We start from the raw sequence: 69,814 nt of genomic DNA on the forward strand, positions 1-69,814 counted from the left end.
CTCCTGATGCTACTGTGACAGGAATTGTCGGCAGAAGAGGAGTGGCAGTGTACACCTGAGGATATATGTCAACACGTTTGCTGGTATGAGTAAACCGTACAATGTCCATCATCGATTTTGCATGTGGCAACACGCATGACAGTATACGCAATTCTTCATACAGTTCAAGTCCATTTAAATCAAAACGATAGCCGTGCTTCAGGAGGCTTTCTAGTTCGGGGGTCCCCAGCGCGGTGCCCGTGGGTGCCATGGCGCCCGCAGGGGCCTCTCAGTGCACCTGCGTACTGGCCGGTGGACAAGCATCTGCTGACATGCCAGCGAAATTCGGCGGCATTTCGGCGGCGACGTCGCTGGATGACGCCGCTTGCTGCCGATAAGCGGCGTCATCCAGAGGCGTCGCCGCCGAATTTCGGCGGCATTTGGGCGGATGCTCGTCCACCGCCACGGGCCTTTGTCTGGCGGGCGCCAGAGGAAAAAGCTTGGCGACCACTGCTCTAGGTTCTTCCACTTTGTCATTAGTTGCTCTTGTTTTCCTATTTCGTTGAATGTAGTCCTGCTCAGCCGGCTACCGGCTGAGTGAATGGAACCCCAGGCCGACAGCGGGATGAGTGGCTCAGCCAGGGTCTCAGCCGCCGGCCTTCTCGGCCCGCTGCCAGCCTGGGCTTCCTTGGGGGTCCCCGGGCCAGCAGTGGGTGCTGAGTGGGGCCAGCGGCCAGGACCTCGGGTGGCAATGGGGCAGCCGCCGGAACCCCAGAGCAGCGGTGGGCTCAGCCGCTCAGCCTGCCACTGCGTGCCATCAAAAATCAGCTCGCGTGCCACCTTTTGCACCTGTGCCATAGGTTGCCGACCACTGCGCTATACATTAGTAAGGCGATGAGCAGATTGCAGTTTTTGGAGGGCTCTATTTAGCAGTAACAGGGCGGTAGGAAAGTCCGTCAACCTTTTTTGTTTCTCTGATGAAAACTGGCCCACTCCCTTCCCCGTACCAAACTTGTCGCAAATAATTGTCAACTTAACTTTCTGGTTTTGGCTAAGATAGTGATTTTTTTTCTTTTTTATTAAAAAAAATATATATAGATTGAAATTGAATTCAGGATTGTTAGCAAGCATTTTTGGGGACCATCTTTGTAAAAAAAACCGACTAGCTAAATGGAAACACAGTACCGCTTTCATGCTTGGCTCGCCCCCCAGCCTGCTGGTCCAACAACTGCAGTGCCACTCGTATTCAGCTGCACTGAACCTCCAGGGACGGTGGACCTCCCTATGGGGAGAATATCGTGGCTGAAGAGCAGCGAAGAAAACTGGTGTTGTCTGTGTTACCATTTGGTTTGTACTGAGAGTATAGTTTCGAGTCATTTGTAACTCTTTCATGAGTCATTATTTCCATCTTATTATTTGGCCTCTGAGTTGAAAGGCTGCTCTTGCAGATTTTACTTTGTCGTTCTTTGTAGGTGAGTTAAAGAGATGTTTTCTTAGTCTAGTCTGTGTGGGTACTTCATCCGCACTCCTTAATATGCCTTCCAGAATTAATTGCATGGTTTGGCTCATTCTTTCCCTCGTCGCCCCACAGAAGAGAAAATTTCCATCCTTTTCCCGTTGGGAAAATGCCACCCTCTTAACCCTAGGAAACAGTCTCTATAAATGTTTTGCCCAGACGAGGGCTAGTTCATAGGAGCAGAAGAGGAGGAAGGGTGTGGCCCTTTGAGTCCCATTTCTAGCGTGACTCGAGGAAAATAATTTTTAAAAAAGTGTCCGGGGCCGGTGCACGAGCGGCTCGGGGGCAGCAGGTCAGTAGGTGGGTTTTGTGCAGACCAGGAGTGTACAGGGAACTGTCTGTTTTTTTTCTTTTTTTCCTTTATTTTAACAGAACTGTGTGTCAGGAGTTCTTGCTTTGAATCCTTCCACTGGAGTCATTTTCGGGAAGGGCGCCTCACTTAGAGTTACCTAGTTATGGTGTTCGTTGCGTGGCTGAGAGCTCGTCACGGTTAGGTAGAAAGCGTTGGGGGCAGGGGGTGTGCGCGCGGCGCAGAGCATCGGCATCGCTTCTCGGCTCTCTGTGAGCTAAGATCAAGTGTAGTATCTGGTCTTATCAGTTTAATTCTGTTTAATGGACACTTGCACACCCCTGTCCTGACGATGGAATCTCCTGCAGCTATATCTGAAAAGATTGATGCTGCTCTAGAGACTTTTTCTTCTTCTGAGACTGCTTTGCATACTGATACAGCTGATTTGCATATGCACTGTTCTGATGCTACTTTGGAAGAAAATTTTCCTTCTCTTTCTTCTACAGACACACTATCGCGGATAGCTGCTGTTCCTGCACACTCCAGTATTAGGAAAACCCAGCAAAAGCCTGCTCCAAAGACCCAGGCTAACAGCAAGGATGGCAACACCAAAAGCCAGCGGAAAAAAACCCCATTGGACACGTCTTCTGGAAAAATCAGCAGCAGAAAACCAGCTCTTCGAGACCCCATTCCCAGGAGGAAGGAGGTTTCTACAGCTTCCCTGAGGAGGGGCACCAGAAGAACCTCACCCGCTCCTCCCGTCCAGGATACTGAACACCGGCCTACTGCTCCTGAAACGGACGATGCTGGAAAAGTCCCCGTGAGGATCCAGGCCCAGGATGCTTATCATCCCCCCGCTGGGAAGAATGCTGATGGAGGAGCCCCCCCATCGACCAAGGACCAGGACTCTGATGGCCCCCCCGCTGGGAAGGATGCTGCCAGAGGAGCCCCCGCAACAACTGAGGACCAAGACGCTGCTCAGAGCCCCACCTGGAGGGATGACCAGCAGCTACAGGGAGCCTACCTCCCTATACACCTACCCTGGGAAGACTCGTCTACGGAGCACCAGCAGCTGCAGAGAGACTACCCCCCGCTGCCGGAGGAGGAGACCCCCACTAACCAACTGCTGCCTGGATCGAGTAAGTGCCCCACTACACCCCAGCCCCTGGCCCCCTGGGAGGTCCCCTGCCCAGCCCCGCTACGGGGGGATCCCTGCCCTGAGCCGCTGCTGCGGGCGCTACCTGGGGATTCCCACGGTGTGGAGATGCCGAGGAGTCCCTGCCCCACACGGCTGCTGCCCACGGGGAGTCTCCACCTTCCGCCCCAACGGTGCAGCGGGCAGCTGCTGCCCGAGCCGCCGGGGAATCCCGGCCCGACTCTCTGCCTGCCACTGCTCGGGCGACCCGGGGAACCCTGCATCACGCCACCGAGGTCGCCCGGCAGCTCCTGTCCCGCGGCCATATGGCCGCTCCCGGGGGGGCCCTGCGGCATGCCCCGGCTGCCGGTCACCGAGCCGCCGGGGGACTCCTGCCCCGCTCCCCGGCCGCTGCCGCCGGAGCTGCCGGTGAACTCCGGCCCCGCACCCGGGCTGCCTCTATCTGGGCAGCCCGGCGAACCCCGTGGCGCGCTCCTGCCGCCGATGTTTGGGGTGCCGGGGGGCCCATGCCCTGCGCCCCGGCTGCTCCCTCCCAAGCTGCTGGGAGACCCCGACCCCGCACCTCACCTGCTGCTGCCTGAGCAGCCCGGGGAGCCCTGTGGCGCGCCTCTGCAGCCGCCGCTCTGGTCCCCGGGGGACTCCTGTCCTGCGCCCAGACTGCCGCCTGAGCAGACTGAGGAGCCCCACCATGTGCTCCGGCCACTAACGCCTGAGCCGCTGGGGGATCCCCTCCCCATGCCCCCGCCGCAGGTACAGCCTGGGGAGCCCTGCTATATGCTCTGGCCCCTGCACCTGGAGCGGCCCGGGGAGCTCTTCCCCGTGTCCCGAGTACCGCTGCCAGAGGAGCCCCGTGGCACACTCCTGCCGCCCCTGCTCTGGCCGCGGGGGGATCCCTGGCTGCCGTGCCCCGAGCCGCCAGGGGAGCCCTGTGGCGCGCCCTGGCCGCAGCTGCCCGGTCCGCCGGGGGACCCTCGTCCGGCACCCCTGCCGCCGCGACTCGCGGCGCCTGGGGAGCCCCTTGATGTTTTTCAGATATCAGAAGTGCACTCCTCCACGACCACGCCGCTCCAGATCCCACAAGACCTCCACGCCGCCCACCGGCCACCCCAACCGCCAAGAGACGCCTCCCCCGTCCTCCTGCGCTCGCCGATCACGCCCCCCGCACCCCAGCAGCCACGAGATGACTCCCCTGCTCCACTGCGGTCGCCGGACACACCTACTGCACCCCAGCACCTCACGCCGCCGAGGAGTAAATCCCCCGACCCGCTACAGGACACCTGCACCCCCCAGGAACTCCAGCCTCCGGGGGGAATCCTCAATGTTCCTGAGACTCAGCTACCACCGAAGGACGCCGCCCCCCTCGCCAGCTGTGCGCCAGAAAATGACCAGGAAGGCCCCAACACCCCACAAGATGGCTGCTTCGCCCCAGACACCGTCTACCTCCAGTACCCCCTCACTGCAGATGCGCTCATCTGCCCCATCTGCCTGCCGCCTCGACGCTTTCAACTCCTCGGAGGAGTCACCAGACACCTGAAGAGGTGCCACGGCCAGTCCATCGCCTTCAGCTGTGCGCGCTGCAGCCTGCCCTTCGAGTGTCAGAGGAAATGCAAGGCGCACCAGGCCAGCTGTACGAAAGCCAGCAAAAAGACGACTCCGGTCCTCCGCCATCCTGCGCCCCAGCCTGCTGCTCCTGTGCCGAAAAGAAGCAGAGCGACCATGCTGACCGCTGCCCAGAAGCCCACCCCAGCCCCCGAGCCAGCGGACCAGAACCCTGCCACCGGAACGACAAATGCTGCAATGGGAAACGTTGACCGAGCTCCTACCAACAGGGGTCCTGTCACCTCCTCCCAGGTCGCCCGGAAGATCTCCGAACTGAGGCACCTAAGTGCCCCCTCCAACCTACACGATCCCGTCCCAAGAAGGGCCAGTGCTCCACCACGCGTGGCCATCCGAAACCCCACCCCTAGAGGCACCAATACTGGCTCCCGGCCCGCCCTCCGAGCTCCAGCCACAAGGGGCGCCAACGCAACTCCTCAGCCCACCCTACGAACTCCACCTGGCCGGGGGACAGGGGCCACCCCCCAGACCGCCCCACGTACTGTTAACATCGGAGACCCCACCGCTACGACCGGACCACAGCCCCAGACCCCCACCGCCAGAGAGTCCGACGCGGCCCCTACGGGCACCAGCCCACTCTCTGCCAACAGAAGACCACCCACTCCCACAGCGACCCCCCGGGCGAGGACCACACGCGAAAGACCGGACGCTGACGCTGCACCCGCCGAACCAAGCCGGGCTCCACCAACCAACAATGCCACTACTCCACCGACGGCTATGCCTCGGGGACCAACCGAAAGATCCCGCGAGCTGCAAGGGAGACGACCCGCCGGCCAAACCGCGAACCCACTACTAGCGCGGACCGAAGAACCAGAGGACCGGCAGCCGACGATTAGGCCAGCCACGCCCTGGCAGGCTGCCTGGATCGAGAAGCTCCGAGCGACAGCCTCGTTTGAAGAATTCGACCAGCTCATCAATGAGCTCACCTGCGAGCTCTCCACAGAGATCGTCTCCAAGAGGACGCCAAACCAGGAGGCCGCACGGCCTACCTCCAGAAGGCCAGCCCCAAACCACAACGCCACCACCCGAGGAGCTGGACGAAGAAACTCCAGCCGCCGCTACGACCCGGCAGCAGCCTCCCAGATCCAGAAGCTGTACAGAACCAACCGCCTCAAGGCCATGAGAAAGATCCTCGATGGTCCCTCATCCTACTGCACGATCCCGCCCGAGCGCCTATACCGCTACTTCCTGGAAGTATTCGCTGACAAGCCCAGGAACGACGTGCAGCGCCCAGAGTGCCTTCACCCGCTGCCCCGCATCACCAATGCAGATGGCCTAGAGGCTGATTTCACGCCCAAAGAGGTGATGGCCAGGCTCTCCAGGACCAAAAACACTGCGCCCGGAAAAGATGGCATCCCCTACAGCCTCCTCAAAAAGCGGGACCCCGGCTGCCATGTGCTCTCCGGCATCTTTAACCTATGCCGGTGCTTTGGCCGGCCACCCACCTCCTGGAAGAAGGCCATGACGGTCCTGATCTACAAGAAGGGTGAGCGAGACGACCCCAGCAACTGGAGACCCATCTCCCTCTGCTCTACAATGTACAAGCTATACGCCAGTTGCCTGGCAGCCAGAATCACGGAGTGGGCGACGACCGGGGGAGCCATCAGCCCGGCCCAGAAGGGCTTCATGCCATCAGAGGGGTGCTATGAACACAACTTCCTGCTCCAGACCGTCCTCCAGACGACCAGAAGGGCCCACAACCAGTGCGCAATAGCGTGGCTGGATCTGGCCAACGCCTTCGGGTCCATCCCCCACCATCACATCTTCAGCACCCTACGGGAGTTCGGGATGCCGGAGACCTTCCTCCGCCTGATCCGGGAACTCTACAAGGGCTGCAGCACCACCATCCGCTCGGTAGAAGGCGAAACCGCCGAGATCCCGATCCGCAGCGGCGTGAAGCAGGGCTGCCCCCTCAGCCCGATCATCTTCAGCCTCGCCATGGAGCCGCTCCTGCGGGCAATCTCCGACGGCGCCGACGGCTTCGACCTACACGGCGAGAGAGTGAACGTGTTGGCCTACGCAGATGACCTAGTCCTGATTGCGGACGACCCCGAGAGGCTCCAGGGCATGCTCAACACCATCGGGAGAGTCGCAGAATGGACGGGACTCCGCTTTAACGCCAAAAAGTGCGCGTCCCTCCATGTCAACTGCAGCAAGAAGAACTCGGTGCAGGCTACGGACTTCCTCATCCAGGGTGAATCCGTCGTCCCCCTGGCCGAGGGGCAGGCGTACCAACACCTCGGCACGCCGACGGGCTTCCGTGTCCGGCAGACCCCCGAGGACACCATCCAGGAAATCCTGCAGGACGCCGCCAGGATCGACGTTTCCCTGCTGGCTCCGTGGCAGAAAATCGATGCCCTCAACACGTTCCTGATCCCCCGCATCGCCTTTGTCCTGAGAGGATCTGCCGTGGCAAAGGTGCCCCTCAACAAGGCGGACAATGTCATCCGGCAACTGGTGAAGAAGTGGCTGTCCCTGCCCCAGAGAGCAAGCAACGAGCTGGTCTATATCGCTCACCGGCACGGTGGCGCCAACGTCCCCCGCATGGGAGACCTCTGCGATATCGCGGTCGTCACACACGCCTTTCGCCTCCTGACGTGCCCGGACGCCGTGGTAAAGAAAGTCGCGACGACCGCCCTGTGCTCCGCCACCGCAAAGCGAATCGACAGAGCTGCCTCTGGCCAAGATATGGCCACCTTCCTGAGCGGCTCCATGGACGGTGACTTCGCCCGAGACAGAGGCGACATAGCCTCACTGTGGACCCGTGCCCGCAATGCCACGCGCCGACTGGGGAAACGACTAGGCTGCCGCTGGGTATGGAGCGAGGACCGACGGGAGCTGGGAGTCCTGATACCGCGGACCGAGACGGAGGACACCGTCATCAGCCCTGGAGCCAGAGGCACGCTGGAGAGGTCACTGAAGGCCGCCGTACGCGCGCTCTACTTGGGCACGCTGAAGAAAAAAACAGACCAGGGCAAGGTTTACGAGGTCACCAGCAAGTGGGACTCCAGCAACCACTTCCTCCACTCAGGCAGCTTCATCCGCTTCGCTGACTGGCGCTTCATACACCGCGCCCGACTAAGCTGCGTCCCGCTTAACGGAGCTGTCCACCACGGGACCCGAGACAAGCGCTGCAGGAAGTGCGGGTACGCCATGGAGACCCTGCCCCACGTCCTGTGCAGCTGCAAGCCCCACGCCAGAGCCTGGCAGCTTCGTCACAACGCCATCCAGGACCGTCTGGTAAAGGCCATCGCTCCGCACCTGGGAGAAAAAGTCACCAACCGCACCGTCCCTGGCACCGACAGCCCACTGCGCCCAGACATCGTCGTCACGGACGAGGCTCGAAAAAAGATCATCCTCGTTGATGTGACGGTTCCTTTCGAGAACAGGACCCTGGCCTTCCGCGAGGCCCGAGCCCGAAAGCTCGAAAAATACACCCCCTTGGCGGACACTCTGCGGTCAAAGGGCTACGAGGTCTATACCGACGCCCTGATTGTTGGGGCCCTGGGCGCCTTGGACCCTTGTAATGAACGTGTGCTTCGGGCCTGTGGGGTAGGCAGTCGCTACGCACAGCTCATGAGACGCCTGATGGTCTCGGACACTATCAGATGGTCCAGAGACATCTACACGGAGCACGTCACCGGTCACCGCCAATACCAGGAGTAAGCGGGCGTGACTCCGTGCTCCCGAAGGGGGGAGGAGATTTTCAAACTCCCCCGTTGGACTCTATCCCCTGAGCCCTGAACCCACCAAACCAAACTCCACTATGTGAGGGTCACCCTATCCTCATCACCCAGCTCGCTCCTTTATTGCCACGACTGTCTGTAACCTATTTGTATGAGCGATGTACCCTCACTGCCCCCCGACTGTATCTTGATCTCACCCACCGTTCATCCCGCATTGGGGACATGACAGACTGTATATGGTATATGCTGCCCAATACCAAAATACTGACCCCTCCCCCATAGTCTGTATGATATCCCCGATGAAACAATAACTGCTGCTTTAAACTCTCTGTATCGTTTATTTTCAAATATTCACTAATAAACATTAAATCTGTTCTTATCAGTTTAATATCTGATATGTCCTTTATTTGAGGACTATATATTAAATGGATTTTTGAAACAGGGGGTTGGAATAGGAGCTTGCTCTATCCACCCCATGCATTGGCCTGGTATTGCAGTGTCTCCAGGAGCGGTGCCTCTCCTTCTGGGGAGAATCTTCTGGTTAAAGAAAGCAGGAAGAATTTTACTGTAAGAATGCCCCTTTCAGAGCAGACTTGTTCAAGTTGTGGAAATCAGGTTGGAAGCTCTTGTCCCTCTTTACAATAAACACTTCTTATGTTTTCTCGGGGTCTAATGTGTTGGTGAGGCTATGTGAGGTTCTCTGTCTTGCTAGAGGATTGTTGAAGGAGCTGGGATCCTTTTTTTCTGCAGCGAGTCTTTTCAACCGTTAGTATGAGGGATGAAGGCTTTCCGGGCTGTTGGTTGATTCTTTGCAGAGACAGAGGCAGAGAGGGCGCTGTTTAAAGCTGCTCCCGTGTATCAGGTCAGGTTAGCTGCAGCTCACCGGAACCCTGAGGATCTGAGGTGAGCTACTCTGTAGCAAAGGCAGACCAAGCAGCAGGTAGAATGCCGGCTGGCACCCCGGCTGCCAGATAGAATCTCAATGACCGAGAGACTTTTTCCGTTGGACCGTATGAACTGGGGCCGTAAGCTCACTGAAAGTTAAATCTCACCAAATGAGGGGTCAATCCAGCCTCATCATCGTATCCACTCGTTATACTCCACACCTGAACATCAGCCGTCATATGAACAATTTACCCTCCTATCTCAGTGCCTGTACGTTGACCCGTTAACCTTGTACTCCCAATCGGGGCTATTGCAGATTGATGTATTGTATTCCTCGCGCCACCTGATCTTCAGCCCAGTGTTGCACCCCCTCAGTAATCTGTAACGTTATTCCCTGACCACCAGAAAGGTCTACACCTAAACTCTCTAGCGTACACTTCCCCACCCCCCTCTTTTCTTCAGACATCATCTTAGTGAAATCCGGGGCTGTCGGGGACCTCAGGAGGTCCAACCCCCTGCTCAGCACAGGACTGATCCCCCACTAAAGCCCCACCTGCCCCCCCTCTGGGGTTGAACTCGCAACCCTGGGTTTAACAGGCCCATGCGCAAGCCCCTGAGCTATTCCTCCTGCCCCGCCCCGCTACGTTGACACTTGTTCGAGATCCCGGCTCCTGCTCCTTTGCAAGGGGCGTGCGTCTGCTCCGGGTTTTAAGCCTGCTAACCCAGCGGGGGGCCTATTGCCCTCTGGCTTCCCGCCCGGCTCCCTGTGCCATGCGCCTGGGCGCAGGGCCATCCTTTTGATTTAGGCAGCCCTAGGCGGGATTGTTAAACTGGTGCCCCTGTGCCTGTCTTGCTCTTAGCAACACAAACATAAGCTTACACTATTGGAAAGCTTGACACATGCATGTTATTAAAACCAGTTTAACGTGGTTCGGCACACTGGAATGCGGATGGACTAGCACTAAAGGAGTAGCACGCTAGAAAAAAATTCTGGTTTGACAGAAGGATGCAAATAATGTAATTTTTTTCATTTGTCAACATTTGATAGGAAATTGATAGGCAGGGGTCTTGAAAGAAGGATTTGTTTCTAATTAAAAGCAATCTTTCTGGCTTGTTTTGGCTGCAAAATCAGGAATAATGTCATCGGTTGACAAAGACAAAGTGATGTCTTGTTCGATTGCAAGAAACGCAAGACCAGTCAGGTGTTCCTGACTCCTTGTAGAGCGGAGATAGTTTTTAATGAGTTTTAGTTTGGAGAACCTCCATTCTCCTGATGCTACTGTGACAGGAATTGTCGGCAGAAGAGGAGTGGCAGTGTACACCTGAGGATATATGTCAACACGTTTGCTGGTATGAGTAAACCGTACAATGTCCATCATCGATGTTGCATGTGGCAACACGCATGACAGTATACGCAATTCTTCATACAGTTCAAGTCCATTTAAATCAAAACGATAGCCGTGCTTCAGGAGGCTTTCTAGTTCGGGGGTCCCCAGCGCGGTGCCCGTGGGTGCCATGGCGCCCGCAGGGGCCTCTCAGTGCACCTGCGTACTGGCCGGTGGACAAGCATCTGCTGACATGCCAGCGAAATTCGGCGGCATTTCGGCGGCGACGTCGCTGGATGACGCCGCTTGCTGCCGATAAGCGGCGTCATCCAGAGGCGTCGCCGCCGAATTTCGGCGGCATTTGGGCGGATGCTCGTCCACCGCCACGGGCCTTTGTCTGGCGGGCGCCAGAGGAAAAAGCTTGGCGACCACTGCTCTAGGTTCTTCCACTTTGTCATTAGTTGCTCTTGTTTTCCTATTTCGTTGAATGTAGTCCTGCTCAGCCGGCTACCGGCTGAGTGAATGGAACCCCAGGCCGACAGCGGGATGAGTGGCTCAGCCAGGGTCTCAGCCGCCGGCCTTCTCGGCCCGCTGCCAGCCTGGGCTTCCTTGGGGGTCCCCGGGCCAGCAGTGGGTGCTGAGTGGGGCCAGCGGCCAGGACCTCGGGTGGCAATGGGGCAGCCGCCGGAACCCCAGAGCAGCGGTGGGCTCAGCCGCTCAGCCTGCCACTGCGTGCCATCAAAAATCAGCTCGCGTGCCACCTTTTGCACCTGTGCCATAGGTTGCCGACCACTGCGCTATACATTAGTAAGGCGATGAGCAGATTGCAGTTTTTGGAGGGCTCTATTTAGCAGTAACAGGGCGGTAGGAAAGTCCGTCAACCTTTTTTGTTTCTCTGATGAAAACTGGCCCACTCCCTTCCCCGTACCAAACTTGTCGCAAATAATTGTCAACTTAACTTTCTGGTTTTGGCTAAGATAGTGATTTTTTTTCTTTTTTATTAAAAAAATATATATAGATTGAAATTGAATTCAGGATTGTTAGCAAGCATTTTTGGGGACCATCTTTGTAAAAAAAACCGACTAGCTAAATGGAAACACAGTACCGCTTTCATGCTTGGCTCGCCCCCCAGCCTGCTGGTCCAACAACTGCAGTGCCACTCGTATTCAGCTGCACTGAACCTCCAGGGACGGTGGACCTCCCTATGGGGAGAATATCGTGGCTGAAGAGCAGCGAAGAAAACTGGTGTTGTCTGTGTTACCATTTGGTTTGTACTGAGAGTATAGTTTCGAGTCATTTGTAACTCTTTCATGAGTCATTAGTTCCATCTTATTATTTGGCCTCTGAGTTGAAAGGCTGCTCTTGCAGATTTTACTTTGTCGTTCTTTGTAGGTGAGTTAAAGAGATGTTTTCTTAGTCTAGTCTGTGTGGGTACTTCATCCGCACTCCTTAATATGCCTTCCAGAATTAATTGCATGGTTTGGCTCATTCTTTCCCTCGTCGCCCCACAGAAGAGAAAATTTCCATCCTTTTCCCGTTGGGAAAATGCCACCCTCTTAACCCTAGGAAACAGTCTCTATAAATGTTTTGCCCAGACGAGGGCTAGTTCATAGGAGCAGAAGAGGAGGAAGGGTGTGGCCCTTTGAGTCCCATTTCTAGCGTGACTCGAGGAAAATAATTTTTAAAAAAGTGTCCGGGGCCGGTGCACGAGCGGCTCGGGGGCAGCAGGTCAGTAGGTGGGTTTTGTGCAGACCAGGAGTGTACAGGGAACTGTCTGTTTTTTTTCTTTTTTTCCTTTATTTTAACAGAACTGTGTGTCAGGAGTTCTTGCTTTGAATCCTTCCACTGGAGTCATTTTCGGGAAGGGCGCCTCACTTAGAGTTACCTAGTTATGGTGTTCGTTGCGTGGCTGAGAGCTCGTCACGGTTAGGTAGAAAGCGTTGGGGGCAGGGGGTGTGCGCGCGGCGCAGAGCATCGGCATCGCTTCTCGGCTCTCTGTGAGCTAAGATCAAGTGTAGTATCTGTTCTTATCAGTTTAATATCTGATATGTCCTTTATTTGAGGACTATATTTTAAATGGATTTTTGAAACAGGGGGTTGGAATAGGAGCTTGCTCTATCCACCCCATGCATTGGCCTGGTATTGCAGTGCCTCCAGGAGCGGTGCCTCTCCTTCTGGGGAGAATCTTCTGGTTAAAGAAAGCAGGAAGAATTTTACTGTAAGAATGCCCCTTTCAGAGCAGACTTGTTCAAGTTGTGGAAATCAGGTTGGAAGCTCTTGTCCCTCTTTACAATAAACACTTCTTATGTTTTCTCGGGGTCTAATGTGTTGGTGAGGCTATGTGAGGTTCTCTGTCTTGCTAGAGGATTGTTGAAGGAGCTGGGATCCTTTTTTTCTGCAGCGAGTCTTTTCAACCGTTAGTATGAGGGATGAAGGCTTTCCGGGCTGTTGGTTGATTCTTTGCAGAGACAGAGGCAGAGAGGGCGCTGTTTAAAGCTGCTCCCGTGTATCAGGTCAGGTTAGCTGCAGCTCACCGGAACCCTGAGGATCTGAGGTGAGCTACTCTGTAGCAAAGGCAGACCAAGCAGCAGGTAGAATGCCGGCTGGCACCCCGGCTGCCAGATAGAATCTCAATGACCGAGAGACTTTTTCCGTTGGACCGTATGAACTGGGGCCGTAAGCTCACTGAAAGTTAAATCTCACCAAATGAGGGGTCAATCCAGCCTCATCATCGTATCCACTCGTTATACTCCACACCTGAACATCGCCGTCATATGAACAATTTACCCTCCTATCTCAGTGCCTGTACGTTGACCCGTTAACCTTGTACTCCCAATCGGGGCTATTGCAGATTGATGTATTGTATTCCTCGCGCCACCTGATCTTCAGCCCAGTGTTGCACCCCCTCAGTAATCTGTAACGTTATTCCCTGACCACCAGAAAGGTCTACACCTAAACTCTCTAGCGTACACTTCCCCACCCCCCTCTTTTCTTCAGACATCATCTTAGTGAAATCCGGGGCTGTCGGGGACCTCAGGAGGTCCAACCCCCTGCTCAGCACAGGACTGATCCCCCACTAAAGCCCCACCTGGCCCCCTCTGGGGTTGAACTCGCAACCCTGGGTTTAACAGGCCCATGCGCAAGCCCCTGAGCTATTCCTCCTGCCCCGCCGCGCTACGTTGACACTTGTTCGAGATCCCGGCTCCTGCTCCTTTGCAAGGGGCGTGCGTCTGCTCCGGGTTTTAAGCCTGCTAACCCAGCGGGGGGCCTATTGCCCTCTGGCTTCCCGCCCGGCTCCCTGTGCCATGCGCCTGGGCGCAGGGCCATCCTTTTGATTTAGGCAGCCCTAGGCGGGATTGTTAAACTGGTGCCCCTGTGCCTGTCTTGCTCTTAGCAACACAAACATAAGCTTACACTATTGGAAAGCTTGACACATGCATGTTATTAAAACCAGTTTAACGTGGTTCGGCACACTGGAATGCGGATGGACTAGCACTAAAGGAGTAGCACGCTAGAAAAAAATTCTGGTTTGACAGAAGGATGCAAATAATGTAATTTTTTTCATTTGTCAACATTTGATAGGAAATTGATAGGCAGGGGTCTTGAAAGAAGGATTTGTTTTTAATTAAAAGCAATCTTTCTGGCTTGTTTTGGCTGCAAAATCAGGAATAATGTCATCGGTTGACAAAGACAAAGTGATGTCTTGTTCGATTGCAAGAAACGCAAGACCAGTCAGGTGTTCCTGACTCCTTGTAGAGCGGAGATAGTTTTTAATGAGTTTTAGTTTGGAGAACCTCCATTCTCCTGATGCTACTGTGACAGGAATTGTCGGCAGAAGAGGAGTGGCAGTGTACACCTGAGGATATATGTCAACACGTTTGCTGGTATGAGTAAACCGTACAATGTCCATCATCGATGTTGCATGTGGCAACACGCATGACAGTATACGCAATTCTTCATACAGTTCAAGTCCATTTAAATCAAAACGATAGCCGTGCTTCAGGAGGCTTTCTAGTTCGGGGGTCCCCAGCGCGGTGCCCGTGGGTGCCATGGCGCCCGCAGGGGCCTCTCAGTGCACCTGCGTACTGGCCGGTGGACAAGCATCTGCTGACATGCCAGCGAAATTCGGCGGCATTTCGGCGGCGACGTCGCTGGATGACGCCGCTTGCTGCCGATAAGCGGCGTCATCCAGAGGCGTCGCCGCCGAATTTCGGCGGCATTTGGGCGGATGCTCGTCCACCGCCACGGGCCTTTGTCTGGCGGGCGCCAGAGGAAAAAGCTTGGCGACCACTGCTCTAGGTTCTTCCACTTTGTCATTAGTTGCTCTTGTTTTCCTATTTCGTTGAATGTAGTCCTGCTCAGCCGGCTACCGGCTGAGTGAATGGAACCCCAGGCCGACAGCGGGATGAGTGGCTCAGCCAGGGTCTCAGCCGCCGGCCTTCTCGGCCCGCTGCCAGCCTGGGCTTCCTTGGGGGTCCCCGGGCCAGCAGTGGGTGCTGAGTGGGGCCAGCGGCCAGGACCTCGGGTGGCAATGGGGCAGCCGCCGGAACCCCAGAGCAGCGGTGGGCTCAGCCGCTCAGCCTGCCACTGCGTGCCATCAAAAATCAGCTCGCGCGCCACCTTTTGCACCTGTGCCATAGGTTGCCGACCACTGCGCTATACATTAGTAAGGCGATGAGCAGATTGCAGTTTTTGGAGGGCTCTATTTAGCAGTAACAGGGCGGTAGGAAAGTCCGTCAACCTTTTTTGTTTCTCTGATGAAAACTGGCCCACTCCCTTCCCCGTACCAAACTTGTCGCAAATAATTGTCAACTTAACTTTCTGGTTTTGGCTAAGATAGTGATTTTTTTTCTTTTTTATTAAAAAAATATATATAGATTGAAATTGAATTCAGGATTGTTAGCAAGCATTTTTGGGGACCATCTTTGTAAAAAAACCCGACTAGCTAAATGGAAACACAGTACCGCTTTCATGCTTGGCTCGCCCCCCAGCCTGCTGGTCCAACAACTGCAGTGCCACTCGTATTCAGCTGCACTGAACCTCCAGGGACGGTGGACCTCCCTATGGGGAGAATATCGTGGCTGAAGAGCAGCGAAGAAAACTGGTGTTGTCTGTGTTACCATTTGGTTTGTACTGAGAGTATAGTTTCGAGTCATTTGTAACTCTTTCATGAGTCATTAGTTCCATCTTATTATTTGGCCTCTGAGTTGAAAGGCTGCTCTTGCAGATTTTACTTTGTCGTTCTTTGTAGGTGAGTTAAAGAGATGTTTTCTTAGTCTAGTCTGTGTGGGTACTTCATCCGCACTCCTTAATATGCCTTCCAGAATTAATTGCATGGTTTGGCTCATTCTTTCCCTCGTCGCCCCACAGAAGAGAAAATTTCCATCCTTTTCCCGTTGGGAAAATGCCACCCTCTTAACCCTAGGAAACAGTCTCTATAAATGTTTTGCCCAGACGAGGGCTAGTTCATAGGAGCAGAAGAGGAGGAAGGGTGTGGCCCTTTGAGTCCCATTTCTAGCGTGACTCGAGGAAAATAATTTTTAAAAAAGTGTCCGGGGCCGGTGCACGAGTGGCTCGGGGGCAGCAGGTCAGTAGGTGGGTTTTGTGCAGACCAGGAGTGTACAGGGAACTGTCTGTTTTTTTTCTTTTTTTCCTTTATTTTAACAGAACTGTGTGTCAGGAGTTCTTGCTTTGAATCCTTCCACTGGAGACATTTTCGGGAAGGGCGCCTCACTTAGAGTTACCTAGTTATGGTGTTCGTTGCGTGGCTGAGAGCTCGTCACGGTTAGGTAGAAAGCGTTGGGGGCAGGGGGTGTGCGCGCGGCGCAGAGCATCGGCATCGCTTCTCGGCTCTCTGTGAGCTAAGATCAAGTGTAGTATCTGTTCTTATCAGTTTAATATCTGATTATATCTTTATCTTTATCTATATCTTTAATATCTTTATTCCCACGACTGCCATCAGAGGGGTGCTATGAGCACAACTTCTTGCTCCAGACCGTCCTCCAGACGACCAGGAGGGCCCACAACCAGTGCGCAATAGCGTGGCTGGATCTGGCGAACGCCTTCGGGTCCATCCCCCACCATCACATCTTCAGCACCCTACGGGAGTTCGGGATGCCGGAGACCTTTCTCCGCCTAATCCGGGAACTCTACAAGGGCTGCAGCACCACCATCCGTTCGGTAGAAGGCGAAACCGCCGAGATCCCGATCCGCAGCGGCGTGAAGCAGGGCTGCCCCCTCAGCCCGATCATCTTCAGCCTCGCCATGGAGCCGCTCCTGCGGGCAATCTCCGACGGCACCGACGGCTTCGATCTACACGGTGAGAGAGTGAACGTGTTGGCCTACGCAGATGACCTAGTCCTGATCGCGGACGACCCCGAGAGGCTCCAGGGCATGCTCAACACCATCGGGAGAGTCGCAGAATGGACGGGACTCCGCTTTAATGCCAAAAAGTGCGCGTCCCTCCATGTCAACTGCAGCAAGAAGAACTCGGTGCAGGCTACGGACTTCCTCATCCAGGATGAATCCGTCGTCCCCCTGGCCGAGGGGCAGGCGTACCAACACCTCGGCACGCCGACGGGCTTCCGTGTCCGGCAGACCCCCGAGGACACCATCCAGGAAATCCTGCAGGACGCCGCCAGGATCGACGTTTCCCTGCTGGCTCCGTGGCAGAAAATCGATGCCCTCAACACGTTCCTGATCCCCCGCATCGCCTTCGTCCTGAGAGGATCCGCCGTGGCAAAGGTGCCCCTCAACAAGGCGGACAACGTCATCCGGCAACTGGTGAAGAAGTGGCTGTCCCTGCCCCAGAGAGCAAGCAACGAGCTGGTCTATATCGCTCACCGGCACGGTGGCGCCAACGTCCCCCGCATGGGAGACCTCTGCGATATCGCGGTCGTCACACACGCCTTTCGCCTCCTGACGTGCCCGGACGCCGTGGTAAAGAACGTCGCGACGACCGCCCTGCGCTCCGCCACCGCAAAGCGAATCGACAGAGCTGCCTCTGGCCAAGATATGGCCACCTTCCTGAGCGGCTCCATGGACGGTGACTTCGCCCGAGACAGAGGCGACATAGCCTCACTGTGGACCCGTGCCCGCAATGCCACGCGCCGACTGGGGAAACGACTAGGCTGCCGCTGGGTATGGAGCGAGGACCGACGGGAGCTGGGAGTCCTGATACCGCGAACTGAGACGGAGGGCACCGTCATCAGCCCTGGAGCCAGAGGCACGCTGGAGAGGTCACTGAAGGCCGCCGTACGCGCGCTCTACTTGGGCACGCTGAAGAAAAAACCAGACCAGGGCAAGGTTTTCGAGGTCACCAGCAAGTGGGACTCCAGCAACCACTTCCTCCACTCAGGCAGCTTCATCCGCTTCGCTGACTGGCGCTTCATACACCGCGCCAGACTAAACTGCGTCCCGCTCAACGGAGCCGTCCGCCACGGGAACCGAGACAAGCGCTGCAGGAAGTGCGGGTACGCCATGGAGACCCTGCCCCACGTCCTGTGCAGCTGCAAGCCCCACGCCAGAGCCTGGCAGCTGCGTCACAACGCCATCCAGGACCGTCTGGTAAAGGCCATCGCTCCGCACCTGGGAGAAAAAGTCACCAACCGCACCGTCCCTGGCACCGACAGCCCACTGCGCCCAGACATCGTCGTCACGGACGAGGCTCGAAAAAAGATCATCCTCGTTGATGTGACGGTTCCTTTCGAGAACAGGACCCTGGCCTTCCGCGAGGCCCGAGCCCGAAAGCTCGAAAAATACACCCCCTTGGCGGACACTCTGCGGTCAAAGGGCTACGAGGTCTATACCGACGCCCTGATTGTTGGGGCCCTGGGCGCCTGGGACCCTTGTAATGAACGCGTGCTTCGGGCCTGTGGGGTAGGCCGTCGCTACGCGCAGCTCATGAGACGCCTGATGGTCTCGGACACTATCAGATGGTCCAGAGACATCTACACGGAGCACGTCACCGGTCACCGCCAATACCAGGAGTAAGCGGGCGTGACTCCGTGCTCCCGAAGGGAGGAGGAGATTTTCACACTCCCCCGTTGGACTCTATCCCCTGAGCCCTGAACCCACCAAACCAAACTCCACTATGTGAGGGTCGCCCTATCCTCATCACCCAGCTCGCTCCTTTATTCCCACGACTGTCTGTAACCTATTTGTATGAGCGATGTACCCTCACTGCCTCCCGACTGTATCTTGATCTCACCCACCGTTCACCCCGCATTGGGGACATGACAGACTGTATATGGTATATGCTGCCCAATACCAAAATACTGACCCCTCCCCCATAGTCTGTATGATATCCCCGATGAAACAATAACTGCTGCTTTAAACTCTCTGTATCGTTTATTTTCAAATATTCACTAATAAACATTAAATCTGTTCTTATCAGTTTAATATCTGATATGTCCTTTATTTGAGGACTGTATATTAAATGGATTTTTGAAACAGGGGGTTGGAATAGGAGCTTGCTCTATCCACCCCATGCATTGACCTGGTATTGCAGTGCCTCCAGGAGCGGTGCCTTTCCTTCAGGGGAGAATCTTCTGGTTAAAGAAAGCAGGAAGAATTTTACTGTAAGAATGCCCCTTTCGGAGCAGACTTGTTCAAGTTGTGGAAATCAGCTTGGAAGCTCTTGTTCCTCTTTACAATAAACACTTCTTATGTTTTCTCGGGGTCTAATGTGTTGGTGAGGCTATGTGAGGTTCTCTGTCTTGCTAGAGGATTGTTGAAGGAGGTGGGATCCTTTTTTTCTGCAGCGAGTCTTTTCAACCATCAGTATGAGGGATGAAGGCTTTCCGGGCTGTTGGTTGATTCTTTGCAGAGGCAGAGGCAGAGGCAGAGAGGGCGCTGTTTAAAGCTGCTCCCGTGTATCAGGTCAGGTTAGCTGCAGCTCACCGGAACCCTGAGGATCTGAGGTGAGCTACTCTGTAGCAAAGGCAGACCAAGCAGCAGGTAGAATGCCGGCTGGCACCCCGGCTGCCAGATAGAATCTCAATGACCGAGAGACTTTTTCCGTTGGACCCTATGAACTGGGGCCGTAAGCTCACTGAAAGTTAAATCTCACCAAATGAGGGGTCAATCCAGCCTCATCATCGTATCCACTCGTTATACTCCACACCTGAACATAGCCGTCATATGAACAATCTACCCTCCTATCTCAGTGCCTGTCCGTTGACCCGTTAACCTTGTACTCCCAATCGGGGCTATTGCAGATTGATGTATTGTATTCCTCGCGCCACCTGATCTTCAGCCCAGTGTTGCACCCCCTCAGTAATCTGTAACGTTCTTCCCTGACCACCAGAAAGGTCTACACCTAAACTCTCTAGCGTACACTTCCCCACCCCCCTCTTTTCTTCAAACATCATCTTAGTGAAATCCGGGGCTGTCGGGGACCTCAGGAGGTCCAACCCCCTGCTCAGCACAGGACTGATCCCCCACTAAAGCCCCACCTGGCCCCCTCTGGGGTTGAACTCGCAACCCTGGGTTTAACAGGCCCATGCGCAAGCCCCTGAGCTATTCCTCCTGCCCCGCCCCGCTACGTTGACACTTGTTCGAGATCCCGGCTCCTGCTCCTTTGCAAGGGGCGTGCGTCTGCTCCGGGTTTTAAGCCTGCTAACCCAGCGGGGGGCCTATTGCCCTCTGGCTTCCCGCCCGGCTCCCTGTGCCATGCGCCTGGGCGCAGGGCCATCCTTTTGATTTAGGCAGCCCTAGGCGGGATTGTTAAACTGGTGCCCCTGTGCCTGTCTTGCTCTTAGCAACACAAACATAAGCTTACACTATTGGAAAGCTTGACACATGCATGTTATTAAAACCAGTTTAACGTGGTTCGGCACACTGGAATGCGGATGGACTAGCACTAAAGGAGTAGCACGCTAGAAAAAAATTCTGGTTTGACAGAAGGATGCAAATAATGTAATTTTTTTCATTTGTCAACATTTGATAGGAAATTGATAGGCAGGGGTCTTGAAAGAAGGATTTGTTTTTAATTAAAAGCAATCTTTCTGGCTTGTTTTGGCTGCAAAATCAGGAATAATGTCATCGGTTGACAAAGACAAAGTGATGTCTTGTTCGATTGCAAGAAACGCAAGACCAGTCAGGTGTTCCTGACTCCTTGTAGAGCGGAGATAGTTTTTAATGAGTTTTAGTTTGGAGAACCTCCATTCTCCTGATGCTACTGTGACAGGAATTGTCGGCAGAAGAGGAGTGGCAGTGTACACCTGAGGATATATGTCAACACGTTTGCTGGTATGAGTAAACCGTACAATGTCCATCATCGATTTTGCATGTGGCAACACGCATGACAGTATACGCAATTCTTCATACAGTTCAAGTCCATTTAAATCAAAACGATAGCCGTGCTTCAGGAGGCTTTCTAGTTCGGGGGTCCCCAGCGCGGTGCCCGTGGGTGCCATGGCGCCCGCAGGGGCCTCTCAGTGCACCTGCGTACTGGCCGGTGGACAAGCATCTGCTGACATGCCAGCGAAATTCGGCGGCATTTCGGCGGCGACGTCGCTGGATGACGCCGCTTGCTGCCGATAAGCGGCGTCATCCAGAGGCGTCGCCGCCGAATTTCGGCGGCATTTGGGCGGATGCTCGTCCACCGCCACGGGCCTTTGTCTGGCGGGCGCCAGAGGAAAAAGCTTGGCGACCACTGCTCTAGGTTCTTCCACTTTGTCATTAGTTGCTCTTGTTTTCCTATTTCGTTGAATGTAGTCCTGCTCAGCCGGCTACCGGCTGAGTGAATGGAACCCCAGGCCGACAGCGGGATGAGTGGCTCAGCCAGGGTCTCAGCCGCCGGCCTTCTCGGCCCGCTGCCAGCCTGGGCTTCCTTGGGGGTCCCCGGGCCAGCAGTGGGTGCTGAGTGGGGCCAGCGGCCAGGACCTCGGGTGGCAATGGGGCAGCCGCCGGAACCCCAGAGCAGCGGTGGGCTCAGCCGCTCAGCCTGCCACTGCGTGCCATCAAAAATCAGCTCGCGCGCCACCTTTTGCACCTGTGCCATAGGTTGCCGACCACTGCGCTATACATTAGTAAGGCGATGAGCAGATTGCAGTTTTTGGAGGGCTCTATTTAGCAGTAACAGGGCGATAGGAAAGTCCGTCAACCTTTTTTGTTTCTCTGATGAAAACTGGCCCACTCCCTTCCCCGTACCAAACTTGTCGCAAACAATTGTCAACTTAACTTTCTGGTTTTGGCTAAGATAGTGATTTTTTTTCTTTTTTATTAAAAAAATATATATAGATTGAAATTGAATTCAGGATTGTTAGCAAGCATTTTTGGGGACCATCTTTGTAAAAAAAACCCGACTAGCTAAATGGAAACACAGTACCGCTTTCATGCTTGGCTCGCCCCCCAGCCTGCTGGTCCAACAACTGCAGTGCCACTCGTATTCAGCTGCACTGAACCTCCAGGGACGGTGGACCTCCCTATGGGGAGAATATCGTGGCTGAAGAGCAGCGAAGAAAACTGGTGTTGTCTGTGTTACCATTTGGTTTGTACTGAGAGTATAGTTTCGAGTCATTTGTAACTCTTTCATGAGTCATTAGTTCCATCTTATTATTTGGCCTCTGAGTTGAAAGGCTGCTCTTGCAGATTTTACTTTGTCGTTCTTTGTAGGTGAGTTAAAGAGATGTTTTCTTAGTCTAGTCTGTGTGGGTACTTCATCCGCACTCCTTAATATGCCTTCCAGAATTAATTGCATGGTTTGGCTCATTCTTTCCCTCGTCGCCCCACAGAAGAGAAAATTTCCATCCTTTTCCCGTTGGGAAAATGCCACCCTCTTAACCCTAGGAAACAGTCTCTATAAATGTTTTGCCCAGACGAGGGCTAGTTCATAGGAGCAGAAGAGGAGGAAGGGTGTGGCCCTTTGAGTCCCATTTCTAGCGTGACTCGAGGAAAATAATTTTTAAAAAAGTGTCCGGGGCCGGTGCACGAGCGGCTCGGGGGCAGCAGGTCAGTAGGTGGGTTTTGTGCAGACCAGGAGTGTACAGGGAACTGTCTTTTTTTTTCTTTTTTTCCTTTATTTTAACAGAATTGTGTGTCAGGAGTTCTTGCTTTGAATCCTTCCACTGGAGTCATTTTCGGGAAGGGCGCCTCACTTAGAGTTACCTAGTTATGGTGTTCGTTGCGTGGCTGAGAGCTCGTCACGGTTAGGTAGAAAGCGTTGGGGGCAGGGGGTGTGCGCGCGGCGCAGAGCATCGGCATCGCTTCTCGGCTCTCTGTGAGCTAAGATCAAGTGTAGTATCTGTTCTTATCAGTTTAATTCTGTTTAATGGACACTTGCACACCCCTGTCTTGAGGATGGAGTCTCCTGCAGCTATTTTTGAAAAGATTGATGCTGCTCTAGAGATTTATTCTTCTTCTGAGACTGCTTTGCATACTGATACAGCTGATTTGCATATGCACTGTTCTGATGCTACTTTGGAAGAAAATTTTCATTCTCTTTCTTCTACAGCCGCAGTATCGCGGATAGCTGCTGTTCCTGCACACTCCAGTATTAGGAAAACCCAGCAAAAGCCTGCTCCAAAGACCCAGGCTAACAGCAAGGATGGCAACACCAAAAGCCAGCGGAAAAAAAACCCCATTGGACACGTCTTCTGGAAAAATCAGCAGCAGAAAACCAGCTCTTCGAGACCCCATTCCCAGGAGGAAGGAGGTTTCTACAGCTTCCCTGAGGAGGGGCACCAGAAGAACCTCACCCGCTCCTCCCGTCCAGGATACTGAACACCGGCCTACTGCTCCTGAAACGGACGATGCTGGAAAAGTCCCCGCGAGGATCCAGGCCCAGGATGCTTATCATCCCCCCGCTGGGAAGAATGCTGATGGAGGAGCCCCCCCATCGACCAAGGACCAGGACTCTGATGGCCCCCCCGCTGGGAAGGATGCTGCCAGAGGAGCCCCCGCAACAACTGAGGACCAAGACGCTGCTCAGAGCCCCACCTGGAGGGATGACCAGCAGCTACAGGGAGCCTACCTGCCTATACACCTACCCTGGGAAGACTCGTCTACGGAGCACCAGCAGCTGCAGAGAGACTACCCCCCGCTGCCGGAGGAGGAGACCCCCACTAACCAACTGCTGCCTGGATCGAGTAAGTGCCCCACTACACCCCAGCCCCTGGCCCCCTGGGAGGTCCCCTGCCCAGCCCCGCTACGGGGGGATCCCTGCCCTGAGCCGCTGCTGCGGGCGCTACCTGGGGATTCCCACGGTGTGGAGATGCCGAGGAGTCCCTGCCCCACACGGCTGCTGCCCACGGGGAGTCTCCACCTTCCGCCCCAACGGTGCAGCGGGCAGCTGCTGCCCGAGCCGCCGGGGAATCCCGGCCCGACTCTCTGCCTGCCACTGCTCGGGCGACCCGGGGAACCCTGCAGCACGCCACCGAGGTCGCCCGGCAGCTCCTGTCCCGCGGCCATATGGCCGCTCCCGGGGGGGCCCTGCGGCATGCCCCGGCTGCCGGTCACCGAGCCGCCGGGGGACTCCTGCCCCGCTCCCCGGCCGCTGCCGCCGGAGCTGCCGGTGAACTCCGGCCCCGCGCCCGGGCTGCCTCTCTCTGGGCAGCCCGGCGAACCCCGTGGCGCGCTCCTGCCGCCGCTGTTTGGGGTGCCGGGGGGCCCATGCCCTGCGCCCCGGCTGCTCCCTCCCAAGCTGCTGGGAGACCCCGACCCCGCACCTCACCTGCTGCTGCCTGAGCAGCCCGGGGAGCCCTGTGGCGCGCCTCTGCAGCCGCCGCTCTGGTCCCCGGGGGACTCCTGTCCTGCGCCCAGACTGCCGCCTGAGCAGACTGAGGAGCCCCACCATGTGCTCCGGCCACTAACGCCTGAGCCGCTGGGGGATCCCCTCCCCATGGCCCCGCAGCAGGTACAGCCTGGGGAGCCCTGCTATATGCTCTGGCCCCTGCACCTGGAGCGGCCCGGGAGCTCTTCCCCGTGTCCCGAGTACCGCTGCCAGAGGAGCCCCGTGGCACACTCCTGCCGCCCCTGCTCTGGCCGCGGGGGGATCCCTGGCTGCCGTGCCCCGAGCCGCCAGGGGAGCCCTGTGGCGCGCCCTGGCCGCAGCTGCCCGGTCCGCCGGGGGACCCTCGTCCGGGACCCCTGCCGCCGCGACTCGCGGCGCCTGGAGAGCCCCTTGATGTTTTTCAGACATCAGAAGTGCGCCCCTCCACGACCACGCCGCTCCAGATCCCACAAGACCTCCCCGCCGCCCACCGGCCACCCCAACCGCCAAGAGACGCCTCCCCCGTCCTCCTGCGCTCGCCGATCACGCCCCCCGCACCCCAGCAGCCACGAGATGACTCCCCTGCTCCACTGCGGTCGCCGGACACACCTACTGCACCCCAGCACCTCACGCCGCCGAGGAGTAAATCCCCCGACCCGCTACAGGACACCTGCACCCCCCAGGAACTCCAGCCTCCGGGGGGAATCCTCAATGTTCCTGAGACTCAGCTACCACCGAAGGACGCCGCCCCCCTCGCCAGCTGTGCGCCAGAAAATGACCAGGAAGGCCCCAACACCCCACAAGATGGCTGCTTCGCCCCAGACACCGTCTACCTCCAGTACCCCCTCACTGCAGATGCGCTCATCTGCCCCATCTGCCTGCCGCCTCGACGCTTTCAACTCCTCGGAGGAGTCACCAGACACCTGAAGAGGTGCCACGGCCAGTCCATCGCCTTCAGCTGTGCGCGCTGCAGCCTGCCCTTCGAGTGTCAGAGGAAATGCAAGGCGCACCAGGCCAGCTGTACGAAAGCCAGCAAAAAGACGACTCCGGTCCTCCGCCATCCTGCGCCCCAGCCTGCTGCTCCTGTGCCGAAAAGAAGCAGAGCGACCATGCTGACCGCTGCCCAGAAGCCCACCCCAGCCCCCGAGCCAGCGGACCAGAACCCTGCCACCGGAACGACAAATGCTGCAATGGGAAGCGTTGACCGAGCTCCTACCAACAGGGGTCCTGTCACCTCCTCCCAGGTCGCCCGGAAGATCTCCGAACTGAGGCACCTAAGTGCCCCCTCCAACCTACACGAACCCGTCCCAAGAAGGGCCAGTGCTCCACCACGCGTGGCCATCCGAAACCCCACCCCTAGAGGCACCAATACTGGCTCCCGGCCCGCCCTCCGAGCTCCAGCCACAAGGGGCGCCAACGCAACTCCTCAGCCCACCCTACGAACTCCACCTGGCCGGGGGACAGGGGCCACCCCCCAGACCGCCCCACGTACTGTTAACATCGGAGACCCCACCGCTACGACCGGACCACAGCCCCAGACCCCCACCGCCAGAGAGTCCGACGCGGCCCCTACGGGCACCAGCCCACTCTCTGCCAACAGAAGACCACCCACTCCCACAGCGACCCCCCGGGCGAGGACCACACGCGAAAGACCGGACGCTGACGCTGCACCCGCCGAACCAAGCCGGGCTCCACCAACCAACAATGCCACTACTCCACCGACGGCTATGCCTCGGGGACCAACCGAAAGATCCCCTGAGCTGCAAGGGAGACGACCCGCCGGCCAAACCGCGAACCCACTACCCGCGCGGACCGAAGAACCAGAGGACCGGCAGCCGACGATTAGGCCAGCCACGCCCTGGCAGGCTGCCTGGATCGAGAAGCTCCGAGCGACAGCCTCGTTTGAAGAATTCGACCAGCTCATCAATGAGCTCACCTGCGAGCTCTCCACAGAGATCGTCTCCAAGAGGACGCCAAACCAGGAGGCCGCACGGCCTACCTCCAGAAGGCCAGCCCCAAACCACGACGCCACCACCCGAGGAGCTGGACGAAGAAACTCCAGCCGCCGCTACGACCCGGCAGCAGCCTCCCAGATCCAGAAGCTGTACAGAACCAACCGCCTCAAGGCCATGAGAAAGGTCCTCGACGGTCCCTCATCCTACTGCACGATCCCGCCCGAGCGCCTATACCGCTACTTCCTGGAAGTATTCGCTGACAAGCCCAGGAACGACGTGCAGCGCCCAGAGTGCCTTCACCCGCTGCCCCGCATCACCAATGCAGATGGCCTAGAGGCTGATTTCACGCCCAAAGAGGTGATGGCCAGGCTCTCCAGGACCAAAAACACTGCGCCCGGAAAAGATGGCATCCCCTACAGCCTCCTCAAAAAGCGGGACCCCGGCTGCCATGTGCTCTCCGGCATCTTTAACCTATGCCGGTGCTTTGGCCGGCCACCCACCTCCTGGAAGAAGGCCATGACGGTCCTGATCTACAAGAAGGGTGAGCGAGACGACCCCAGCAACTGGAGACCCATCTCCCTCTGCTCTACAATGTACAAGCTATACGCCAGCTGCCTGGCAGCCAGAATCACGGAGTGGGCGACGACCGGGGGAGCCATCAGCCCGGCCCAGAAGGGCTTCATGCCATCAGAGGGGTGCTATGAACACAACTTCCTGCTCCAGACCGTCCTCCAGACGACCAGAAGGGCCCACAACCAGTGCGCAATAGCGTGGCTGGATCTGGCCAACGCCTTCGGGTCCATCCCCCACCATCACATCTTCAGCACCCTACGGGAGTTCGGGATGCCGGAGACCTTCCTCCGCCTGATCCGGGAACTCTACAAGGGCTGCAGCACCACCATCCGCTCGGTAGAAGGCGAAACCGCCGAGATCCCGATCCGCAGCGGCGTGAAGCAGGGCTGCCCCCTCAGCCCGATCATCTTCAGCCTCGCCATGGAGCCGCTCCTGCGGGCAATCTCCGACGGCGCCGACGGCTTCGACCTACACGGCGAGAGAGTGAACGTGTTGGCCTACGCAGATGACCTAGTCCTGATTGCGGACGACCCCGAGAGGCTCCAGGGCATGCTCAACACCATCGGGAGAGTCGCAGAATGGACGGGACTCCGCTTTAACGCCAAAAAGTGCGCGTCCCTCCATGTCAACTGCAGCAAGAAGAACTCGGTGCAGGCTACGGACTTCCTCATCCAGGGTGAATCCGTCGTCCCCCTGGCCGAGGGGCAGGCGTACCAACACCTCGGCACGCCGACGGGCTTCCGTGTCTGGCAGACCCCCGAGGACACCATCCAGGAAATCCTGCAGGACGCCGCCAGGATCGACGTTTCCCTGCTGGCTCCGTGGCAGAAAATCGATGCCCTCAACACGTTCCTGATCCCCCGCATCGCCTTTGTCCTGAGAGGATCTGCCGTGGCAAAGGTGCCCCTCAACAAGGCGGACAATGTCATCCGGCAACTGGTGAAGAAGTGGCTGTCCCTGCCCCAGAGAGCAAGCAACGAGCTGGTCTATATCGCTCACCGGCACGGTGGCGCCAACGTCCCCCGCATGGGAGACCTCTGCGATATCACGGTCGTCACACACGCCTTTCGCCTCCTGACGTGCCCGGACGCCGTGGTAAAGAAAGTCGCGACGACCGCCCTGTGCTCCGCCACCGCAAAGCGAATCGACAGAGCTGCCTCTGGCCAAGATATGGCCACCTTCCTGAGCGGCTCCATGGACGGTGACTTCGCCCGAGACAGAGGCGACATAGCCTCACTGTGGACCCGTGCCCGCAATGCCACGCGCCGACTGGGGAAACGACTAGGCTGCCGCTGGGTATGGAGCGAGGACCGACGGGAGCTGGGAGTCCTGATACCGCGGACCGAGACGGAGGACACCGTCATCAGCCCTGGAGCCAGAGGCACGCTGGAGAGGTCACTGAAGGCCGCCGTACGCGCGCTCTACTTGGGCACGCTGAAGAAAAAACCAGACCAGGGCAAGGTTTACGAGGTCACCAGCAAGTGGGACTCCAGCAACCACTTCCTCCACTCAGGCAGCTTCATCCGCTTCGCTGACTGGCGCTTCATACACCGCGCCCGACTAAACTGCGTCCCGCTTAACGGAGCTGTCCGCCACGGGACCCGAGACAAGCGCTGCAGGAAGTGCGGGTACGCCATGGAGACCCTGCCCCACGTCCTGTGCAGCTGCAAGCCCCACGCCAGAGCCTGGCAGCTGCGTCACAACGCCATCCAGGACCGTCTGGTAAAGGCCATCGCTCCGCACCTGGGAGAAAAAGTCACCAACCGCACCGTCCCTGGCACCGACAGCCCACTGCGCCCAGACATCGTCGTCACGGACGAGGCTCGAAAAAAGATCATCCTCGTTGATGTGACGGTTCCTTTCGAGAACAGGACCCTGGCCTTCCGCGAGGCCCGAGCCCGAAAGCTCGAAAAATACACCCCCTTGGCGGACACTCTGCGGTCAAAGGGCTACGAGGTCTATACCGACGCCCTGATTGTTGGGGCCCTGGGCGCCTGGGACCCTTGTAATGAACGTGTGCTTCGGGCCTGTGGGGTAGGCCGTCGCTACGCACAGCTCATGAGACGCCTGATGGTCTCGGACACTATCAGATGGTCCAGAGACATCTACACGGAGCACGTCACCGGTCACCGCCAATACCAGGAGTAAGCGGGCGTGACTCCGTGCTCCCAAAGGGGGGAGGAGATTTTCACACTCCCCCGTTGGACTCTATCCCCTGAGCCCTGAACCCACCAAACCAAACTCCACTATGTGAGGGTCACCCTATCCTCATCACCCAGCTCGCTCCTTTATTGCCACGACTGTCTGTAACCTATTTGTATGAGCGATGTACCCTCACTGCCTCCCGACTGTATCTTGATCTCACCCACCGTTCATCCCGCATTGGGGACATGACAGACTGTATATGGTATATGCTGCCCAATACCAAAATACTGACCCCTCCCCCATAGTCTGTATGATATCCCCGATGAAACAATAACTGCTGCTTTAAACTCTCTGTATCGTTTATTTTCAAATATTCACTAATAAACATTAAATCTGTTCTTATCAGTTTAATATCTGATATGTCCTTTATTTGAGGACTATATATTAAATGGATTTTTGAAACAGGGGGTTGGAATAGGAGCTTGCTCTATCCACCCCATGCATTGGCCTGGTATTGCAGTGCCTCCAGGAGCGGTGCCTCTCCTTCTGGGGAGAATCTTCTGGTTAAAGAAAGCAGGAAGAATTTTACTGTAAGAATGCCCCTTTCGGAGCAGACTTGTTCAAGTTGTGGAAATCAGGTTGGAAGCTCTTGTCCCTCTTTACAATAAACACTTCTTATGTTTTCTCGGGGTCTAATGTGTTGGTGAGGCTATGTGAGGTTCTCTGTCTTGCTAGAGGATTGTTGAAGGAGCTGGGATCCTTTTTTTCTGCAGCGAGTCTTTTCAACCGTTAGTATGAGGGATGAAGGCTTTCCGGGCTGTTGGTTGATTCTTTGCAGAGACAGAGGCAGAGAGGGCGCTGTTTAAAGCTGCTCCCGTGTATCAGGTCAGGTTAGCTGCAGCTCACCGGAACCCTGAGGATCTGAGGTGAGCTACTCTGTAGCAAAGGCAGACCAAGCAGCAGGTAGAATGCCGGCTGGCACCCCGGCTGCCAGATAGAATCTCAATGACCGAGAGACTTTTTCCGTTGGACCGTATGAACTGGGGCCGTAAGCTCACTGAAAGTTAAATCTCACCAAATGAGGGGTCAATCCAGCCTCATCATCGTATCCACTCGTTATACTCCACACCTGAACATAGCCGTCATATGAACAATTTACCCTCCTATCTCAGTGCCTGTCCGTTGACCCGTTAACCTTGTACTCCCAATCGGGGCTATTGCAGATTGATGTATTGTATTCCTCGCGCCACCTGATCTTCAGCCCAGTGTTGCACCCCCTCAGTAATCTGTAACGTTATTCCCTGACCACCAGAAAGGTCTACACCTAAACTCTCTAGCGTACACTTCCCCACCCCCCTCTTTTCTTCAGACATCATCTTAGTGAAATCCGGGGCTGTCGGGGACCTCAGGAGGTCCAACCCCCTGCTCAGCACAGGACTGATCCCCCACTAAAGCCCCACCTGCTCCCCTCTTGGGTTGAACTCGCAACCCTGGGTTTAACAGGCCCATGCGCAAGCCCCTGAGCTATTCCTCCTGCCCCGCCCCGCTACGTTGACACTTGTTCGAGATCCCGGCTCCTGCTCCTTTGCAAGGGGCGTGCGTCTGCTCCGGGTTTTAAGCCTGCTAACCCAGCGGGGGGCCTATTGCCCTCTGGCTTCCCGCCCGGCTCCCTGTGCCATGCGCCTGGGCGCAGGGCCATCCTTTTGATTTAGGCAGCCCTAGGCGGGATTGTTAAACTGGTGCCCCTGTGCCTGTCTTGCTCTTAGCAACACAAACATAAGCTTACACTATTGGAAAGCTTGACACACGCATGTTATTAAAACCAGTTTAACGTGGTTCGGCACACTGGAATGCGGATGGACTAGCACTAAAGGAGTAGCACGCTAGAAAAAATTTCTGGTTTGACAGAAGGATGCAAATAATGTAATTTTTTTCATTTGTCAACATTTGATAGGAAATTGATAGGCAGGGGTCTTGAAAGAAGGATTTGTTTTTAATTAAAAGCAATCTTTCTGGCTTGTTTTGGCTGCAAAATCAGGAATAATGTCATCGGTTGACAAAGACAAAGTGATGTCTTGTTCGATTGCAAGAAACGCAAGACCAGTCAGGTGTTCCTGACTCCTTGTAGAGCGGAGATAGTTTTTAATGAGTTTTAGTTTGGAGAACCTCCATTCTCCTGATGCTACTGTGACAGGAATTGTCGGCAGAAGAGGAGTGGCAGTGTACACCTGAGGATATATGTCAACACGTTTGCTGGTATGAGTAAACCGTACAATGTCCATCATCGATGTTGCATGTGGCAACACGCATGACAGTATACGCAATTCTTCATACAGTTCAAGTCCATTTAAATCAAAACGATAGCCGTGCTTCAGGAGGCTTTCTAGTTCGGGGGTCCCCAGCGCGGTGCCCGTGGGTGCCATGGCGCCCGCAGGGGCCTCTCAGTGCACCTGCGTACTGGCCGGTGGACAAGCATCTGCTGACATGCCAGCGAAATTCGGCGGCATTTCGGCGGCGACGTCGCTGGATGACGCCGCTTGCTGCCGATAAGCGGCGTCATCCAGAGGCGTCGCCGCCGAATTTCGGCGGCATTTGGGCGGATGCTCGTCCACCGCCACGGGCCTTTGTCTGGCGGGCGCCAGAGGAAAAAGCTTGGCGACCACTGCTCTAGGTTCTTCCACTTTGTCATTAGTTGCTCTTGTTTTCCTATTTCGTTGAATGTAGTCCTGCTCAGCCGGCTACCGGCTGAGTGAATGGAACCCCAGGCCGACAGCGGGATGAGTGGCTCAGCCAGGGTCTCAGCCGCCGGCCTTCTCGGCCCGCTGCCAGCCTGGGCTTCCTTGGGGGTCCCCGGGCCAGCAGTGGGTGCTGAGTGGGGCCAGCGGCCAGGACCTCGGGTGGCAATGGGGCAGCCGCCGGAACCCCAGAGCAGCGGTGGGCTCAGCCGCTCAGCCTGCCACTGCGTGCCATCAAAAATCAGCTCGCGCGCCACCTTTTGCACCTGTGCCATAGGTTGCCGACCACTGCGCTATACATTAGTAAGGCGATGAGCAGATTGCAGTTTTTGGAGGGCTCTATTTAGCAGTAACAGGGCGGTAGGAAAGTCCGTCAACCTTTTTTGTTTCTCTGATGAAAACTGGCCCACTCCCTTCCCCGTACCAAACTTGTCGCAAATAATTGTCAACTTAACTTTCTGGTTTTGGCTAAGATAGTGATTTTTTTTCTTTTTTATTAAAAAAATATATATAGATTGAAATTGAATTCAGGATTGTTAGCAAGCATTTTTGGGGACCATCTTTGTAAAAAAACCCGACTAGCTAAATGGAAACACAGTACCGCTTTCATGCTTGGCTCGCCCCCCAGCCTGCTGGTCCAACAACTGCAGTGCCACTCGTATTCAGCTGCACTGAACCTCCAGGGACGGTGGACCTCCCTATGGGGAGAATATCGTGGCTGAAGAGCAGCGAAGAAAACTGGTGTTGTCTGTGTTACCATTTGGTTTGTACTGAGAGTATAGTTTCGAGTCATTTGTAACTCTTTCATGAGTCATTATTTCCATCTTATTATTTGGCCTCTGAGTTGAAAGGCTGCTCTTGCAGATTTTACTTTGTCGTTCTTTGTAGGTGAGTTAAAGAGATGTTTTCTTAGTCTAGTCTGTGTGGGTACTTCATCCGCACTCCTTAATATGCCTTCCAGAATTAATTGCATGGTTTGGCTCATTCTTTCCCTCGTCGCCCCACAGAAGAGAAAATTTCCATCCTTTTCCCGTTGGGAAAATGCCACCCTCTTAACCCTAGGAAACAGTCTCTATAAATGTTTTGCCCAGACGAGGGCTAGTTCATAGGAGCAGAAGAGGAGGAAGGGTGTGGCCCTTTGAGTCCCATTTCTAGCGTGACTCGAGGAAAATAATTTTTAAAAAAGTGTCCGGGGCCGGTGCACGAGCGGCTCGGGGGCAGCAGGTCAGTAGGTGGGTTTTGTGCAGACCAGGAGTGTACAGGGAACTGTCTTTTTTTTTCTTTTTTTCCTTTATTTTAACAGAATTGTGTGTCAGGAGTTCTTGCTTTGAATCCTTCCACTGGAGTCATTTTCGGGAAGGGCGCCTCACTTAGAGTTACCTAGTTATGGTGTTCGTTGCGTGGCTGAGAGCTCGTCACGGTTAGGTAGAAAGCGTTGGGGGCAGGGGGTGTGCGCGCGGCGCAGAGCATCGGCATCGCTTCTCGGCTCTCTGTGAGCTAAGATCAAGTGTAGTATCTGTTCTTATCAGTTTAATATCTGATATGTCCTTTATTTGAGGACTATATATTAAATGGATTTTTGAAACAGGGGGTTGGAATAGGAGCTTGCTCTATCCACCCCATGCATTGGCCTGGTATTGCAGTGCCTCCAGGAGCGGTGCCTCTCCTTCTGGGGAGAATCTTCTGGTTAAAGAAAGCAGGAAGAATTTTACTGTAAGAATGCCCCTTTCGGAGCAGACTTGTTCAAGTTGTGGAAATCAGGTTGGAAGCTCTTGTCCCTCTTTACAATAAACACTTCTTATGTTTTCTCGGGGTCTAATGTGTTGGTGAGGCTATGTGAGGTTCTCTGTCTTGCTAGAGGATTGTTGAAGGAGCTGGGATCCTTTTTTTCTGCAGCGAGTCTTTTCAACCGTTAGTATGAGGGATGAAGGCTTTCCGGGCTGTTGGTTGATTCTTTGCAGAGACAGAGGCAGAGAGGGCGCTGTTTAAAGCTGCTCCCGTGTATCAGGTCAGGTTAGCTGCAGCTCACCGGAACCCTGAGGATCTGAGGTGAGCTACTCTGTAGCAAAGGCAGACCAAGCAGCAGGTAGAATGCCGGCTGGCACCCCGGCTGCCAGATAGAATCTCAATGACCGAGAGACTTTTTCCGTTGGACCGTATGAACTGGGGCCGTAAGCTCACTGAAAGTTAAATCTCACCAAATGAGGGGTCAATCCAGCCTCATCATCGTATCCACTCGTTATACTCCACACCTGAACATAGCCGTCATATGAACAATTTACCCTCCTATCTCAGTGCCTGTCCGTTGACCCGTTAACCTTGTACTCCCAATCGGGGCTATTGCAGATTGATGTATTGTATTCCTCGCGCCACCTGATCTTCAGCCCAGTGTTGCACCCCCTCAGTAATCTGTAACGTTATTCCCTGACCACCAGAAAGGTCTACACCTAAACTCTCTAGCGTACACTTCCCCACCCCCCTCTTTTCTTCAGACATCATCTTAGTGAAATCCGGGGCTGTCGGGGACCTCAGGAGGTCCAACCCCCTGCTCAGCACAGGACTGATCCCCCACTAAAGCCCCACCTGCTCCCCTCTTGGGTTGAACTCGCAACCCTGGGTTTAACAGGCCCATGCGCAAGCCCCTGAGCTATTCCTCCTGCCCCGCCCCGCTACGTTGACACTTGTTCGAGATCCCGGCTCCTGCTCCTTTGCAAGGGGCGTGCGTCTGCTCCGGGTTTTAAGCCTGCTAACCCAGCGGGGGGCCTATTGCCCTCTGGCTTCCCGCCCGGCTCCCTGTGCCATGCGCCTGGGCGCAGGGCCATCCTTTTGATTTAGGCAGCCCTAGGCGGGATTGTTAAACTGGTGCCCCTGTGCCTGTCTTGCTCTTAGCAACACAAACATAAGCTTACACTATTGGAAAGCTTGACACACGCATGTTATTAAAACCAGTTTAACGTGGTTCGGCACACTGGAATGCGGATGGACTAGCACTAAAGGAGTAGCACGCTAGAAAAAATTCTGGTTTGACAGAAGGATGCAAATAATGTAATTTTTTTCATTTGTCAACATTTGATAGGAAATTGATAGGCAGGGGTCTTGAAAGAAGGATTTGTTTTTAATTAAAAGCAATCTTTCTGGCTTGTTTTGGCTGCAAAATCAGGAATAATGTCATCGGTTGACAAAGACAAAGTGATGTCTTGTTCGATTGCAAGAAACGCAAGACCAGTCAGGTGTTCCTGACTCCTTGTAGAGCGGAGATAGTTTTTAATGAGTTTTAGTTTGGAGAACCTCCATTCTCCTGATGCTACTGTGACAGGAATTGTCGGCAGAAGAGGAGTGGCAGTGTACACCTGAGGATATATGTCAACACGTTTGCTGGTATGAGTAAACCGTACAATGTCCATCATCGATGTTGCATGTGGCAACACGCATGACAGTATACGCAATTCTTCATACAGTTCAAGTCCATTTAAATCAAAACGATAGCCGTGCTTCAGGAGGCTTTCTAGTTCGGGGGTCCCCAGCGCGGTGCCCGTGGGTGCCATGGCGCCCGCAGGGGCCTCTCAGTGCACCTGCGTACTGGCCGGTGGACGAGCATCCGCCCAAATGCCGCCGAAATTCGGCGGCGACGCCTCTGTATGACGCCGCTTATTATTTTAACAGAATTGTGTGTCAGGAGTTCTTGCTTTGAATCCTTCCACTGGAGTCATTTTCGGGAAGGGCGCCTCACTTAGAGTTACCTAGTTATGGTGTTCGTTGCGTGGCTGAGAGCTCGTCACGGTTAGGTAGAAAGCGTTGGGGGCAGGGGGTGTGCGCGTGGCGCAGAGCATCGGCATCGCTTCTCGGCTCTCTGTGAGCTAAGATCAAGTGTAGAAACTGTTCTTATCAGTTTAATTCTGTTTAATGGACACTTGCACACCCCTGTCCTGAGGATGGAATCTTCTGCAGCTATATTTGAAAAGATTGATGCTGCTTTAGAGATTTATTCTTCTTCTGAGACTGCTTTGCATACTGCACGATCCTGCCCGAGCGCCTATACCGCTACTTCCTGGAAGTATTCGCTGACAAGCCCAGGAACGACGTGCAGCGCCCAGAGTGCCTTCAGCTGCTGCCCCACATCACCAATGCAGATGGCCTAGAGGCTGATTTCACGCCCAAAGAGGTGATGGCCAGGCTCTCCAGGACCAAAAATACTGCGCCCGGAAAAGACGGCATCCCCTACAGCCTCCTCAAAAAGCGGGACCCCGGCTGCCATGTGCTCTCCGGCATCTTTGGCCGGCCACCCACCTCCTGGAAGAAGGCCATGACGGTCCTCATCTACAAGAAGGGTGAGCGAGACGACCCCAGCAACTGGAGACCCATCTCCCTCTGCTCCACAATGTACAAGCTATACGCCAGCTGCCTGGCAGCCAGAATCACGGAGTGGGCGACGACCGGGAGCCATCAGCCCGGCCCAGAAGGGCTTCATGCCATCAGAGGGGTGCTATGAGCACAACTTCCTGCTCCAGTCCGTCCTCCAGACGACCAGGAGGGCCCACAACCAGTGCGCAATAGCGTGGCTGGATCTGGCCAACGCCTTCGGGTCCATCCCCCACCATCACATCTTCAGCACCCTACGGGAGTTCGGGATGCCGGAGACCTTTCTCCGCCTGATCCGGGAACTCTACAAGGGCTGCAGCACCACCATCCGTTCGGTAGAAGGCGAAACCGCCGAGATCCCGATCCGCAGCGGCGTGAAGCAGGGCTGCCCCCTCAGCCCGATCATCTTCAGCCTCGCCATGGAGCCGCTCCTGCGGGCAATCTCCGACGGCGCCGACGGCTTCGACCTACACGGCGAGAGAGTGAACGTGTTGGCCTACGCAGATGACCTAGTCCTGATCGCGGACGACCCCGAGAGGCTCCAGGGCATGCTCAACACCATCGGGAGAGTCGCAGAGTGGACGGGACTCCGCTTTAACGCCAAAAAGTGCGCGTCCCTCCATGTCAACTGCAGCAAGAAGAACTCGGTGCAGGCTACGCACTTCCTCATCCAGGGTGAATCCGTCGTCCCCCTGGCCGAGGGGCAGGCGTACCAACACCTCGGCACGCCGACGGGCTTCCGTGTCCGGCAGACCCCCGAGGACACCATCCAGGAAATCCTGCAGGACGCCGCCAGGATCGACGTTTCCCTGCTGGCTCCGTGGCAGAAAATCGATGCCCTCAACACGTTCCTGATCCCCCGCATCGCCTTCGTCCTGAGAGGATCCGCCGTGGCAAAGGTGCCCCTCAACAAGGCGGACAACGTCATCCGGCAACTGGTGAAGAAGTGGCTGTCCCTGCCCCAGAGAGCAAGCAACGAGCTGGTCTATATCGCTCACCGGCACGGTGGCGCCAACGTCCCCCGCATGGGAGACCTCTGCGATATCGCGGTCGTCACACACGCCTTTCGCCTCCTGACGTGCCCGGACGCCGTGGTAAAGAACGTCGCGACGACCGCCCTGCGCATCGCCACCGCAAAGCGAATCGACAGAGCTGCCTCTGGCCAAGATATGGCCACCTTTCTGAGCGGCTCCATGGACGGTGACTTCGCCCGAGACAGAGGCGACATAGCCTCACTGTGGACCCGTGCCCGCAATGCCACGCGCCGACTGGGGAAACGACTAGGCTGCCGCTGGGTATGGAACGAGGACCGACGGGAGCTAGGAGTCCTGATACCACGGACGGAGACGGAGGACACCGTCATCAGCCCTGGAGCCAGAGGCACGCTGGAGAGGTCACTGAAGGCCGCCGTACGCGCGCTCTACTTGGGCACGCTGAAGAAAAAACCAGACCAGGGCAAGGTTTTCGAGGTCACCAGCAAGTGGGACTCCAGCAACCACTTCCTCCACTCAGGCAGCTTCATCCGCTTCGCTGACTGGCGCTTCATACACCACGCCCGACTAAACTGCGTCCCGCTCAACGGAGCCGTCCGCCACGGGAACCGAGACAAGCGCTGCAGGAAGTGCGGGTACGCCATGGAGACCCTGCCCCACGTCCTGTGCAGCTGCAAGCCCCACGCCAGAGCCTGGCAGCTGCGTCACAACGCCATCCAGGACCGTCTGGTAAAGGCCATCGCTCCGCACCTGGGAGAAAAAGTCACCAACCGCACCGTCCCTGGCACCGACAGCCCACTGCGCCCAGACATCGTCGTCACGGACGAGGCTCAAAAAAAGATCATCCTCGTTGATGTGACGGTTCCTTTCGAGAACAGGACCCTGGCTTTCCGCGAGGCCCGAGCCCGAAAGCTCGAAAAATACACCCCCTTGGCGGACACTCTGCGGTCAAAGGGCTACGAGGTCTATACGGACGCTCTGATTGTTGGGGCCCTGGGCGCCTGGGACCCTTGTAATGAACGCGTGCTTCGGGCCTGTGGGGTAGGCCGTCGCTACGCGCAGCTCATGAGACGCCTGATGGTCTCGGACACTATCAGATGGTCCAGAGACATCTACACGGAGCACGTCACCGGTCACCGCCAATACCAGGAGTAAGCGGGCGTGACTCCGTGCTCCCGAAGGGGGGAGGAGATTTTCACACTCCCCCGTTGGACTCTATCCCCTGAGCCCTGAACCCACCAAACCAAACTCCACTATGTGAGGGTCGCCCTATCCTCATCACCCAGCTCGCTCCTTTATTCCCACGACTGTCTGTAACCTATTTGTATGAGCGATGTACCCTCACTGCCTCCCGACTGTCTCTTGATCTCACCCACCGTTCACCCCGCATTGGGGACATGACAGACTGTATATGGTATATGCTGCCCAATACCAAAATACTGACCCCTCCCCCATAGTCTGTATGATATCCCCGATGAAACAATAACTGCTGCTTTAAACTCTCTGTATCGTTTATTTTCAAATATTCACTAATAAACATTAAATCTGTTCTTATCAGTTTAATTCTGTTTAATGGACACTTGCACACCCGTGTCCTGATGATGGAATCTCCTGCAGCTATATTTGAGAAGATTGATGCTGGTCTGGAGATTTATTCTTCTTCTGAGACTACTTTGCATACTGATGCAGCTGATTTGCATATGCACTGTTCTGATGCTACTTTGGAAGAAAATTCTCATTCTCTTTCTTCTACAGACACACTACCGCGGACAGCTGCTGCTCCTGCGCACTCCAGTACTAGGAAAACCCAGCAGAAGCCTGCTCCAAAGACCCAGGCCACCAGCAAGGATGGCAACACCAGAAGCCAGCGGAAAAAAACCCCGTTGGACACCTCCTCTGGAAAAATCAGCAGCAGAAAACCAGCTCTTCGAGACCCCACTTCCAGGAGGAAGGAGATGACTACAGCTTCCCTGAGGAGGGGCACCAGAAGAACCTCACCCGCTCCTCCCGTCCAGGATACTGAACACCGGCCTACTGCTCCTGAAACGGACAATGCTGGAGGAGTCCCCCCGAGGATCCAGACCCAGGATGCTAATCGTCCCCCCGCTGGGAAGGATGCTTCTGGAGGAGCCCCCCCATCGACCAAGGACCAGGACTCTGATGGCCCCCCCGCTGGGAAGGATGCTGCCGGAGGAGCCCCCGCAACAACTGAGGACCAAGACGCTGCTCACAGCCCCACCTGGAGGGTAGACCAGCAGCTGCAAGGAGCCTACCTGTCTATACACCTACCCTGGGAAGACTCGTCTGCGGAGCACCAGCAGCTGCAGAGAGACTACCCCCCGCTGCCGGAGGAGGAGACCCCCACTAACCAACTGCTGCCCGGGTCGAGTAAGTGCCCCACTACACCCCAGCCCCTGTCCCCCTGGGAGGACCCCCGCCCAGCCCCGCTACGGGGGGATCCCTGCCCTGAGCCGCTGCTGCGGGCGCTACCTGGGGATTCGCATGGCGTGGAGATGCCGAGGAGTCCCTGCCCCACGCGGTTGCTGCCAACGGGGAGTCTCCACCTTCCGCCCCAACGGTGCAGCGGGCGGCTGCTGCCCGAGCCGCCGGGGAATCCCGGCCCGACTCTCTGCCTGCCGCTGCTCGGGCGACCCGAGGGATCCTGCAGCGCGCCGCCGGGGTCGCCCAGCGGCTCCTGTCCTGCGGCCATATCGCCGCTCCCAGGGGGGCCCCGCGGCATGCCCCGTCTGCCGGTCACCGAGCCGCCGGGGGACTCCTGCCCCGCTCCCCGGCCGCTGCCGCCAGAGCTGCCGGTGAACTCGGGCCTTGCGCCCGGGCTGCCTCTCTCTGGGCAGCCCGGCGAACCCCGTGGCGCGCTCCTGCTGCCGATGTTTGGGGTGCCGGGGGGCCCATGCCCTGCGCCCCAGCTGCTCCCTCCCAAGCTGCTGGGAGACCCCGACCCCGCACCTCACCTGCTGCTGCCTGAGCAGCCCGGGGAGCCCCGTGGCACGCAAAGACGAAATGCCAAAGCATTTGAAAAAATCTCCAGGCTATGACAGATAGAGGCCACAACAGGGACTCAACACAGTGCTGTGTGACAAGCATCACGGAAAGCCAAAGAATCAAATGGACCCTCATGGAGGGAGGGAGGGGGGACTGAGGACTCCAGCTTTCCCACAGTTCCTGCTGTCTCCGAAAAGTATTTGCATTCTTGGTTGAGCTCCCAATGCCTGAAGGGTCAAAAACATGTTGCCAGTGGTTCAGGGACTATGTCATAAATTTACCCCTCCTTCCCCCCCCCAAAGAAAAGGGAAAAAATTATTTCTTGCCTCTTTTCAATGTCACCGTATGTCTACTGGATGCTGCTGGTAGACGGGGTGCTGCAGCGCTAAACAGCAGCATCCTCTCCCTTCTCCTCCCTGGTGGCAGATGGTATGGTACATTATGACTGATAGCTGTCCTCATCATCAACCTGTGAGTGCTCCTGGCTGGCTGGCTTCAGTGAGGTCGGCTGGGGGCACCCGGGCAAAAATGGGAATGACTCCCAGTCATTCCCTTCTTTAAGCTTTGTGTCCTGGAGATTCAGTTCTGGCAGGTGATGCAATAGGGCTGGTAACCATCCTCATCATAGCAGCTGGAGGCTGAGCTCCTCTTCCCCCCCCTTCATGACTAATGGAGATTCTGGACTATCATAGCAGCAGGAGCCTGTGCTCCTCTCCTCCCCGACCCTTTAATGAGTAATGAAGACGTTCTGCCTGGAATATCATAGCAGCTGGAGTCTGCCTCCCCCTCATTTTATCTCACTAAAAAGTCAGTCTTTCTTATTCCTGCATTCTTTATTACTTCACCACACAAATGGGGGGATAACTGCCACGGTAGCCCAGGAGGGGTGTGGGAGGAGGGAAGCAATGGGTGGGGTTGTTGCAGGGGCACCCCCTGGAATGGCATGCAGCTCATCATTTCTGCGGGATATCTGGGGCTCTGACCCGGAGCAGCTGTGCTCTCTAGTAGACTTACCCCATATTCTAGGCAGGACTGACTCTATTTTTAGACAAAACATAAAGAAGGGAATGACCTGGGAAGTCATTCCCATTTTTGTCCATGCGCCCCCGGCCGACCTCAGCGAGGCCAGCCAGGAGCACCCATGACAGTAGCAGATGGTACAATATGACTGGTAATCATCATCACCAATTTCCAAAGCAGCAGACAGTGCAATAGGGCTGGTAACCGTCTCTTTAACCTTGCAAAGGCGAATGCTGCTGTGTAGCACTGCAGTACCGCGTCTGTCAGCAGCATTCGGTACACATACGGTGACAGTGAAAAAAGGCTAAACAGGCTCCATGGTTACCATGCTATGGCATCTGCCAGGGCAATGCAGGGAAAAAGGGCGTGAAATGATTGTCTGCCGTTGCTTTCATGGAGGGAGGAATGAGTGATGACATTTACCCAGAATTACCCGCTACACCGTTTTTGCTCCATCATGCATTGTGATCTCAACCCAGAATTCCAATGGGGGGGCAGACTGCGGGAACTATGGGATAACTATGGGATAGCTACCCACAGTGCAACGCTCTGGAAATTGACGCTAGCCTCAGTACATGGACGCACACCGCCAAATTAATGTGCTTAGTGTGGCCGCGTGCACTTGACTTTATACAATCTGTTTTAAAAAAACGGTTTCTGTAAAATCGGAATAATCCCGTAGTGTAGACATTCCCTCAGACAAGAGACACAGGGAGGTTTTGCTGTTCACGGATCTGTGCAAAGGAAATTGTGTCTCTGTGTGAAATTGAGGAGGGAAATGAAATGTCCACATGGTGGCCCAGTGCCCTAAGGAATGTGGGCGATGGACTCTGGCTGAGAAACGATTTAACAGGAATTTGTATCAATGTATTGCCCCGATTAAAAGCTATGGCTGTCAGGCGCCACTATTGTTAGTACTTGAACCTGCGTGGAGACACCCGAGTGGGTGTCAAGTACATTACCTTAACGAGGGGTAGTTGATTATTTTGTCAAGTTCCAAATTTTTTGGTCAAGGCCTAGTCACTGTCTAGATGGCAGAGAAAATAATACACTGATGATAATAAGAAGTATATAGAAATATTTTTCAGTCACTATGGGCATATCTATGATGATTGTTTCATGTTTCATTCTTTATATCTGACACAACCACTAATTTTCCCTTTAGTCTTGCAATTTACCAAGGGTAAAACTAAACATCTCTTCAAATACAAGGGAGTGTTTGTGTTCATTCCTGCGAGCTACACAGGGGCTTGATGTAGCTGCTTTCAATCCTGCGGCTTTGCTGGGATAAGTAACATTTCAGGGTGTCACTGAACTGAAGGAGGGAGATCATTTTTTGACAGGTTACGCCTCCTCTTAAAGGTATTTGTCTGGCTGGCAGCCCTGGTTCCCAGGCCTCTCCTGAAGGAAGAGAGTTTCTGTGCAAAATACCAAAACTTTTAACAGAGAGGAGGGAAAGGCCATGGCCACATGATGGGGCCAGTATGTACCACAACATGGTTCTTTTATGGGGGGTGACTCTGAAAACTGACTGATCTCCACTCCCTTGGATTTGAAGAGATGTTTAGTTTTGCACTTGGGAACCTGTAAGGCTGAAGCAATTTTATGGATGGTGACAAGTAGTAATAAGCTCGATAGTATTCATCACCATGCAATTTTGACAGGTTTCCACGCCCCTTTTAGGGCTTATGTCCCGCCTTCCCACCCCCCGTTTTGGTTGGCGCTGTCGGCCATTTTGAAAAAATGTGTGTGTGTGTTTGACTAGGGGAAGTGTATTAAATATCAGGGTGGATTAAGAGAAAAGTTAAATAATATTGAAAACTAGGTTTATAAAGGGAATTTACTACGGCAAAACCTGTTTGTTAAGTACAGGATAAAAAAGCATTGAATCTATTCAATACCAATGTAGGTTAAGAAAAAAACATTATAAACTAAGTTTAAAAGGATAATTAAGTGAAGCAAAACCTGGTTAAAAAAAATTAACCAAGGCAAATCCTGTTTGGGGTGCCCTGGGTAAAAAAGTGAATAAAAAGGAATTTACTACGGCAAAACCTGTTTGTTAAGTACAGGATAAAAAAGCATTGAATCTATTCAATACCAATGTAGGTTAAGAAAAAAACATTATAAACTAAGTTTAAAAGGATAATTAAGTGAAGCAAAACCTGGTTAAAAAAAATTAACCAAGGCAAATCCTGTTTGGGGTGCCCTGGGTAAAAAAGTGAATAAAAAGGGATTGAAACTATTGAATGCCAACATAGGTTAAAAAAAGCTTTTTAATATTATTAAGTAATATTAAAAAAATACAGCTAGGTTTAAAAGGGGAATTGACTGAAGCAAAACCTGTTAAGTAAGCACATGGCCAAAAACTATAAAGGGGTACTAAGAAAAAGGCTTTTAAAAACATTAAAAACTAGGTTTAAAAGAAAATGTACTAAGGCAGTGTAATAAAAGTGAATAAAACGTATTAAAACTAGTCAATACCAATGTAGGTTAAGAAAAAACGAGGTTTAAAAGGAAAATTGACAAAGAGAAAGCCTGTTCGGTAAGCACAGGGTAAAAACTCTATAAAAAAGTGGCTAAGAAAAATACAATAAAGCTCAGGGTAAAATTAAAAAATGTTTACCTTTGCAGTCTTTTTGTAAAACGAGGCAGCTTTTCTGGTTTAACCCTAGTAAATAAAACACATTAAAACTAGTTAATGCCAATGCAGGTTAAGAAAAAACGAGTTTTAAAAGGAAAATTGACCAAGGCAAAGCCTGTTTGGTAAGCCCGGGGTAAAAAAGCATTCAATATCAGTGTAGATTAAGAAAAAAGAGCAAAGATAGAGAGCACGCGGCGGAATCAGAATGAGACAGAGAGAGAAGCAGGCAGAGTCTGTTTAGTAAGCACAGGGTAAAATAGCATTCAGAATCAGGGCGGGTTACAAGACAAGAAAAGCGAGGAGAGAGTCCGCTTTGCAAAGAGCAAAGATAGAGAGCACAGGGTAGGATTAAAGAGAAAGAGAGAGAATTGTTACCTTTGCCCGTCTTTCTGTAGAATGAGGGAGATTTCCTGCTTCTGACACTCTCCGGCTTGTTATCACCGCTTTTGGATCGGCCCAACCAGAGGTGGTTTTACAACAGCGTCATAGAATTCATTTTCCTGAACCAACCAATCCTAGTGTTTCAAGAGTTTAAGCAAGAGCCTTTTAAAAACCGGTTATTTTCTACCAATTAGCATGTGTTTTTGTGTATAAAAACACGTGATTTTGCGAGCGGGTTTTTCAACACAGAGAAACTAAACACAAAGGCATGTCCCTGTACAAAACACCTACAGAAGCCAAGAAGCCGGAATTGCCCCTGGGTGCGCCAGACCGTGTTCAGAAAAGAAGGCTCCTTTACAGTTGTTTTGCCAACGAGAAAGGGTTGTTGTCGAGCCCTGTGTTTTATTCTGAAAGAGAACTGAAAAAAGAGGAGCCACAGCCGTTTGTAAAAAATCAAGTGCGAAAAAATTTGTTGTCAGATTTGGAAAAAACAGAATTAAAGGCAGAAGTAAATCTTTTTTTTTTTGTAACAAATTACAAAATGTTCTATAAAAATAAAGGGTTAAATCTTTTTGTTTTTATAGGGGGGAATGGAAGAAGAGCCTATATATGAGGACATGGCAACCGAGGAACAGCCGCAGGATAGCGATGTTGAAAACCAACCGATAGACCCCGAGTTGTGGAAAGATGGCGATATTGTTATGGTATAAGCTTTATTAGTTGTAAAAAAAAAAATTATTGTATTTACACTTTTAAAAAATGACTTTTGATTTTTAACAGATAACCAAGCCTGGGCCGTACAAGATTACTGCTTTGGTGTGTAACAAACTGCCAACAGTTGCAGAGATAGAAACACCCGAGGAGGTAAAGACAGCTTAACTTATTTGAAATATATATATATATATATATATATATGTGCATGACACTAATTAAGCGTTAATATACGGTTGGTTTAATAATAGGCTGCTGAAACTATGATTGACGAAGGTGATTCAGAAACAAAGAACACAAACGGGGTGTCAATGGTAAAACCCAAAGAACATGACAAGGTAAAAGTTACTTAAATAATTTAAAAAATATATAAATATAAACATATATAAGAGTGGTAAAATAAAACTATATGTTTTGTGTTTAATAACAGGAAGATGATATGGGGTTCAACGGTGCGTCAGTCGAGGATGATGGTAATTCAGAATCAGACGAGGGTACGACCGAGGTAGCACAAATAAACTCTAGGCTTTTTTATTTTAAAATTTTTGCATCAAAAAACTTAAAATATGTTTTTACAATGTTTTTAACAGACATCTTCAGAGGATGAAAAGAGGCGGCCTCTAAGCAGAACAGCCGTAATATGTACCTGTTGTTTTTGTGTGAAGCAAGATGTTAAAAAAAAGTATGTAAAAAGTGAAGAGAGTGACCAGAAAAGCGGTGAAGAAAAAGAGGATGCAGTTATGGTTGATATTGTTAGAGCTGTTGTAGTAAAAGCCTTTTACCACTGTTTGAAAAAAACAACTTTGGAAAACTGTGCAGCCTGCGCTGTAAATAAGTCCAACCCTTTTAGTCACCCTTTTATCTTTTGGGATCGCTCAGAAGTATTTTACCAGCTTAGACGTATTTCTTCTAAACTGAACGCGGCCCAGCTGGTAAATGTAATTATAGCTGAAGGCTACAAACTGAAAAAGCTTAACATAACCACTGAAACTATAACCAAAGTTGTTAAAATGATTAGGGAGGTTGGAAAATCATCTGACCCGGTGGCCTTGCTGGTAGACCTGTCAAAAGAGGTGGCCCCCTATATTGGCCGAGCGGTGTGTAGCAGGGTTCGCCAAATGGATTATAAAACTTTTTACATGCAAGATTGTGACCTTAGAGGCTCAAAAAATATATATTAATTAAAATGCATTGTTAAAAAAAACTGTATCACAGTTTTTATATTATTTTGCTTAACCATTAAAAATGTATGTAATTGTATCGTATATTACTTTACTGCCGCTTTAAAAGTAAAATGTGTATAAACGTTGTTGTGTTAAATAAAAACAAAAGCAGAAACAAACTTTTGTGTATACAGTGTTTTAAAGCAAGACAGGGTAAGCATGGCAAAGCTGCTAAAGAAAATTTATTACTCACCCGAAAAAGTTGGTAGTTTTGGGGGCATAACACCCTTATTTCAGGCCGCTAAATAACACCGTAAAAGCTTAAGCAAAAAGCAGGTTTCTGCTTGGCTTGCGGATCAAGATGCTTACGCTTTACATAAACCTGCAAGGCTTAAATTTAAAAGAAATAAAACAGTGGTGTCTAATGTGGATACGCAATGGCAGGCAGATTTGATTGATATGGCAGGCAGATTTGGTTGATATGGCAGCCTATTCTAAAGACAATGACAACCGTAAATATATTTTAACAGTGATAGATATTTTGTCTAAATACGCCTGGGTGGTAACCCTAAAAAATAAAACAGGAAAAGAGGTGGCAGAGGCGTTTAAAGCTATTTTTTCAAAGGGGCGCGTGCCTCAAAAATTACAAACAGACCGAGGAAAAGAGTTTTTAAACAAAGCTTTAAAAAAATTGTTTAAGCAATATGGAGTACACCATTTTGTTACCAATAACGAAGTTAAAGCGGGAATTGTGGAGAGGTTTAACAGAACTTTAAAATAAAAAATGTGGAGGTATTTTACCGCCCGTAACACCTTTCGCTACATTGATGTGCTGCAGGCCTTCATAGACGGTTACAACAGAAGTTATCACAGAACTATCAGAGGGCGCCCAATTGACGTGACACAAGCTAATGCGCTAAGCGTGTGGAAAACCGTCTACGGGGGTAGTTTTAAAATAAAGAGGCAACGTGTGGTTTTTAAAAAAGGGGATCACGTAAGAGTATCTAAAACGAAGGGCACTTTTGAAAAGGGCTATCAGCAAACCTTTACCGATGAAATATTTATCGTGTCAGGGGTTTTATTAAGAGGACAAAGACCGGTGTATGCATTACAAGATTATGAAGGGGAGGAAGTTGTGGGGTCTTTTTATCCTGAAGAATTACAAAAAGTAAACCCTAACCAGGACTGCCTTTACAAGGTAGAAAAAAATTTAAAAAAAAAAGGTTGGGGAAGAAACAAATATTTCTTTGTAAAATGGAAAGGTTGGCCTAAAAAATTTAATAGTTGGGTTAAAGCGTCTCAAGTGCAGGACCTTTAATAAAAAAATGACTGAACAAAGTTTTTACATGACATTACCAAGCAACGCCTCAGCGGGGGCTTTTCCTCAAAATACTAGTTCCAATTTTACAATACAACTAGCCAAGCCTTTAAATTTAATAGGGCGGTGGGATGTCGCTTTATCGGAAATTCATTATTGTCACTCTTGGAACACGCTTCTTTTCGATACAGCATTTACGTTAGCATCGGAAAAAAAATTCGAACCTACTACATGGTTGCCGGCTATTATTCGAGCATTCACCATTTAATAGAAGTCATCAACAAGAATATAGACAAAGATGCTGAAAAACCAAATGCCTACGTTATTTACAACCCTGTGACTAGAAGGGTTCAGCTAAAACCAAACGATGGAAAGTACTTTTTTTCCACAGGTGGTAAATTGGCAACAATACTGGGAATGCTTTCAAATCATCCATGTAGGATTGCACCGTACCCCGCAGACATTACGGGGGGTTTTAACTCTTTATACGTGTACACCGACATAGTGGAACCTCAGTTAGTGGGGGACTACTATGTGCCGCTGTTGCGCTGCGTTCCCATCCACGGTAGCAACAACGAATTTGTTACAATAACGTATGACAAACCGCATTACGTCCCCGTAAGTAAGCAGCACATCGGAACCATTACTATTGAAATAAAGACGGATCAAAATAAACACGTTTCATTTAGTTTTGGAAAGGTAATTGTTAAACTACATTTGCGGCCCCAAAAAGCTGAAGAATGGTAACTATGAAAAACTACGGGGACCCCTTTTTGTATAGAAACTACTATAAGGCCCAGGCTGGCTATGGCTTACCAGGATATCAAGGATTACCCGTTATGTACGGGGCAGGTTTAGGAGGAATATTTCGCAGCCTTTTTAGAAAAGCCGTGCCACTTTTAAAAAGAGGTTTTGACATTATTAAACCCCACATGAAAACAGCCGCGAAAAATATAACCAGAGACGTCGTAAACCACGTGTCTAGCGCAGTTATAAACAAAATAGGAGCACAGGAAGGTTCCGGTTTAGTGGTAATGAGAAGAAAAAGAGCAGCGTTGCGCCAGCCCTTTAAAGGCCCACCTAGACCCTTAAAAAAAAAAAAGCTGTGAGAAGAGGTCTTAGCCATATACCAAAAAGGCATCCTAAGAAGAGGAAGCGTCGCGTTACCCGCGATAAAAGGGATATATTTTAAAATGGCTTTTATTCATTGTGGCTCTGACGAATGCACCAAATCGGAGCTGGATTTATTTCAAATAGCCCCCACACAAACCAGTATTGAAAATAGCTTTTATGTAGAGGTGCCTCCTTTGGCCGCTTTAACGGTAAACGCCCCTCTTGAATTTTTTATTTCGGGACATGGGGATCATTACTTAGACCTTAACAACACGCTGCTGTACGTGTGCTGCAAGGTGATAAAAGAAGACGGATCAGACATTGATGATGATGCCCCGGTGGCCCTAACAAACTACCCCATCGCCACTCTTTTTAACCAGCTGGATGTTACTTTAGGCGATCGTCTTATTAGCCAGAGCAACAATTGTTACCCTTACAGAGCCTTAATAGAGCTAATTTTAAACTACAGCCACGACACCCTCGCTACTCAGTTTTCGACAGGCGGATTTTATAAAGACACGGCAGGGGGCCACGAAAGCACCCTTTTGGTCGGCCAGGCCAATGAGGGGTTTATACGCAGGGCCGAACTAACGACCGGCAGCAGGAAGCTGGATTTGTTGGGACCTTTACACAGCGATTTGTTTTTTCAAGAAAAACTACTGCTAAACGGCGTGGATTTAAAAATCAAACTAACACGTAGCAAAGATTTTTTTGCCTCATGAGCGGCACTGCCAACGAGAATTATAAAGTACACATTATTTCGGCGTCCCTGTTTGTAAAACGTGTAAAAGTAACCCTGGGGGTTCGTTTGGGGCACGCTGAAGCTTTAATGACCGCCAACGCTAAGTATCCCGTAGACCGGGTAAGCAAAAAGGTGTTTAGCATACCGGCCGGCAGTCGTGTCAGTAACCAGGAAAACCTTTTTTGGGGGCAGCTACCCAAGCAGCTAGTAATCGGTTTTATAGATAACGACGCCTTCAGCGGCAGCTAGGTTAAAAACCCTTTTAACTTTAAACATTATAACATTAATTTTGTGGCCTTGTATGTGGATGGCGAACAGGTGCCAGCAAAACCCCTACAACCCGATTTTGAAAATGGAAACTGCGTGAGGGAGTACATGCAGCTCGTGCAGGCTACTGGAAAATATGTAAAAGATGGATAGCTCTTAATTAACCGCGATGAATTTGCCCGGGGCTATACGCTGTACGCCTTTGATTTGACCCCGGATCAGGAGTGCGCCGACCATTATTCTTTAATTAAAACTGGAAACCTGAGAGCGGAAATTCGGTTTGCAACGGCTTTGCCCTCTACGGTTAACATGATAGTGTATGGGGTTTTTGATAACATGCTCGAAGTAAATCATAGAGGAAACGTTCTCTTTGACTATATGTAATCATGAACACTGTGCAGCTATGAGATATTTTATCAAAGGACCCTTCTTTTTTAGATGTTTTTTCTAGCGATTTGCTTCCGAAAAGTTTTGTGTCCGGAAGGCCTTTGGGGCTTATTGTTAACACCCACCCCCATAAGTTACCTGGGGAACATTGGCTGGCCCTTTATTTACCGAAACGTGGGCCCGGCGAGTTTTTTGACTCCTACGGTTTTTCCCCAGACAGTAACTTTTTCCCTAAGTCTATTATGACTTTTTTAAACCGTAACTGTGATAAGGTTGTGTTTCATCAGAGACAACTACAGGACCCCATAGCTGTAACCTGCGGTTATCATTGCTTTTTTTAAAAAAAACAACGTAATAAGGGTTTATCTTTTGATTGTATTTTAAAATTGTACTCCGATGATTTACCAGAAAATGACTGCTTGGTGGTGCGATTTGTAAAAGGAAAAAGACCCGGCATGCCCAGACCTGTTTTAAGCATGTTTCAACATGTTCAAACGTGTTTATCTTGTCTTGTGTTTAAAGAGGTGCATCAATAAAACAAAATTTTTAATTTTGTTTACGTCTTTTATTTTACATTGTTAACCAGTCGATTTTTCGTTTTTTAACAGGGACGCTTTTAAAAGGGGCGGTGTTACTTGTGGCCTTGACCGGCTTTAGCCCTATTTTTAGACGCTCTAAAAATTGTTTATTGGTAACATGCCTTACGACGGTCGTAGGCACGTTTAGCTCTGCCAAGGCTTTCATAAAAACATGCCATCCTTTAGGAATCCTCTTGTTAGCGAAATAATAAGAGCTGGTTACCCCCCTGACTAAATCAAGCATGTGAGACCCCTCAATTGCCTTCCCCCGGTACACAAAACGGCCGTTATCAGCCCAAGAAGACACATCTTTACATTGTTTAAGCTTATTTAACAATATTTCAGCTTTTTTTTTATAGCGAGAATTTACCCCCTCCAACACCTCCTGAATAACAAAGTCCGATACATCCCCCTGAACGTTAGGAGGTTGAAGCTCCTCTTGCTCTTGCTCTTGCTCAGGGGGAAAAAAAAGGTTTATTTTAGTCTTTTCCATTTCACCACGCTTGGCCAATACCAGGTATCTTTGCAGGACCGCCTCGTAAAGTTTAGCCTTTTCGTAGTCGGATAAACCGGTTCTTTGAAGAATGTCTTTCATTTCTGAATCCAATTGGCGAGTGGTTGTGGTTCTGATATTTTCTTCACCGCTAGAAGCCCGCTTTATTTGTTCTAACTGGTGGCTAGGAACAAGGTACATTTTTTTGGCATGTTCCATTATCTGTTAATTAAAAGGCTTGACAGCAGGGGGAGTGCAAAGCTTAACAAAGGGCCAATAAAGCAACTGGTTTGTTTTACAATAACCTTTTTTCTTTTTAGGGATAGCTTTTTATCGCTTAGCTTTTTAATAATTTTTCGGTTTTTTTTAAGGATGCTTATTTGTCGAGGTTTTAGAGGAATGTTTCCTTTTAAAGTGTTAAGCGCTATTTCTGAGATGGCCGCTACTAGGTCGTCAGACGCCGTACAGAGAATAGCCTTTCTTTGAGGCGGCTTGGCTTTGATAAGAAATTTTAAAAGAGCCAGGTTTTTTTGCACATGGTAAGACATGTTTGTTAGGGTGGTGATTTTTTTTAAAATGGAGGATTAATAAAAAATAACTATTTTTATGGTTTTTTTTAAAGGTGTATGCACAGGGCCAGTCTGGGGGGAAAAGACCTGTTCTTAACCTGAGGTTTTCGGGCGTTGAACCGTTTAAATCCACCAGCAGATACCCGTAGGGGTTTTTGGTAGCGTCCTCAAAAGCCTCCAAAAAAAATTGTGTTTTACCAGGGTACATTTGCCGGGCCAAAGTGGTGACTTGTAGTTTATCGCGGGGGGTTTAAAAAAGAACCATATATTTAGTATTTAAATTAATTGTACGGTTTTTTTTCCCTGACAAAACATATTTTGCACAATGTACATAATACTTAAGTTTTTGTGGTGTATGTATTTTGTAAAGGCTTTTTCAATTTCACCACTTTCAGAAGCAGACTCCATTAAATCATCTATAATAACCATATTCACTTTATTACTAGGAAATAAATGTTCATCATTAAAAGTATTAGGTAAACCTTCCAAAAATGTAATACATGAAAATTTTTGCAGTAACTCTGTATACAGCGGTTGCCAACAGCTATAACACCACACAATATTTTCAGGCATACATGATAACAGTTTATGACCATTTTCTAACAACTGTTTTATAAAATATGATTTTCCAGAATTTGAGGGCCCACAAAGCAAACAGGAAAAGGAATGAACAAACTGAACGTGGTTTTTCATAATAATTAATACCCATACCGCAAAGTTTTAAAAGCCTCCTCGAGGGCTCTTTTGTCGTAAATGACTTTTTGGGTTTTTTTTAGAGTTCTTGTTTCTATTAACCAGTGTTTTTTTACCCTTACGATTCCTGGCTGCTGTATTACGATTTCTTTTGGGTCCTCTCCCGCCGGGTAATCCCAGACGAGTTCTTTTAAGCTTTCAAAATTAATTTTTTCACTGTTTCCTGAGTTAAGTGTGATTCCTTTTAATTTCATAGAGGTTTTACCGCTGGACAGTTTGTACCCGTATGTTTTAGGTCCCGCGGACACAAACTCCACAATGTGTTCATCTGGGGGTATTTCGCTAGTTAAATCTCCTAAATAATCCCCTAGGGGTGGATTCCACTCCCCTTCTTTACTTACAAAAATTACAGAATCCGTATCATGATAAAGACACCGCTGCTGTAAAAGATCTAACAAGTGGTAGAGCTCTAACCGAGCATAAGCGGTGGTAAAGCACGCTATAAACATGTTAGTGTTGCTGGAATGGGTACAGTGTTCTTTTGCGTACTTCCAAGACACTACGGCTGTATCATCATCGATAAACTCGCACGATGACACATCGTAATAAGGTACAAAAACATACTTAAAGAGCTCGTCCGGGTCCGTTACTATACTAGTGTTAGTCAAATTTGTTCACTGACCAAATTTTCCCCACAAGGAATTTAAAAACAGCTTTGAAATTTGTCTTTTTGCGGGGTTTACCTTAATTTTGTTTAGACGCAGACACACACCTTCTTTTTCACGGTACTCTTTAACGTACTGTTCTTTTTTAAGCTTGTCCGTACACCAGTGAGGAAACCCCGAGGACTCTTGTTTTTGTCTTAGGTGTGTTTTAATATAGTCTGAAAACAGGGCATCTGAAGAGTGGTTAAAATGCCAGACTTCATAAATTTCAGCGATTTTGTACCCTTTGTTTAAAGCCTACACCAACTGTATTGTGCACCAAGTCCCTGTTAAAGCCCTCTCCTCCTGACTGTGCCCGCAGGGATCCTTTTGTTTAGTTTCTGCACAAAGGGCGCACAGGGGAAACATTAGTTTACCATCAACCCTGTATGGTAACACGGGAAAATACAAACCTCTTGGAGGGTACACTTTAACCTTGGCTATGCCAAAGTACTGGCCGATATCCCCAAAACCCTCATACACAATAACGGGATGTCCCACAGGGTACTGTTTAGTTTTGTTAACAAATGGGTAGAGGCTGGTAAAATCGTAGTAATGAACCTGCTCCCCGGGCTGCGGTTTGTAATAAAGGCAAATGGCGTTTGTTCTACCACCGTAAAGGGCGTCTCTAGGAACCAAAGGCTGTGGCAGCTTTTTTTCTCGTAAAAAATTTTCCACCCGGTTATCGTTTGCTAGCATGGCCTGCCACTCGTGTTCCCACACGGTCCTTACCTCAAACCCCTGGCTTTTTAAAAATTCAGCCTTAATAATGGTTCGGTTGTACAGCTGTCGGTAGGTTGCCTTAAGCCACGGGTTGTAATCATTTTCGCAATAGCAAATGGGGCACCCGTGAAAAAAACACCCGTTAAATTCAAAGGCCGTGGGTTTACCAGCTATAATGGCGTAACCGTCCAAAAAATAGGACCCAGTTTTAAACCCGCCACCCTGCAAAGCGTGTTGAATGTAAATATTTTCAGTGTGGGTTACGTACATCAACCACTGAATGGCCGGCGTGGAATATCTCTTCTGCTGTTTGTGGTAATTGTCTAACGGCAAAAGCGCTATGGTTTGCGGCTTTAAAAAATTAAACCGGTACATGGCCATGCAAATCGAGGCCAATGTGAGGTGCTGAAAGGGTTCTGTACACTTAGTAACCACTTCCTCATTATCCTTTCCGGGGTTTTTAACAATTTGCTTTTCTGTCATTTTTATAACTTCGTTTCTGAACTGGTCGCAAGCGTCTCGCAAAATTTCAACATCTTTTTGACAATAATAGCGTAGTTCTTTTTGAAGATCAAAGCTGTTTTGGCGATTGTGCTGGTACCAGTTTAAAAATTCTTTTTTTTCTTCAGGCATCATGTAGTCTACTCCAAAGTACTCTATTTCGGGCATAGGTCCCACATAGTTCTGATTTTTAACGGTGTTAAAAAAGTGCGGAAAGTACCCCTTCGCTTCCTCAAACCCCATAGCTTTGGGTAACTTGCTAAGTTTCATGGGGAGAAAATTTAAAGAATCTATAAATTTAATGGCTAAGTTTACCACCGTCACGCAAATAAGTTTTCCCCCTTGCGTTACGGTGCTAACAGCCATTTTTTCTTTAATTAACTGCCTCAGAATAAAATAACTATCGTAACCTTTAGCGTTATGAGCAATAAAAGTGTATCCCTTAAAGCGCTTGTCTACAAAGGTTAAAACAAACTCGCTAATGCATTCTTCCCCCTTAAATTCCCAGCTAGTTTCTTTATTTAAATGCAAAGCATAAACATAATTTGGCACGTGTACCCCCGTTTCCTGCATACATTCAAAATCATAAAACACATAATCCTTTCCCTCTTCTGGAGACCAAATATTACGCATATAACACTCGTGACCCTCTATGTTGTCGGTTTTTTGATGGCACTGGGGACACTTTTTGCTTCTACACTGGTGATTTTTAACCATGTAGAAGCCGCATTTATCGCAAAAAATTCTGTTTTTACAATCAACTTTACCGCTGGTCGCCAAAGCGCTGTGCCTTTCTAAACAGTCGTCAGACCTGCAAAACAGCTTACAGCTGGGGCATCTTTTTTTTTCACCGGCCACTTCGAGGCACTCGGCGCTATTACACGTACGGCAGTGGTTTTTACAGGCGTGCTGGTGTTTGTGGCTATAGGGAGCGTAACAGTAGTTGCACAAATACGGGGCGCCTATAAAGGCTTTAATATTTAAAGTACCGTAAAAATGTTTGTTATGTAACAAAACAAAAACAGTTTGGGAACGCTGTACACCCCCCGTAGTAAAAAAACACCAATTTCCATTTTCATAATACATAACGGTAAAAGCTACCCCCAAGAGCTCTTCGAAAGAGCTCACGTCTGTCAAGCTAATCATTTTTTGGTCCGAAAACCCCAACTCCTGATGAAGGTGTTTGGCCCCCTCTAACAGCTGGGCATCTGTAAGTTTTTTATCTGATAAAAGACCCAGCCCGCTACCGGCAAAACATAAGTTGTTACCCTGATTATTTAAATCAATTAAATGTTTTCTTTTTTTTTCAATAATTTTACTGTACGTAATAGTTTTTAGGGGTCTTACAGACCCAACTCCACCAAGCCTGTTTCTAAAAATTGTAACAACCAGGCGTAAAGTTCCGGACCCCACAATCTCTGCATTACTTTGCAACACATTAACGATGTTATTTAAAAAATCTATGGCATTTAAATTTTCCCAAGGCCTCCGTAAAGAAAAGAGCGGGTGATTTAGCCCCGGGGCATCTAAGCGTAGCTGTACAAAATCTTCAGGACCCACCTGATTATTAATATCATCTAGCAAATTTTGAATAGCAATGTCGATGGCCGCCATGGCTTCTGTGAACCCCGTTACTCTGTCCAAATTAGCAAAACGAAATTCCTGAAAATATTCATATGCGTTAAACTCTCTTCGGGGTCTTATCCAGTGTCTTACATGCTCCAAATACACCTGTGGTGGTGTATCAGGAGCGGGGGAATCTGGACCTTCAGAAGAAGAAGAAGGGGTGGGAGGGTCTATTTCCCTTTCTTGGTTGGGGGGTTGTTTTTTTAAAATAGCTTTGGATTTTTTTATTCTTTTTGCCAAAAGCCTTCTTAACATTTTAGATTTTTTCCATTTTTTTTCCAACCCCTTTTTACATTTTTAGGTTTCATGTGTAGTCACCCTCTTCCTTCCCCCTTTAACGCGCTTTCCACCTTTTCAATTATTGCCCGGGTGTCTGCTATTTTTTGGTCTAAAACAACCCTTTCTTCTGGAAAATTTTGTTTTTGAAATACCTCAAGAATTAGCTTTGAAAACTTTTTATCTATTAAACGCTTTAAAGATGAACAAACACTAAACAGCTCGTTACAAGCAGCGACTGATGCGGCCAACCCTACAGGAAAATTGTTATTTGTAGCAAGGGCTTTGCGGGTTCCGAGAGCTTGGGGGTTAACTTCTTCACCCTGCTCGAACCCACCCCTAGACACGGTTCCTTCTACAGAGTTGTTTATTTTTAAAGCTGATTGGGTCGGGGAGGCATAGGTCTGTTGAAAACGAGGGGCTTTACCGCCTCCGCCTCGCTTACCATGGTTTTTGAAAGTTGTAGAGGTAGCTTTGGGCGGTTCAAAAGCGGGGGGTCTGAGCCCCTTTCTCCCCGCCCTGAAAACGGATGCTGTTTTAGGTGTAGACTTTTTGGCCTTTTTTAATGCCGGCTGGTTTTGTTCAATAAGGGATTTAGACGTACAGGGCTGTTCAAAATTGGTGTGCTTAATACCCTTGCTTCCGACTGCAGCTGCCTCAGAGGGAAATTTTTTGCCTCTCTTTAAAGGTTGCGGGCTTTGGGCAATAAGGGATTTGGACGTGCAGGGCTGTTCAAAATCGGTGTGCTTAATACCCTTGCTTCCAACTGCAGCTGCCTCAGAGGGAAATTTCTTGGCCCCTTTAAGCGCTCTTCCCTTCAACATTTCTTCTTGAGGAATAACACTTGATAAGTCTGCCGATACACATAAAGAATGTTTTTTAGCACGAGGTTTGTTTTTTTTTACTAACAACAACAAACATGTTCCCCAAATATATATATTTTAAAAACCGCGTTTAGGTATAATGTACAAAATAAAGCGCTCTTTTAGTTTACACCCCCCTTGGGGCTGTACAACGGCAGCTTTTGTACAGTAAAACCTTTAAGGGTTTTTTTCCCTAACAATAACAAACAAACCCCTAAAATGCACACTATTTCCAACGTCAATTTTAAAAAAAACCACATATTTAAAAAACAGTTCACACCTTCGTCTGTAATTTCAGGAAAACCTATTGGGTGGTTTTGACTTCCATCTTGTTCTAAATTAAAAAAATAAAAATTTTTAAAACCTTCTTTTCTTAAAAATAAATTATACTTCTGTAGCATATTAATTGGCTTACCAAAATTTAAAGCTTCTAGCACAGCATCTGGAATGTCAAGAAAAATGTTCTCGTCCTATTTAAAAGAAAAAATGTTGGCTTTTAACTAAGCATAACGCTGTTATAATATCTTGGCGGCCCATACAAATTATAGTAAGGTTTCTTACCATGTTGTTGCTCCCCATAACGGTAGAAGTCTTGTATTAGCAATATTTCTTTAACAGCCTTGTTCAGTTTTTTCTCCCCCTATTTATAGGTTTAAACCTGCTTTTTTAAAAAAAAAGGTTTTGCCCCCCACACCCAAAAATAATATTTAGAAAGGCTTTTCTTTAAAAAAACAGGGTGTGTAAAGGGCACTTTTCTAGGAAAAAAGGCGGGTGTAGTTTTGGGGGGTGCCAAATACTTTAGCTTTAATGGCTAACAATGTTATTTTTTATAGTAAATGTGTTTAAACAGTTAATAAAAAGCCTTTGTAAATGGTAATATACCTATTTACAGCTTTGTAACCAAAAAGTTTTTAAAAACTGCAACCTGTATTTTTTAAATTTGTTATATGGCCTTGGTTTTTAAAACAAAACTGCTAATTTAAAAATAAACCACCTTAAACTTTTACAAAACTTATTTTACATTGTTAGTAAGTTAAAAAAATAGGTATTACTTTAAAAACACATTTTAAAACGGTATATAGTTTTTGTTACAGGTTTTAAAAAAAAGCTGAAGGCTCTGGCTGTTTAGATAAGGGCGGAGGGGTGGGTGGGAGGGGGTGTGGGGGGCTGTGGCTGTCTTAGTCGGTTTTTTAAAAAAGGCAGGAAAGGTTTTTGGCTACACACTTTAGCTTTTAAACTTTAATGGTTAAAAAGCTTAGTTTTAATAGTAAGTAAGTTAGTATGCTTTTTAATACCTGATTTGGCTATTTTTTGCTTTAAAAGAAGACCTTCTTATGTTTTGTTCTTTTTATTTTTAATTTACTGACTTACAGAGGCTGTTTTTGCTAACAGCCGCTCTGCAGCAAAAGCCTGCTGTTTTTACTTTAAAATGGTTCGCATTAGCCTAAAATTAAAAAAAAAACAAACCTTTTTTTGTTACAACACGTTAGTTTTATAGCCCTAAACTGTTTTTGCACACTTACGTGTTATTAAAACACCTATGCCTAAATAAAGGCTATGGGTCTGCAGGTTTCCTTTTCACTTTTATTTGTTAAATAGTAAAAAAAGCAATCTTTTCTCTAATCCACTAACTCACAAAAACTGCTTAGCTAACAGGCGCTTTGCTTCTTTGTCTTTCTAATTTACTGGTTTACAAAATAAGGGATCTATAAACCGCCTGTTACTAAAAAACCTAGGATGCTTCTGCATACTTTTTATTACAACACATACAAAAATTGGTTTTTTTATTCCTTTGCAAAACTTAAGGTAACTTTAACATGTGTTAAAAATGGTGTATTAGTAAAAGCTTATGGTTTTAACTTTTATAAAAACCCTTTGTAAATGGGCTACGTGGCAAAAAAAATGCTAGGGGTCTGTTTCTTTAGATAAGAAAAAACAGTTGGGGTGGGGGAAGGCAGCTGGATTACAAATATGGGGACTATAAACCGCCTGTTACTAAAAAACCTAGGGTGCTTCCGTATAATTTTTTTTTATTACAACACATACAAAAAATTGTTTTTTCGAGTCCTTATCCTTTTGCAAAATTTAATGTAACTTTTTAAAGAGTTTGAAAAAGAAGCAGCCTTCTTCTCTCTGATTCGCTGACTCACAGAAACTGCTTTGCTATGTGTTGTTCAGCTTCTGCTACAGGGTCTGGTTGATTAGATAAGAGCAGAGCAGGGCTCTGCTGCAGCTTCACAGTTTTTACTAAAAAATAAGCAGCGCTAGTCTAAAACCTAGGGAAAAAAACTTTTTTTTGTCACTATACATTACTTTTATAATCCTAAACTGTTTGTGCATGCTCTTTTTTTAAGAAAACACCTATACCAAAGGACTGTGCCTTCATTTTGGCATGTCTTTTACCTCTCTTTGTTGTTAAATGGGGAAAAAAACAATCTTCTTCTCTCTAATCCAGTGGTTTACAAAATAAGGGGTTTATAAACCGTTTGTTACTAAAAACCTAGGGTGCTTCTGCCTGCTCCTTTTTTATTACAACACATACAAAAGGGTTGTGTCTTAGGTTTGTCTTTTCCAGTCATTTTCCCTTTGCAAAACAATGTAATTGTAACTTATGTTTGTTAAAAAGCACGAAAAAGAAGCAGCCTTCTTATCTCTGATTCACTAACTCACAGAGGCTGCTTTGCTAACAGGCGCTTTGCTTCTTTGTCTTCCTAATTTAATGGTTTACAAAATAAGGAATATATAAACCGCCTGTTACTAAAAAACCTAGGGTGCTTCTGCATACTTTTTATTACAACACATACAAAGGGGGTGTTTTTTTTATTCCTTTGCAAAACTTAAGGTAATTTTAACATGTGTTAAAAAATGGTGTATTAGTAAAAGCTTATGGTTTTAATTTTTATAAAAACTCTTTGTAAAAGGGCTACGTGGCGGGAAAATGCTAGGGGTCTGTTTCTTTAGATAAGAAAAAAACAGTTAAAAGGGCGGGGGGAGAGAGGAGGGGAGGGGGGAAAGGAGGGGGCTGGCTCTTGCTTAAACTCTTAAAACACTAGGATTGGTTGGTTCAGGAAAATGAATTCTATGACGCTGTTGTAAAACCACCTCTGATTGGGCCGATCCAAAAGCGGTGATAACAAGCCGGAGAGTGTCAGAAGCAGGAAATCTCCCTCATTCTACAGAAAGATGGGCAAAGGTAACAATTCTCTCTCTTTCTCTTTAATCCTACCCTGTGCTCTCTATCTTTGCTCTTTGCAAAGCGGACTCTCTCCTCGCTTTTCTTGTCTTGTAACCCGCCCTGATTCTGAATGCTATTTTACCCTGTGCTTACTAAACAGACTCTGCCTGCTTCTCTCTCTGTCTCATTCTGATTCCGCCGCGTGCTCTCTATCTTTGCTCTTTTTTCTTAATCTACACTGATATTGAATGCTTTTTTACCCCGGGCTTACCAAACAGGCTTTGCCTTGGTCAATTTTCCTTTTAAAACTCGTTTTTTCTTAACCTGCATTGGCATTAACTAGTTTTAATGTGTTTTATTTACTAGGGTTAAACCAGAAAAGCTGCCTCGTTTTACAAAAAGACTGCAAAGGTAAACATTTTTTAATTTTACCCTGAGCTTTATTGTATTTTTCTTAGCCACTTTTTTATAGAGTTTTTACCCTGTGCTTACCGAACAGGCTTTCTCTTTGTCAATTTTCCTTTTAAACCTCGTTTTTTCTTAACCTACATTGGTATTGACTAGTTTTAATACGTTTTATTCACTTTTATTACACTGCCTTAGTACATTTTCTTTTAAACCTAGTTTTTAATGTTTTTAAAAGCCTTTTTCTTAGTACCCCTTTATAGTTTTTGGTCATGTGCTTACTTAACAGGTTTTGCTTCAGTCAATTCCCCTTTTAAACCTAGCTGTATTTTTTAATATTACTTAATAATATTAAAAAGCTTTTTTTAACCTATGTTGGCATTCAATAGTTTCAATCCCTTTTTATTCACTTTTTTACCCAGGGCACCCCAAACAGGATTTGCCTTGGTTAATTTTTTTAACCAGGTTTTGCTTCACTTAATTATCCTTTTAAACTTAGTTTATAATGTTTTTTTCTTAACCTACATTGGTATTGAATAGATTCAATGCTTTTTTATCCTGTACTTAACAAACAGGTTTTGCCGTAGTAAATTCCCTTTATAAACCTAGTTTTCAATATTATTTAACTTTTCTCTTAATCCACCCTGATATTTAATACACTTCCCCTAGTCAAACACACACACACATTTTTTCAAAATGGCCGACAGCGCCAACCAAAACGGGGGGTGGGAAGGCGGTACATAAGCCTTAAAAGGGGCGTGGAAACCTGTCAAAATTGCATGGTGATGAATACTATCAAGCTTATTACTACTGTGACACTACGATTGAAGGGTTATTTAATGTTGTAGAAATTGTTAAAAACACTTAGCTTCAACTTGAGCTGCCTGTTATTAAAGGCTGGTTTCCCCATGTCAGTTCCATAAGCTCTGCTAGAAAGGCCCTGGGTTCTCTCCTGCCTCGGTGAGAACTAAAGGGAATCGTCCCCTGCTGCCCTTGGCTCCAGGCTGATTTTTCTGGGGAGGGGACGTGGAATTGATTTGTTCGCTGTTGAAAAGGGAGCCGGGCCAGTTCTCAGGGAGCGAGAACTCCCAGCACCTTCCCAGCCCAACCCAGGATGCTGCCCTGTCCCAGCCTCTGTTCCCCTGGGAGCCCTGCTTGTTTGACTCTAGAGCAGGCCGGGAGCAGCAGCTGAGGCAGAGGACAGCCTGGGCTGGGCAGATGCTAGGAGCAGAGCACCAGAGGCCTCTGCTGGATCCCTCCTCAGCAGCAAACAATCAGTCCCCACCCACACCCTGGGACAGCAGCCTGGAGCCAAGGTCAGTGCCCAGTGGGGGATTCTCTTTTTCCTCTTCCTGGGGGTGTTTCTAGCAGGGCAGTTGGAACTGAATTGGGGAACAGGCTTTTAATAACAGGCAGCTCAAATTCTGACTACTTTTGTTACAATTTTATTTATAATGTAAAATAATTCAAAAGTAAATGGGCAGGAATGATTGGAACTCTTTTCTCCCTGTCATACAAAGAAACGGCTTTTTGGTTTTTCATGATACAGGAGTCAGGTTCATTCACTGTGCAGAATCAATGTGCACAGAAGCCTGTTGTGTTTCATTTCTTAGGTTCCACTGCCATCGTGTGGCCATTTCCTTCCCCTCCTTTCTGTCCAAAGCGCAGAGCCCAGTTCCTCCAGGGAGAGAAGGACATCTTTCTTCTTTCCTTCCTCAACAGCCCCCTTCCTTGGAGAGCCCTTTGCTGGGGTCTGGGTGGGGAACAGCCGTTTCTGAGGATTAATTTCACACCATATTTGGGGTTGATATATAGATTTTACAGCCCCACGAGATCACTAGGTACCTCTGCTCTGACCTGAGTCATAACAGAGTGCAGAGAATTTTACCCAGTAACTCATGCAGGTCTCCACTTTTTGAAAGCTAAAGTTCAAAGTGGGGGAAAAAACCTTGACACCAGGCTAGGCCAGGACTGGGAAGAGAGAGAGAACCGAAGGTTTCCCCTATTGTTTCCTGCTCTCTTTTTCTTCACTAGTTTCCCATCTAACTCCCACTTCTCCCTGCTGGTCTGAGCGGCACGGTAAGGGGGCTGGGTAGGTTGGAGAAGCGGTATGGGGTTCCCGGGGGGCTGTCAAGGGCCAGGGAGCAGGAGGGGTTGGATGGGTCAGAGGTGGGGGGGGGCAGGCAGCGGACAGGCAGTGGTTGGATAGTCATGTGATTCCCAGGGGTTTGTCAGGGGACAGGTAGCGGGTTGGGTCCTGGGGGGAAGTTGGGGGGGTCTCAGGAGGGGGCAGTTGGGGAAAAGGAGAAGGGAGGCTTAGAAAGGGGGTGAGGTTCCAAGGGGCAGTTAAGGGCAGGGGTCCCGGGAAAGGCCAATCGGGGACAAGGACCAGTGGTGCTTAGATAGGGCGTGGGGTCCTGGGGGTCAGTTAGGGGCAGGGGTCCCGGGAGGGGGCAATCAGGGGACAAGGACCAGTGGTGCTTAGATAGGGGGCGGGGTCCTCGGGGGCAGTTAGGGGCAGGGGTCCCGGGAGGGGGCAATCAGGGGACATGGACCAGTGGCGCTTAGATAGGGGGTGGGGTCCTGGGGGGCAGTTGGGGCAGGGCTCCCAGGAGGGGGTGATCAGGGGACAGGGAGCAGGGGGACTGGATGTGTTTGGGTTTCTGTGGGGGGGCAGTCGGAGGAAGTGGATGGTGGCAGGGTGGGGCTTCCCTCCCCTTGGGGTGTCCTGTTTTCTGAATGTTAAAATATGGTCTTCCTCCATTCACAGTGCAACTCTCCACTCACAGCAGGCTGCCGCATGAGGTCCCCCTCCTTCCTTTCCAGTTGGTAGTGGCCAAGGGAATGCTGGGAAATGTAGTTCTTTCCCTGCTCCACGGCTGGCTCTATAGGCAGGGAGTTAACCAAGAAACTACAGCTCCCAGAGCCCCGTATTGGTTCTCAGCTGCCATGCCGCCCTTGCAAATGGGCTGCCCCAAGCAAGTGCTTGCTTTGCTGGTGCCTAGAGCCGCCCTAGGGGAGTGACGCTCCGGCTCTCCAGCCGCAGGGCAGCGTGACCTGCAGTCCAGCCTGTGCACCTCAGGCTGCCGTGAGCGCCATCCTGCTACTGTAGCCAGAATTGCAGGGTCAGTTCCAGCTCAGCCTGAAAGCCTCAGGTGACAGGGAACATCTTGGTTCAGGGCTGGCTCCTGAGTTTTTCCATGCCTCCCCCCCAAAAAAAAGGTGGGGCAGGGACTGGAGTGCCGCCCCCAAGCACATGCTTGGAGCACTGGTGCCTGATCCCAGCACTGGAAATGGAACCCAGGAATCCTGGCTCCCAGCCTCCCTTCCTCTAACCACTAGACCCCACTCCCCCCCTTTTGGAGAGCCAGGATTCCTGGGTTCTAGCCCCATCTCTGGGAGCAGAGTGGGGTCTAGTGGTTAGAGCAGGAGGAGCCAAGTCTCCTGGGTTCTACTCTCAGTGCTGCTGTGTGACTCTGGACCTCTGTTTCTCCTCCCACTTTCTGGATATGGAGCCTGTAAACTGTCTGGGGCATGGCCTATCTCTCGCTGTGTCTGGGCAGCACCTGGCCCAACGGGGCCCTCATCTCAGCTGGGGCAGGGACTGTCTCTGTGTCTGTGCAGCCCCTGGCACAACAGGGGTTTGATTCTGCCCCGCTCTCTGTAGGTGCTGCTATTGTACAGAGAAATAGTCATGATACTAAAAGGCATGCCAGTGCGTGAGTGCACCACCATTGCCGGTACAGATTACTGGGGCCCGGTGGCCCAGAAGAGGGACCAGGGCCTGGCTTCATTGCCCCGTTTAGCTGGTCCACTCTTGCTGGGGAGCCTGAAAATTTTTTTCATTAGGGCCTGAACCCGCTTTCAGCGGCCCTGAGGATATGACGGGACTTGCCCCCCTTCACAGAGCATGGGAGTGTCAGTAGGCACCTATGCATGGTCTCCCCAAGCAGGGCCAGGATGGAAATAGGGGGTCTGTGCCCCCGAACATGGAGAATCTGGGGTGCAACCTTGCTTAACGGGTCAGTCTGTCCTTTCTCTGACTGTCCCATTCCAGCTTCAACTAGCGCTTGTGTTTCATTCATTCTTTTTCATTCCTTTCCTTCTCTAGCTTGCATGTTCTTGCTTTCTTTTTCCCCTCCATCTTTCATGCTCTTCCTTTTTTTTCATTCTTTTTCTATTTTTTTCTCTCCCTTTATTTCTTTCTCTGCCTTCCATGTTCTTTTTGCTCTCACTATCTCGCTGGTTATTTTTTTCACTCGCTCTTTTTCCTCGCTCCCTTCCAAGCCAAGCAGGTTCTCCTCGCACACACATTTTGACAGGTTTTCCTCCTGATCACTGAGTGTATGAAGCACGTCTTCAGGGGGGTTTGGCATGCCAGGCAGCAGGGAGCAGGTTGACCGGGTGTCTTTGTGGCTGTCTGCTGGCCACGCATAAGCATGGTCCTTCCCAGAGCTGGCTTTAGGCCGATTCGACCGATTCCGGAGAATCTGGCCCCGCGCCTAAGAGGGCCCTGCACCTTAGGCACCTTTTTAATTTTTTTTTAACTTACCCAGGTCCCCAGCTGCGGTCTGCTCCGGGGTCTTCCATGGTCCTGCTCCTTTGAGCGAAGCGCCGGCGGGAGCGCGGCGCGGCTCCACTCTCCCAGCTAGAGCTCCAGCCAGGGCGGCGGGGCTTGCCACACTCCGGTCAGGGCTCCAGCCGGGAGAGCAGGGCGGCGGGGCTTTGCCGTGCTCCGGCTGGAGTGCGGCAGGCCTGGTGGCTCCGGCTGGAGCGCGGCAAGCCCCGCGACCCCGGCTGGAGCTCTGGCCAGAGCGTGGCAAACCCCGTGACCCCTGCTGGAGCTCTGGGCCCTTTAAATAGCCCCCGGAGCCTGAGGCAGTGAGGGGCTCTGGGGGCTTTTTAAAGGACCTGGGGCTCCAGCTGCCTTTGCCACCCCGGTCCTTTAAATAGCTGCCGGAGCCCTGCCTCCCCCATGCATTCCCCAGCGCTCCAGTGGCTATTTAAAAGGTCCAGGGATGGGTAGAACGGGGTTTGGGGGCTACTTAAAGGGCTGGGGTTCCAGCTGCCTCTGCTGCACCACCTGACCTGCCCACAGCAATCTGGCCCCCCCGCCTGCAGCCAGCTCTGCACCCCATGCCCACAGCCAGACCCTGCCACACACCCCTTCAGCCCTGCCCAAAGCCAGCCAACGCACCACACACTGCTGTCTGCACCAGCCCTGCACACCTTGCCCCTGCGGCCCTGCCTGAAGCCAGCCCGCCCCACACCCCCTGTCTCCAACCAGCCCCACACCCCTTGCCCTGCCTGCAGCCAGACGCTACCTCCAGTCAGCCCCTGCCCTGCCTCCAGCCAGCTCCATGTCCACTGCTGCCCTGCAGTTTCCAGGGCAGTAACCCTGCACACCTGCTTCAATGAAGGGGGCAGGGAGCATCTGGGACCAACACATGTGCACACCCCCAGGGAGTGGTGGGGACCCACACATGTGAAATGGCGGTCATTAATAGCCAAACAACAGCATATATGATGCAATGTATATAATATATAATTTTATTATTCATATAGTTATGGACAGTAAATAATACATGAAAGAAATGAAAGGCTTTTTTTCCACTTTTTTTTTCAAGTCATCCCTGCCAGGGCCCCTCCGAAAATGTTTGAATTGGGCTCAGCACTTCCTAAAGCCGGCCCTGGTCATTCTCTCCTCTTGCCCCTCCCTCAGTTGCTCTGCAGCTTTTAAGCCTTCCCTTGGAGCTGTCAGCACCAGCCGCCTCTGCTCCAGGTGCCCAGAGCAGAAAAGGTGTGTTGGGCTCCAGCCTGGGACTCTTCCTCCATCCTGCCTAGCCCTGACTGCCAAGCCTGGCCCTGGCCCTCCTTCCTTCAAGTGCCATGTGGACAAGAGGCAACATGTGGCTGCAAGCAAAATGGCCAAACTTGTGGGCATCAGGCGAAGCTGCGAGAATCCCAAGCATCTGGTCAAACCACAGAACTGCAGGTATCAGCAACCAGAGTAGTAAGTTCTAGAGCCACAACCCATTGCAGCCATCACAACCAGGCTCTAGAGGGCAAGTCACCCAGCAAGAGGAGAAAGATTTGCTCTTGCGCAGCGGGAGACAGGGAAGTTAAGCACTTTGAGCTCAAGGGGTTTGTCATAACATCCCACTGAGATTTGAACTCAGAATGCAGGATTCAGAGTCCTGAGTGCTGTCTGTTACAACATGGGACCAGCTTATGCTGCTGTCTCTGCACATTGGTGACCCTCACAGGGCCAGCTCGTGTAAGGGACTGTTGGCCCCTTACTAAAGCTCAGTGGGTTTTTGGTTGGCTAGTTCCCAGTACCAACAGAAGGGGGAAGGATCAATAGGAAATCAGGACCCTAAGACTGACATTCCCCAGGGGCAATGGGGAGAGGCCAAAGCTCCAAAGTTAGCCCGACTGACAGGCCAGGCAGTGTAATGAGGGAGTCACCAGGGCAGGGTATCCCATCATCTGTGTGAGCTGGAACTACCTGGGCCAGAGTGGGACCCAGCTAAGGAGAAAGCAGGAGCCCGAGAAGAGGTGGGGAGAAGAGCTGTGCCAGCCAGGGATAACCAGAGCAGATCCATGCTAGGAACTGAGCCGGAGCAGCATGAGCCACAGAAGCTGCCCAGGGAGCAGATCTGTGCTGGGAGAAGAGCTGCAGCAAGCAGAGCCAGAGAAGCAGCCCAGGGAGCTGGAGGCAGAGCTGCAGCAGCACTGGGGCTGGAGGTGGTTGCAGTGAGCAGCTTGGGAGAGTGAGAGGGACCCTGGGCAGAAGGCTCAGCACAAGGAGATGTCACCAATTGAGAGGCCTTGCAGGCCAGACCTTCGGGGGTTGGGGGATCATATCCCCTACATGGGGGCTGACACTGGGAACAAGGGGCCTGTCACCTAGAGCATGTGGCCACTGCCAGAGCAAGTGTCTGGCCCATGGTGTCCTTGCAGCACAGCCAGGGCCTGGGAAGGAGGCCTGGGACATGTGAAGGAGAGACTGTGACCTGCCCTGACACTCCAAAGACGCTGGTTGTGATCTCCCTGTACCAGAGAACAGGGTGATGTGTTTTCCTTTAATCTTTCCTTATTTTTTGCAGTAATTGCTGTGTAATAAATTGTATTTGCTTGAAGCAATGCAATGCAATGATGAGTGGGTTAGGGAAGTGCCCCGAGTGGAGAGAATACCCCAGAGTGGGGACACTGTAGCCCTTTTCAAGTGAGCACAACAAGATTGGGGGTCAAGCCCCCCAGGTTTCCTGGCCCAGCCTTGTTGGGGTTACGAGGACTCTGCCACACATGAGAGTAGAAAGAGCGTCCTTGGGGTCAGGCAGGCCTCTGGGTAAGGAGGTGGGGACTCAGATCCTATCTCTGGCCAATTGCACCAGGATCATGTATAAACCAGGGAAGTTCCCCACAATAGCCAGACCTGAACTCCCTGTACACTTACCCTCTGTACTCATTGCTTCTCTGTCTCTCTTCCCTTCATCTCTGCTGCTCTCCCTCTGAGCTTTCTCAGCACCTGGCCCCACAGCACTTCCTGCCAGTCAGAGACTGCTTGCTCTAGGCCTGCTCCTGTGGATGTGGCCTCTCTCCTGATTCCTGAGGGAAGGAACCTTTCCAGGAAATGGCCATGGATTCTGGGAATCTGCCTGTGGCTGGTGAACAGCACCAGGAATCATTCGACTCCTGGCACACAAGGCCACTTAAAACCTGAGTGCCTAGACAGGGGCTTGAACTCTGGATCTTCACATTAAAAGTCTGATGTTTTACTAACTGAGGTAGTTGAGACCATTTTCACCATTCACCACAAGAGCGAGCAAATAGGCAAAAGAGAGGCAAAAAAAGGGCCAGGAACCCCTCCTCTTTTTCTGCACATCCACTGCCTGTCGGCAGGATTCCTCCTTTTCCTTCCTCCTGCGCCTCAGTGTGACTAAATCTTCACACCTAGACAGCTGGTCCATCCGCTGCACCCCAATCCCCCCATGCCTGAGCCGCTCTGCCAAAGCCCTGCACCTGGCTCCATAGAATTAAGTCTCATGTGTTGCTGAGAACTCGACTTCTTGTGCCCAGAGAGTCTCAGCTCCCCTCAGTAGATGACCTGAGAAACACAATGTCCAACTTTTCCAAAGAAGTGCTTGGAGTAGGCTTTATTTTTTGTGTTACCATGTGGCCTAATGGATAAGGTGTCTGAGTGTGGTTCAGAAGATTGAGGGTTTAAGTCTCTTGGTGGTTGTGTTTCTGCAGTTTCACCATTGTGCTGAAAGTTCTGCTCCCTTTACAGTCTCTTCTTGACTGCTCAGGCCAATACTCTGGCTTCAGCTAGAGCCCTGGGAAGGAGTTGGGGGGTGGGCATCACAAAGGCTGGGACATGAGACCCAGGTGCTTCCAGTCTAGCCTTTACTATTCCTGATTTGCCAAAGAAAATGGGCGGCTGCCCAGGGTAGCGTGTGCACCTGTCCCTGTGCTGGAGGGTACATGCTACATAGCGTCTTCGGAGCCTGGGTGTTTCTCTGCTTCTTGCCCGCTCGGGAAAAGCCTCTTGGGGTAAAATCTCCTGCCCCACTGCAAAAGTGAGCACCTTGAGTGCGGCCTCTGACACGGGGGCTGGCCCTGCTTTCCTGCCAACTTGTGATGTTATCCACAGAGCATCAGCAGCTGCCTCGTGTGCTGATGACCTTCACTGGGTGTTTGGCATGGCAGGGAGCAGCCTGGCTGGGTGTTTTTGTGCCTGTCTGAAAGCCACACATAGGTATGGTCCTGCCCTTCTCTAGCCCTGACCTCAGTTGCTCTGTGGCTTTTAAGCCTTCCCTTGGAGACGTCAGCACCAGCTGCCTCTGCTCTAGGTGCCCAGAGGAGAAGAGGTGTGTGGAGTCACTTTTACAGCTGCCCCTTCCCTGGTACTGCCCTTGCTGAGCTGCACAGAGGAGCTTCCATCCCCAATCCCTGCCTGTCACTGCCCAGCAGCCCTATGGCACCATTCCTGAGGGCTACCCTGCCTCACTTTCTTCCTACCATGTTGGGAAAGACAGTTCTCATTATTAAAGGTCAGGTGGGCCAACTAGGGGTAGAAGCCTGTTCTATGTTTCCTACTGCAGAGCCCAAGCTCAGGAACTCACTTTGGGTGCAGGCACTGTTGTGCTCCCAGAAAAAGAGCCACCCCTGCACAAACAGAGATGATAGGGCCTGTCAAAGCCTAGGATTGAACCAGGGACCTTTACATCTTCCATCTAATGTGCTCCCAACTGAGCTACTTTGGTACCCACATGATAACATTTTGGGCTGTTGCTTCTCTGTCTGGGATGTTTTTGTCAGCAGTTGCAGACAAAAAGGACAGGAAAACAAATGGCTGCTCCACACCCCCACCGGAGGAACCTGGCACCGTTAGCTGTGGTGAGTAAGAAGTGTCTGTTAGCTGACAGAGCCTGTCCCCCGGGAGCTGGAACAGCAGCTGCCGCCTCCCCCTTGGCTCCAGGCTGTGGGAAATGCTCATTGCCTGGCTGCATAGGTGGACGCTGCTCCGTGTT

The 69,814-nt window shown here is 51.0% G+C and overlaps 1 protein-coding gene, 5 non-coding genes and 4 pseudogenes across 13 annotated transcripts; 9 read left to right on the forward strand and 1 right to left on the reverse strand.

Moving 5' to 3' along the window:
- The first annotated feature begins 2,038 nt into the window (after window positions 1–2,038).
- On the forward strand, window positions 2,039–2,270 carry LOC115644214 (annotated as a pseudogene).
- A 6,305-nt stretch (window positions 2,271–8,575) lies between these two features.
- LOC115644217 lies at window positions 8,576–8,765 on the forward strand. The gene has a single exon (XR_003998461.1). It is a non-coding gene; the product is annotated as a U2 spliceosomal RNA (small nuclear RNA).
- A 3,667-nt stretch (window positions 8,766–12,432) lies between these two features.
- Window positions 12,433–12,626, forward strand: LOC115644215. Its single transcript, XR_003998459.1, has one exon. It is a non-coding gene; the product is annotated as a U2 spliceosomal RNA (small nuclear RNA).
- A 3,665-nt stretch (window positions 12,627–16,291) lies between these two features.
- On the forward strand, window positions 16,292–16,439 carry LOC115644210 (annotated as a pseudogene).
- Window positions 16,440–18,797: 2,358 nt separating this feature from the next.
- On the forward strand, window positions 18,798–18,987 carry LOC115644218. Its single transcript, XR_003998462.1, has one exon. It is a non-coding gene; the product is annotated as a U2 spliceosomal RNA (small nuclear RNA).
- A 3,671-nt stretch (window positions 18,988–22,658) lies between these two features.
- Window positions 22,659–22,867, forward strand: LOC115644211 (annotated as a pseudogene).
- Window positions 22,868–29,195: 6,328 nt separating this feature from the next.
- Window positions 29,196–29,385, forward strand: LOC115644216. The gene has a single exon (XR_003998460.1). It is a non-coding gene; the product is annotated as a U2 spliceosomal RNA (small nuclear RNA).
- A 3,664-nt stretch (window positions 29,386–33,049) lies between these two features.
- Window positions 33,050–33,243, forward strand: LOC115644209. The gene has a single exon (XR_003998457.1). It is a non-coding gene; the product is annotated as a U2 spliceosomal RNA (small nuclear RNA).
- A 2,166-nt stretch (window positions 33,244–35,409) lies between these two features.
- Window positions 35,410–35,614, forward strand: LOC115644212 (annotated as a pseudogene).
- Window positions 35,615–43,576: 7,962 nt separating this feature from the next.
- Window positions 43,577–57,332, reverse strand: LOC115644208. Of its 8 annotated transcripts, XR_003998452.1 has the most exons (6): window positions 57,260–57,312; window positions 57,114–57,168; window positions 56,979–57,032; window positions 56,590–56,688; window positions 43,966–44,105; window positions 43,577–43,617 (listed from the first exon to the last, which is right to left on the reverse strand). XR_003998452.1 is itself a non-coding variant. In XM_030548321.1 (5 exons), the coding sequence occupies exons 1-5, from the start codon at window positions 57,275–57,277 to the stop codon at window positions 44,083–44,085; spliced, it is 249 nt and encodes an 82-aa protein (XP_030404181.1). In that variant the 5' UTR covers window positions 57,278–57,312; the 3' UTR covers window positions 43,769–44,082. The 8 variants fall into 8 exon arrangements, 3 of the variants coding, with proteins under 3 accessions (XP_030404181.1, XP_030404182.1, XP_030404179.1); XR_003998453.1 differs by lacking the exon at window positions 56,590–56,688; XM_030548321.1 differs by lacking the exon at window positions 43,577–43,617 and having other exon boundaries at window positions 43,769–44,105.
- Window positions 57,333–69,814: the final 12,482 nt, after the last annotated feature.

Source organism: Gopherus evgoodei, unplaced genomic scaffold, assembly GCF_007399415.2.
Source record: "Gopherus evgoodei ecotype Sinaloan lineage unplaced genomic scaffold, rGopEvg1_v1.p scaffold_97_arrow_ctg1, whole genome shotgun sequence".
Taxonomy (NCBI): Eukaryota; Metazoa; Chordata; order Testudines; family Testudinidae; genus Gopherus; species Gopherus evgoodei.

Excerpts from the sequence above, each read along its gene's own strand:
- LOC115644208 (XM_030548319.1), bottom strand. Across the intron at positions 57,033-57,113 it reads GCTAGAAGCTTTAAATTTTG|AACAAGATGGAAGTCAAAAC; the intron begins GTAAGCCAATTA and ends TTTTTAATTTAG. Across the intron at positions 56,689-56,978 it reads TCCTGAAATTACAGACGAAG|ACTTATCAAGTGTTATTCCT; the intron begins GTGTGAACTGTT and ends GTGTATCGGCAG.